The sequence below is a fragment of the Quercus robur genome, chromosome 1 (genome assembly GCF_932294415.1).
Source record: "Quercus robur chromosome 1, dhQueRobu3.1, whole genome shotgun sequence".
NCBI lineage: Eukaryota > Viridiplantae > Streptophyta > Magnoliopsida > Fagales > Fagaceae > Quercus > Quercus robur.
In genome coordinates, this window is record NC_065534.1 from 26,491,012 (window position 1) to 26,551,959 (window position 60,948).

The window sequence follows — 60,948 nt, forward strand, 5'->3', positions numbered from 1 at the left end:
GTGTTTCCTCTCTTTCTCCGAAACTGCGAGTGCTTACAATTGTGATGTTTCACAATTTGTACCCTTTGTCAAGTACTGGATATATGAATCTCGGACGAGCCTTGTTTCTTCATGATCTGGTCTCTGATGAAGAAATTGACATTTGTGCTCACATCTTTCATGTTCTGCGCAAAACGGTTCTTCGCAGTGAGTCTCGGATATGCATTCCTTTTTGTAGTCTCATTTCACGTATCTTGAAGCTCAAGGGAATTTATCCAACGGCTGATGAGTCTCCTATCCCCAAACCAAGTCCGATCAACATGCGCACATACAATGCAAGTGTTGGACATAGTCGGAAGAGAGCCAAACCAGAAACTTCTGCACCTCACAGTGACTCTCAGTTCAGCAATCTCTCCCTCGATGAGAAACTTGATTGCATTGTCTCCTCTGTCCACGAGTTGAATACAAAGATGTCTGGACTCACTGCTTCTCTACACCATCAAAGCAACCGATGGGATATGAAGTTTACTTCTCTTCAGACTCAGTTGGATCAAATTCAGAGAAAACTAGAAGAGGATGACTAGCCTATTCCATGACAAAAAGGGGGAGTGATAGGCATAATCAGAGGGGGAGGATATTACCCTAAGGGGGAGTGTCCGGGGAGGATATTACCCTAAGGGGGAGTGTCCCTATTTAAGGGGGAGTGTCTTTATTTTTGTTTCCTTCTTCTCTTTAAGTTGATATATTATGTTTTGTAAAACTGTTATTCAGGTATTTGTTGGTTTGTACCCATATGCTTATGTAAGCTTTCAGGGTTTATGTTTTATGCATAGTTTGTAGGCCTTGTGGTTTGTACCATGCTTAAGTGCAGCCTTTATGCTATGTGAAATCAGTATTTTAAATCTAAATGTTCTGCATTGTGGTTTATGTACTGTCACTCTTGTGCCCTTGTAGGATTGTTCCTAGATGCATATGCCATGTGAGCTATGCATTGGTTGAGTGTTGAACATACAAGTGTCTTGCTTTGTGCTTGTTAGCTTGTATGTCCTTGTGTTCATTCCAAGTGTGAATGAACACTGTGATCACTACCTTGTGGTGTTCACTTGGTTGATCAAGCCATGGTTTGTTCATTGACTCCATCTTATGCTTGATCTCTTTTTGCCTGTTTCATATGCATTTATAATTTTCTGCTTACAATGATCATGGTGTATTGTTGTGTTTCAGGAGTTTATGTTCATATGATTCAAGTGCTTCACAGCTTCTAGAATTAGGTGTGAGTGAGTTTTGATCAACTGTTCCCAACTCACATGTTAAGTCTAGAGTCTGTTTTAGGGTTTTGTCACGGAATAGCCAAAGGGGGAGATTGTAAGGTTGAATTTATTCAACCATCTAATTGGCTTTATTCCGTGCCAAATTTGCTTGTAATTCAGCATTTAGTAACCCTGTATTTAGGTGGGATTGTTGTAAGGGTAGTGAGTGAGATAGTGTGAAGATTGCTCAAGAGTGTGCAAGAAAACAGAGTGTCGCGGCTGGTACTCGCGACTGGACTCGCGGCTTCAACCCGCCAGAATCTGCACACGTGCCAAGCATGCTGGAAGATGAACAGTCATGCTAGCTGGAGCACTACAGGACAAAACAGGACAACTGGCCATACGGTTAACTCGCGACTGGAACTCGCGACTTAGTCAAGCCGCGAGGTCAAGCCGCGAGCCACCCCTGTTTTGGAAAAACCTGACGTTTCGCATTCCTCTTCACTCCAGTATAAATACCCTTTTAACCCACGATTGAAAGAGAGCTTCCAGAGAGAATTTTGAGAGAGAAACCCTAAAGAAAAACCAGATTGTTTCACCCACAATCTCTACCTTAGAGTCTCATCAAATTCCCTCACTCTCTTCCTCTCCATTGTCAAATACTTGAGAGGCCATTATACCAAACCTGGTTCTCACCATTATCATCTCTGTGAGACAGACGTTTGGAGTTCTGGGAAGCAGTTAGGAAGGAGCCAATCTTTATTGGTTGATGCTACGGTGTAGTAGCGGAATCCGGAAAGCTAGAAAAGAAAAAGGTTCGGCGCAACCTCGTTGGAGCAAGAAGCTTGGAGGGCTTAGGTGCATTGGGTAGATTAGGCTTGGAGGGTCTATTGCTGTCCTTGTATCCCAACTGTATTTTCTAGTGGATTGATTACCGCTTGGAGGGCGGCGGAGAGGTTTTTCGCCGAGGTCTTCGGTTTCCTCTTCGATAACATATCTGGTGTTATCGCTGTGTTTGCATCTTCCTTCCTCTCTATCTCTGCCTTTACATTATCTGCTGTGGTTTATTTTGTTGTGGCTTAGATAGTTGTTTAATCAATACCATGTTATAGCATATGTTAAGTTTCCGCACACTATTGTTTAACATATTGCGTGTGTTGATTAAGTTGGTTTTTGGGGGTCTAAACGTTCAAAAGTGTTTTTGTACACGTTTTTGAACTTTCATTATCTGTTGGTGTTGGTGTGTGTTGGTATTGGTGTTGGTGTTGGTGAGATATTAATTGTCTTTTAGGGTAATGTGTAATGTGTATTGTGATTTGTGGTTTCGAAATTTTCTGATTGGCAACTGGTTCTTGTGATTGGGGTTATCAGGTATGAGACTTGTCTGTTGAGTAGGGTGGGGGGTGGATGGGCACATGGGGCCGGGTTGGATATTTGAATTGGGGGAAGTAAATGCACGTGAGATGTGTGCTAGTGCAACTAATAAACAATAATTTAATTAACTAATAATTAATTGGGAAAAGCAACTAATAAACAATAATTAATAATTTAATTAATCAATACATTATAAAAGACAAACAAATTAAATAATGTTAGGCTAAACAACAATTAATAATTTTATAATTAATGAAACAGCAATATAACAAATTATAGTTTATAAAAGACAAACAAATTCATGAAACAACTAAACAACAATAATTAATAATTTTATTAATATTTCAAATGAACTTATAGTTTATTGTTTATTCTTTTGCTACGCTAGGAAAAATTCCTGAGAACTTATAGGAACACCCTGGAAAAAATTCCTAGAGCCGCCACTGAGGAAAAGCCCAAATTTGAAAAATATACTAGCTTCAAACCGCATCTTATACACTACAACACACATGTAACTACAAAAATGAGGTGCGGTACAATTATGGTCTTGGCTAAACTCTAAACCTCACACCACATTGTGACCGCAAAAATACGATGCAGTGCAGTTATAGTTTTGACTAAACCACTCCGCAAAGTGCAATACTAAAAATGGCCTAAATCAGTACTGTGAACACCACACTCCTAATAGTTTGTAACTTTTCTATATATAGTTGGTAGAGTATTGCCCTTCCTATTGGAATTTGCCCTAAAAGCAAAATAGTTGAAAACGTCCAAACTTTTAATGAATACAAATCCTATTCACTTTTTAAGTTTTTTTTGTATTTTACTTTATGTTTTACTAATCTTAATTTGTCATGTAATTATTTTACTTTCTTTATAAAATAACCAAAATTTGAAATGGAAAAAAAAAATTAAGCACATGATATACCATAATTGGTAGAGCAGAAAGTGGAACATAAGATTTGTATTCACTTTTAATAGTGCAATTTACAACACAACACAGCTTTACAAACAAACCGAAACACTCTTCCCATTTTGTATATTTTTCTTATCAGGTAAAAAGTATCTGCAGTTTTTTATTTTACTTTTTTTGTTTTTCTCTTTTTATGTTAGGGGGAGAGGAATAAGGAATATTGGAATGGAAGTCAAATGGTTACTATTACTCTTAAATTTGATCATATTTTGAGTATGACTCTATCATATATATATATATATATATATATATATAGTTAGTTGTTATTCATTAAAAGAATGAAAGAAAAAAAAAAGATATAACTAGTCGTTAAAATTAGATTTTATGTTCGCTCTCTCAAGGTCTCCAATATCATCTTAATTGGCTAATTAAATTGTTATTCCTAAAACTTCTCTTTGAATTTTTTCAGTAATATTTATTTGCAACTAGTAATTATTTAATGTTTATTTTGTGTTAAAATATAGGGTAGATTATCATTTTTGTTAGGACATATGTGGATATTGTTCGAGACATATGTTATGTAAATTAGCTAATTTTTTGACAAAACGTACTTTTCTTGTAATTGGATAGATCTAGAATGGGTTTAGTACTTCAAGAAACAAAAGTTCAAGTCTAGTATTGAAACCATGCAGCTCGACAGAAGCTGTATTTGTCAAGGATTACGAAATTCAGATTTTCAAATCTAATTTCACGCATATCCAAGTGTATGTGTGTAGGGTTTATTTTCTCACAACTCTAGACATATATAAGAATTATTTTAAGGGTCATAAAAGGTTATGCAAAGTAATGCAACTTAATGCAAAGTAATGCAAATTGATTGTGCATGCAAATTGTGACCGGAGACAGAATTTGCCCTAGTTCATCATATTCCTTGTAGAAGCTGTTGCGTCTTTGGGCCAAGGGTTTTTGTAACCAAGGAACTTCTTGATCTTCATTGCTGGATGAACTAAAGAACTCTGCAGCCAACATTTTCCTCAAGTTGATGTGTCAGTCACATACTTGGATCCATGTATCAATTGGTTAGTTACGTACTAGGAGTCAAGCATTGAAAGGAGAGATTGTCACTACATTACAAGTCCAATTGGGTACTGGAGTAAGAGTTCAACTGTAGGTTGGTATTAGGTACTAGGATTTCTTTTACTTGTAACCGCTTGTTTTGATAATAATGGATTCTCGGGAGTGATAACCTTAAATTTATCCAGTGGGTTTTTCCTTGGTGATTTTCCTCATTCGCAAACAAATCACCTGTATCAAATTTATTTTCCACTGCATTTAACTTAGTTGGTGATTTGTTTGTGCTACCACGCTTATTGCATGTAATTAAATCTAATTAATTTCACTTGGCTAAGTTAATTGATTAAGTTACCAAAGGGGTCAATACATTCTTGGCCCATCAATTTTGATCCCTAACATTTATGCTATGTGTCAATTTGATCCCTAATGTTTTAAATTTGTTAGTTTAGTCTCTATCATTAAATGATTGATGGAAAATACTGATGTGATTAATAGCTAAAATAAAAAATTGTTTTTATGCCACCTAGGATGCAATATGGATTGCCGCATCAACTACAAAAATATAGTTTAATTAGTTTTAAATTTAACTTCATTTTAATTTTAAAAAATAATTATAATTTCAAAACTTAAAAACCTCAATTTCTAGAGACCATTCAACTTTTCCAGGGCCCAGCTTAAATCTCAACCTACGTGCTTCAATAATTCTTGCTAGCTAGGACCTCGATCATGAGCTGAGAACACATAACTATACCAAAATAAGCTAATTAAATTTAGTGTTAATGCAACAATAGTAATTTAAAAGTTGTTGCAATAGTAATTTAAAAGTGGTAACTTATGGAATCAATTGTAATTAGTGCAATAACTTATAATTTTTTGTTACAATAGAAGCCTAAATACTTGACTACATTAAAAAAAAAAAAAAAAAAAAAAAAAAAAAAAAAAAAAAACCAAAACAAAACAAAACAAACAAACAATTATAATAACTTAGAATGAAGAAATCATTTTAATAACTTGATACAAATTATTTTTATAATATATTACAACAAAAATATTGAAGTGATAGCCTATTGCAATGAAGATATCATTGCAATAACTTGTATAAATTTTTTTGAAATGACAAACATGAAACAATAACTTTGAATAAAGATATCATTGCAATAGCTTAACTCGAATTATTTTTATCAATTATTTGCAATCTATTGCAATAAGAATGGACATTTGTCTAGATACCAGAAGTCTATACGGGTATTGTGTATTTTTAGGAGACTCTCTAATATCTTGGAGAACCAAGAAACAATATATACTTTTAAGATCTTCAACTGAAGCTGAATATCAGGCAATGGTAGTCACCACCTATGAAATTTTGTGGTTGTTGACATTACTCGAAGACTTGACTATAACACATCCAAGACCTGTCTCTCTCAATTGTGATAGTCAAGCAGCTCTACACATAGCTACAAATATTGTATGTCACAAAATAACTAAACACATAGAGATAGACTTCCATCTTGTGAGAGAAAAATACAAGCCAAGTTTATTAAAACCTTTCTAGGGGAGTGTTAAGAGTTGGTGTAAACACAGGTGTAGTTGATCCAAGTGTAGATGCAAAGTGATACAGATGTAGATTTGTGAAGACAAGTTTTTACTGAAACTGCTATCTACCTAAGCTACAAGTAGCTTTCATTATTTTAGCTTAATAGTTTAATAGCTTAATATATTAACCAAGTGAATACTTAGATTAATTATTCAGATCTAGGTTAAACACAAATAAATCATATCATGCAAAGCAACGAAAAATAAATAACACCCCGATATGATGACCCAGGAAAACCAATGAAACAAACCGTTTCAAGGTAAAAACTTGGAGAGGATTTAACCTAACTATCCTCTAGGTAAAACACATCCACTATAAGAGAATCAAAATTTTTACAATCAGATTTAACCCTAAATCTATTACTACCTCATGTAGTAACCTACTGACACAACCATGTGCAAGCTCCGAATCCACGAACTCCTTCTCTTCTTGGATTTACAACAACACAAGCCACCTTGCTTGTGACTTTGAGATCCCACTCAAAGGTTTCAGATCACCATCAGTAATGATCTTGATGCAGCAACTATGTTCTACCAAATGCTTGATTGTAGTTTTTGCTCCGGTAGATTCTTGTGTAGTTAGAAGGTACAAAATCTCTCAGATCTCACAACAAGTAACACACAAGTCTTTTTCAGCAGCATCAAAATGAGACTAGGGTTTCCTTTTTATATGTGGAGAAGTTTTGATGAAACCCTATACATTTTCACAAGCTGGGGCCTGTTTAAAAATCTGCTAAAAAATCTGTGCCTGCGATTCTTGATCGATTGAGCCAAATTCTTGATCAGTCGAGCAAGGCAGAATTACACTCTCTTTTTCTGAACTCAAATGGACTTGAAACTTAAAACACCCACTTTTAAACATTTCCTAAAACCTAGACTAGACATGTTCTCAGTTTGCCAACACAATACAAATGTATTTCTAAATATTTTGACCTAAATCTTTAAAACCTAACAATCTCCCCCTTTGGCAATCTGTGACAAAACACACATAAATAATGAAATGCTTAAATTTAAACACCAGCCCAAATACAAGTTATTGCCCTAATACAATCCTTACACAACTACTAACTATTAGTTGCTAGTATAGACAGCAATTGTTGAAAGAATTAACCTGTAAATTCCTGAAACACTAAAAACAAACCATAAACGCATGTATGGAAGATACAGTATAACAATCTAAATCAAAATCTGAACTTTGAATTCACAAAACATATGAATAGACAGTGAACACATCAATATGAATAACCTCATCATCATTAATTATCATAATCTATAACCACATCAATGTTTGTGAATCAAAGACATAGACAGATATAAACATAGAAATATAAACACAAAACCAAAAATAATATCATAATACATCAAACTCCCTCTAAATACAACAAATCTACTCCCCCTTTTTGTTACGTATTGCCAAAGGCAACATCAATCCTCAAAGGATGGAGGAGGTGGAAAAGCACTCCTATACTCCACAAAATCTACTCTCAAAAAAGCAACCTCCATCAACAACTCATCAAGAAGCTGACCATGTGTAGTCATGAAGGACTGCATCATAGCATGGAGTGAAAGAGGAGGAGCAACCGAAGGATCAACATCCTCAGTACCACCAGCCGGATCCATAGCAATGGTCAGATCCACAAATGTCTTCTCAGCAGCGGGCATAGCACCAGAGGCAGAAGTTATAGTAGAAGCTTCTCCTCATGATCTCTTAGACGTCCTAATGCTTGGCTCAAGACTCTTCATTTGTGCCTATCGCTGTCTAAGATAGGTGGCTCCTATGGGGGCAATGATATGTACTAACTTTAAAGGAGGAAACTCAGATAACCATAAAAACCTCAAAATCCTAAAAATAAACATAAGGAAAAAAAACTTTTGACTCTTACTAGTACTCCTAGACACATCAACAATAGTTTGAATAAATATAGAAGGAAAACACATAGAACCATCAATGACAAAAGCATAAAGAAAAGCACATCTCTCTATAGGAACAGTATGAACATGTGAGATGGGATAGATGTTATGACATGTAATTCTCAAGTATAAAGAATTAAGCTCAGTGAATTCACAAGAATTGATTCTTGGTTCAAAACCCCAAGAAACAAGACGACCACAAAGAAGTGGCATCATGTCATCAACAGCAAGAAACTCAGTGTATGGGTATGTGGGTTTATGAACAATAGGCACTCCTATAGCTTTAGACACTGTTTGCTTATTTATTGTGAATTCGTGACCTCTAATCCAAGAAGTCAAGTAATGACCACCTGTGGCCTCAGAATACATAGAAAGGTTAGAGTAAAACTCTCTAATCAAAGCTGCAGGAGAAGGATCAAACACCTCACACAAAGAAAACCAATTCCTAGACACAAAGTTCCTACGAATGGAAGGGTCTAGCTTACTCAAAACTATATCCCTCTCACCCCAAATAGACCTATATTTGGTCAAGGTCTCATAAGTGTCTTCACACTTATCAATGAGAAATCTAACACTATCAAAATGAGCAGAACAAGAAGAGGAAGACTCAGGGTTCCGATTGGCTCTAGTTTTGAACTTCCTACCAACCTTAGGAGCCATGACTAAGAATCAGAAACAAAGAAAACAAAGAAAACAAGAAAAACCAAGGGCAGACTACATTAAGAAGAGTTAGAGACAAGATAACATACAATTTTGAAAAACTATATGATGCATGACAGTTCAACACATATGATGCATGATCAAATGCTCCAAAACAGTCTGATTTCATCACAATTTTGAAAATTGACAAAGGAAATTTAAGAATTTTAGAAAAATCTCAAATTTTGAAAAACCTAAATCTCAAAAATCCTTATATTGATCAATTGAACAACACAACAAGTTATAATTACTCAATCCATCAACAACAAAAGCCAATTTCACTTAATTTTGCCCAATTTAACAAAATCCCCAATTTTCTCAAGAACATTAGAACCCTAATTTCGAAATTTTTAATCAATCACAAAAATTTTGAAATTAAAGCATGTGAATCATGTTGATATGATGCATGAACAAAAACTCATGGTTCAAATTTGATCAAAAAAACCATAATCATCAAAAAACCCCCAAAAATTTGAAAATGTGAAATTTTTTGAAAAATGCATGATTATATGTAATTGATGAAAAAGAAAGGTCAAAAGAGTCTTACCCTAAGTGTATGAAGAAAACCTTTGAAACTTTGACCAAGAAAACGACAAAAAAAAAAATAAAATAAAATAGAGAGAAGGGATCAAGAGAGGAATCAGAGAGAAAGACAAAGAACTTTTGAAAAAGTCAGATCTGATTCCTATATGTTTTTAAAAATCGAAATCCAATTGGTCGAGAGGAATTGAGCAAGAATCGAATTTCACATGACAGGCTCGACTGATTGAACAGGAATTGGGACGGAATCGAAGGAACCCAAGACTCTAAATTAAAAACTTGTTTTTCTTCTTCACATTTCGATCGGTCAAAAAATAGACTCGATCAATCGAATTTTAAAGAAACAGAAATTTTGAAAAATTCTAGAAAAAATTTTCTGCAGAATTATTTGAAATACTGTTTTTATGATATGACATGTATGTTCATGACTTCAAATGATTTTCAAAACCAACTTTTCAAAGAAGAAATCAAACGTTAACAAATTTCCTCAAACTTTTCTTTCCTCACTCCCCAAAATGCATTAAACACATCAAGAAGTTTGATTTTAGAAGGCCATAAAACTTAACACACAATTACATGTATCAAATTTAACAAAGTTTTGCTTGTGGTGTATGCAACTAGTAAGTGTATGAGATAATCACACGGTGATATGTAGACAGAAAATAAGCACAATTTCTATATTATTCATCACATAAATTTGAAAGTAACTATTTCCTAAAGAGTTACATCATATAACTCTCACATCTCCTAGAAAACATGCTTACAACCATGCATTATTATTATTCTTTTTTTTTTTTTTTTGCTTTTTCTTTTTCTTTTGAAGCATATTTTACTTTATTTTTCTTTTTTCTTTTTGCTTCTTTAAACTAATGTACAATAACACCTTAAGAATTTTGTTGTACAAGTGCTACACCTTACCAAGCACGACTTTTATGATTTGCACACAAGTGTTCATGATTGGCGAGTAATAGTGGTGAGATGGTTATTTATGTCTTTCTCCTAGGATTTTTTAGTCCTTACAATCAAAAGAATGTGACTTCAAAATCAAGAGCATGTGATTAAAAACCATAAACAACTCACAAAATATAAGCACTACATAGCACAAACTAGCAAAGTGTAGAAAAATAAAGCTCATCAAAGCTAAACAAGGTACACGACATGAAATGTAAATTTCATAGGCCAACCTCAATTACACATCTTGAAGATGTATAATACAAAAAAAAAAAAAAAAAAAAAAAAAAAAAAAAAATTTGTGTTATGATTTTCTTTTTCTTTTTTTTCTTTAAAAAAAAAAACTGAAAAACAACAAAAGTAAACCTAGAATGCAATGCAATGTATGACTGTTATGCAAATGCAAACCTAAAGAAAAAAAAATTTGGTCACAAGAGATAGAAAGAATTAACACAAGGACCATTTCAAAAAGACTCACTAAGACTGAGGCTTTTGCATCCAAACTCTTTCAGATGCATACTTGGAGTTGGAATTTCTATTAGAGTTTACCCTAATTTCAGCTCCAGTAGTGGTATAAAGGCTAAGAACCTTTACCAACTCATGAATAAGTGCCATAGGATCTTGTGCGTTTGGCACAAGCACTTGTGGTTTGGAAGCTTGCTTTATAGCTTGCAACTTAAAGCAATTTGGTCTAGTATGTCTAACTCCACCACAAAAATGACAAAACCACTAAGGTTTGTGATTTTTCTTGCTCCCAGATTGATTGGGTTTCTTAGGTTTAGACTCACTCAGATCTACCCTAGTTCTTCTAAAAGCTAGAACTCCATCCTTATGTACCTTGACTTCAAAATGGGTTGTATGAACAACAGAAGTTGATGTAGCAAGTACAAACTTAGGGCACAGAGGTAGATCCATTCTCAACAAACCCTAAACCTATTTTATCAGAAACAGACTTTTGAACATGTAACATCTCATCTAGTTTAGATGTAGAAGTTCTATCTATTTGTTCTCTAGCAACAGATAATTCTAATTCTAAACTTTTAACCTTTCCAAGCAAGGACAGGTTCTCAATTTTAACAAAGTTCAAGAGTTCATTAGCATCAAACAACCTTAGTAGCAAATTCTTCTTTTCTTGTTCTAGAATATTTATCTCTTTCAACCCTGATTCAACACTCATAGCATCTTTAGCTGCTATCTTGCAAAGCTTGTTGTAAGCTTCTTGCAAATCTACATTCTCAGAGAGTTCCCCATCAGAAGAGTTCTCATCAGCAGCCTCAATTTCACTTACTACAGCAGTAGCAATGAAAGCCATGAAGTTTCCTTCTTGATCACTTTTAGACTCATGATCAGAAACTTCATCATCACTCAAAGTAACAGCCATAGCTTTACCTTTGAATCTCAAGAGAATTGGACACTCAGATTTTAGATGACCATAACCCTGACAACCATAACATTGTTGTCCTAAAGAACTATTAGAAGATTGACCTACATTATCTTTTGATTTTTCAACATTATTGTTTTTGGCAGTGTCATTCTTCTTAACATTCTTAGTATCAACATTGTTTCTATTTCTTGCCCTCCTATTATCATTTCTCAGAAAATTTCTAAAGTTCTTGGCAAGATAAGTAATCTTAGTAAAAGAAAGTTCATAATCAAATCCACAATCATCAACAGATTTCAAGGCCATAGATTTGGATTTACTAGATTTTGGTAAGTCGGATTCATAAGACTGAAAAGATCCTACAAGTTCATCTACAGGAATAGAGTCAACATCTTTACTTTCAGTTATGGCAGTTACTTTAGGTCTGAAATCCTCAATTAATGATCTAAAAGTTTTCCTAACAATTTTAAGTTGATCATACTTCACTCAAATTAAAAGCAAAATTGACAATATCATTCAACTTAGCATAAAATTCATCAAAAGATTCATCATCATACATTCTAATTCTTTCAAATCTAGAGGTCAACTGCTGTAATTTATTGATCTTTACTGCCTTAGTGCCTTCATGCACTATTTGTAAGATGTTCCATGCAGTGTAAGCAATCTCCACATTTGAGATTCTCATAAATTCTTCCATAGAAACAGCATTGAATATCGCATTCATAGCCTTACTGTTAAAGCTTGCTGCTTCTTTTTAGGTAGTAATCAATTCACCAATAGCAGGGGTCAAGGATCAACTCTAGGTAAAAAAACCTAAAAACAAGAGCTAACCCGCTCTGATATCACTTGTTTGTTCGTTTAGACCCCTTAAACCAAATTGTTTAACATAATATATTAACCAAGTAATTACTTAGATTAATTATTAAGATCTAGGTTAAACACAAATAAATCATATCATGCAAAGCAACGGAAAATAAATAACACCTCGATATGATGACCCAAGAAAACCAATGAAACAAACCGTTTCAAGATAAAAACCTGGAGAGGATTTGACCTAACTATCCTCAAGGTAAAATAAATCCACTATAAGAGAATCGAAGTTTTTACAATCAGATTTAACCCTAAATCTATTGCTATCTCATGTAGTAACTTACGAACACAACCACGTGCAAGCTCCGAATCCACGGACTCCTTCTCTTCTTAGATTTACAACAACACTAGTCACCTTACTTGTGACTTTGAGATCCCACTCAAAGGTTTCAAATCACCATTAGTAATGATCTTGATGCAGCAACTATGTTCTACCAAACGCTTGATTAAAGTTTTTGCTCCGATAGATTCTTATGTAGTTAGAAGATACAAAACCTCTCAAATCTCACAAAGAGTAACACACAAGTCTTTTTCAGCAGCATCAAAACTGGCTAGGGTTTCCCTATTATATATGGAGAAGTTTAGATGAAACCCTAAACATTTTCGCGGGCTTAAGCCTATTTAAAAATTTGCAAAAAAAGCTGTGTCTACGATTCTCGATCGATTGGACCTAATTCTCAATTGGTTGAGCAAGGCAGAATTACACTCGCTTTTTCTGAACTCAGATGGACTTGAAACTTAAAACACCCACTTTTAAGCATTGCCTAAAACCTAGACTAGACATATTTTGTTCTCGGTTTGCCAACACAATACAAATGTGATTCTAAATATTATGACCTAAATCTTTAGAACCTAACAGGATAAACTTAGATATAAAATAAAATATAAATCTTTTGTTCCATTTTTTATGCTCCATCAATCACGATTGCCTTTCTAAAATTTGAAACCTAATTTAATTAAAAAAAAATGTTATGTCTACAATATTTTCACATCACTTTTATAATAAATCTTAAGTGATAGGTTGTTATTGATTATTATTAATTAGTAGACAAAAGAGTAAATTTCAGTAGTAAGTTTTAACAACTTACTATTTAAGATGCGTTGTAAAAATTTTGTGAATATAAACGTAGTACTTCTCTTTGATTAATTATCCGCAGTTTGCTAGAAGACACGTACTGGATCTAAAGTATGTTGATGCAAGTTAAGTTGAGAGTATCTAAAACAATTATGCAAAGTTCAAAAACATTGAGACATGAAGAAGACTTCTATTTGACTAATGATCATCCCCACATAGTAAGTCATCCAAATAACTAGATGTCTCCGATCTAGAGAGATTCAGCCAAGTTCTACTCCGGGAACTGGCGACTGAACCCGTGAACTAAGCGTCGCGATCCTTTTTGTCCTATCAATGTGCGAGGCTCGCTGCTAAGTTCATGGGGATCTCCCACCTTACTATTTTAAAATTTAATCAAGTAGTGATGGAAAAAGATAATGTGTTTGATTATGCATGGCAACTATTCATTGAATTAAATACATAGTGTATGTTAATGAAGTACTATCTAAGATTGATTTTACCATGAGTGACCTTCTACTTAAACCAATAAAATGGTGCTTCGTACGATGCACACGACCTATATAAATATAAAGTCATTGTTTCTATTTGATAATTTTACTTATAAAATTTAACTCGAAAAATGGAAGTATCTGATCTACAAAACTAAAACCAAGTTGGCTTGTGGTCCAAAAGATTAAAAAAATTGAGAGAGTGGTGGAGTTTGAGAAAGGGATATGCAAGTATTGTCTAATGTATAATGTGGGAGAGAGAAGAGGGAATCCATGTGAGGACTGAGTTATACGAAATATGTACAGGAAGATTTGCCAGCTTGCTCGATCTCATTTATTTTATGTAGCTTGGAGATGTCGCTATTTGACAACTTTGGATTTATGCTAATAAGATAAACTACCCAATTCATAATACAAGGGGGTTGGGTTGGAACTCTTGCCCTCCATCAAACCTAAGCACCTCTCTCTCTCTCTCTCTCTCTCTCTCTCTCTCTCTCTCTCTCTCTCATGTTTCAAACCGAATAAAAATCATCTATCCACTTTGAGTGTTTCATATTATTCTCCGCCAATTACACCATGAATATTGCAAGTCCATATTTCCTCCGACAAAAAATATATATAAAGAAAAAATAAAATTTTCCACTAATTAGCTAGCTTATTTCCTTCAAATGATCAATAAATAGTTAATTCAATCAATAGTCACTTGATCCTCAATTGTGTCAACTATCCTTTTTTATTTTTGTCTTTACTATTTATTAAGATTAAGAGACTGCTATAAATAGAAAGAATGAAGTTATTTTGTAGTGAGTGCATGGATTTCAGTTAATTTAATTGATAAAATTTATCGTTATTGAATAAAAAAATTAGACTCAAATCTGACCTATATAAAAAGGAAATCCGTCATCATGGGATGAATATAAAAAATTCAAATCATATGGTATCATAAATCAAAGGTTGTCCAGCTGTGAAGATGAAGGAGGTTGCCGCTATTAAAGTTGATTTTCTTTCAAAAGTTGATGGCTTAACTTACTTCCACAGTTATATAAAAAGAATAGGCGTAATACTCACAATCATTAGCCTTAAGATATAATAATTTATTGGGTATTCTATTTATTTTAGAAATGCCTACCCTATATTCCCTCTAATTGTTTTCTAACAAAATGTGTTATATATATATATATATATTTTTTTTTTTTGTGAGAATCAAATATTGTGTTATAATTAAGCTTCAGCATTTGACCCCATTACTCATATTTCTCCAATGGCAATAGTACTTGGACCCACCATCACCGTTAGTGGCATGTCACTTCGTCAACTAGCTAGGACAAGTTATTGATATTTTATGAAAAATTAACGAACTGCTCTTGAACTCTTTTATTGAATATTGGCTTATTAGTTGGACAATTAAATTAGGTTTAACGTCAAAGGAATAATAACTTAATTGTTAGGCTAACACTCTTGTCAATCATTGAAATGGAACTGACCTTAAATCATTTTTACAATATTAACCAACGAAATTAAAGGAGCAATTAAGGTTTTTCTCCAAAAAAAAAAAAAAAAAAAAGGAGCAATTAAGGTTTCATTTTTGACAAATCGTGAATGGAATCATTTCATGTCATTGTCGTTTTCTAAAGGAATAAGGATGTATATTTATTCATTCAGCCAAAAAAAGAAAAGGATATATATTTATTCTTTAGAATAAAGGCAAAATTGTAATTCTAAACCAAAAATACGTAAATTTTGATTCAACCCACTTCTTTTTTTTGAAATCTTATACATAATTTCATATGCCAGCTATAAAATGGGGTGAAAGAAACAAGAAGTATAAAATCACATGGGACAGTACTAGTGACTTTTATTACAACTATTCTGTGCTTAACGCCTTCTTATTAATGATTATTGATCAAGCACAACACAAACTTTTTGCTTAAACTTTATTTCAGGACCCAATGGTTTTAATCATAATGAGGCTAAGAAGAAAGAAATTAACACAAACCATCTCACAGATTCAACAAAACACATATAAATTCAACTCAATTTGGGCTACTATATTAAGAGTCCCCCCAATTATTTTCTTCTCATGCTCAAGGAAATAAATTTGTAGGAAGAGAAAAAAAGAAACATATTTACTTACAACTTTTGGAGGGTGTGTAAAATACAATTTCATTTTTAGTACAAAGATTTCTCTCTCCGTCATAAATTTTTTTTTCTCGAGAAGCAAACGGATTCATGACCTCATGAATTGTGGAATCCCGATCTGCCATTATTATACACAGACCGAAACACAAAAAAAAAAAAAAAAAAAGGCAAACAAAGTAATTAAAACTTATCCACAAAACCAATAACCCCACGTACATTAATCAAAACCGGCCCCATTGCATGATTGAACCCACTTTGGTTATCGCTGGAAGAAAAAAAAGAATTTTTAGTATTTAAGACTATACTAGTCTTCTGAGATGCTCTCAAGATGAGGTCTCCATACTCCAACTCTGCCATTTCTACGATCTCTACGTGAGGATTTCTTTTCCGATATGACATTCTCTAGGTAACGATCACAGTCTTCTGAGACATCATTGTTGGTTTGACACTTTTTGCTCTTCTTGGAGGACTTGTTGCCACTCTTTTTTTTTTCTGGAAAAGAAGATGAAGGGATCAAGAAGTAAATGCTTCCTCTCTTGAGCTCAGCCTCTGGTGAGAGTATTAAGATTTTGCGTACAACGCCTTGAGAGCATGGCTTGCTTAGGACATGATTTGGGTTTGCCTTAAGGACCTCACCAGCAGTGATTGGACCTGTAAGCTCTTCTACGTAGCCATTCAAATGGACTATGCGGATCAAGTCAAGAGCTCCACAAGGAAGAACACAAGCCAAGCAACACCTTAGACTGTTACCCATGACTATGGATTAATTTTCTCTTTGTGTGTGTGTGCGAAACTGATCGAATTTGGGAAATCTCTTTGTGATTGTGAGTTGGGACTCTCTTTTTCTTCTTTCTTGGTATGATGAAAATGAAATATGAATGTGACCAAAGGGTGGACAATGTGTTATATATAGGAACAACCGTACTCATACGAACACAAAGTAGAATGTAGTATATTATTATAATGGATTGCAAAATGACCAAAGTATCCTATGAGTGAATTTCAAAATATTGGATTTGGTCTAAATATGATGCCCTTCCTTCTAAGTGTAATCTAATTAACTTAAGCCGCCTCGTAATGCTATATGACTGCAATTGTAAATAATCTTTAAGACTAGTGGGGTTTATTTTATTATTTAATTTTACTTCAAATATAATATTATATACATGGAAATGAAATTTCCCACATGACACGCATGGAAGCTTATAGTCTATAGAGGCGGACTATATTGTTTACTTTTTGACACATTTCTAGGAAAGGAGTTATTTATGTCACATTTTTGTTATGGTATCTCAATTCATATTACATTTTAATTCACATGACATGCATGGCAGCTTCTAGTCTATATATAGAGGCGGACTTTATTGTTTACTTGTTGACACATTTCTAGGAAAGGAGTTATTTATGTCACATTTTTGTTATGGTGTCTCAATTCGTATTACATGCATGTTCATAATACAAGATAATTTACCCAAAATAATAATAATAATAATACGAGATAGGGTAATAAATTGCTAGCACTAGTCGAATTATGAAGAGCGTAGCCCAGCTTGTAGCCTTATTATTAATTAGTGATTATTGTAGCCTTATCATTTTCTAATTATGATATGGAGAAGGTTTGGAAACTTTCAAGATGTTTATCAAAAAAACAACCAAAAATAAAACTTTCAAGATGGGGTTAGGGACTTAGGAGTGCTTATCGTACATTATTTACCAGTTTTATTTTATTCCTCGATTTCTGATTTCAAGTAATCAACCGAGAGTTATTTTTTTAAAACACAAAAAACAACACACCATTTCCTATACACTGACACCTTGATTTATTATAATATGCATCCAAGCGTTGCCAATGGAACTGAATTGTAAGTATTAAACAAGTATCACAAACTTGTAGTGAAGGAAGAAAGTATCACAAACGGACAATTGAACTCGGGCCTTATTCACCAAAACGTAAAATGAACTCGAGCCTGTTGCACTGAAATTAAATAATACTAATAGCAAACAAAGAATACTAGGGTAAATCTATTCTTTTAATATTCAATGTCATCGGTATTGGCGCAATACCTTAAGTTGACAATAAACTATTTGTAAATGGTAAAATGAAACTGCTACTGTAAGAAATTGGGTCCTAAACAATGGATTGAAGGACCCATATTGAAACCTTAGTTACTAAAAAAAATATAAAATAAAATAGGAGAACTATGTAAGGACAAAGTTTGACAACAAATTTAATTGTAGCCTAAAATTACAACTCTATTCCATTTTTTTTATTGGATGTGAATTTTAATAAATCTACCATTATATTACATATTCTTCTTATGTCCTCTGTTTAATAAAACTTTCAGAAGATTAAAGATTAATAGCTATATCATCAATCAAATGTTTAAATTTCAAATTTTTATAGTTTAAAATTATGCATAAAAACTAAGTTTATGGATTGAATTGTAAATAACATTCGATTGATATAAAATTTGACTTGTGTTAAGAACATAAAGAAGATGCAATCCAAACAATTAAATTTTCAAAGTATGTAGTTGTGGGGCCAAAGAGCTTGACAATCCCGGCCCACTCTGTACTGGGCCCAAAGCCCGCGCCGAGGAGGAAAAAATGCCCGAGGACATACAAAGAAAGCCCAAATGGCCTAGAGATGTTGCCGAGGACGATCCTGTCCTCGCCACTCCAGACCCCAGAAGGAAAGAACGGCACGCCATCAAAGGCAGCTTCCCAGAGCACCCCCAGAAGAAAGGACAAGTACAATAGGACACACACGGGAATATGGTGTAGGAGTAATTCAAGGAGAAACTGTCACCTCCGCATTGAATGCACCCAACTAACATTCTGGCCGCATTAATAAGAAAAGGGCCCTTGAACAGTGCGGCCTTGGTTGCCGCAACTCACAAAGGGTTTGGGAAGGTGACTGATGGGACGAGCACTCGAGTAATGACCTGCACGATCAACAGATGGAGGGTCAAGATCGACTGGAAAGAGGTATATAATGTGAGAGACCCTTCAGGAATGAGGGATCGTAGAAAAAGAGGTGGAGGAGAGAAAGAGGAGAGAAAAAGGAGAAAACTGTAGCAGTCTGTGTGATCTTGAAAACCACTGTAACCTAGTACTGAAAGAAGAAGAAGAATAATACAAAAGCTCCTCGGACGAAATGCCCGAGGACAAAGTTTCACACTTCAACCCATCTCCTTATTGCTCAGCCCGCACCTGACCGTGTCTAGTGATTGTAGTTTAGACTAAGACCTAGTTCTTAAACCCATCCTCTAAAAATTTATTGTATTGGGCTAGTTGGGCTTGAGACCTTTTATCCAGTAGAAGAAGTGCTCAAACCCACCCCCTATAGTAGCCATATTAATTTTATTAATAGAAGTTGTAGTCATATTAACCAAATTTGTAACCAAACTTTATTCCCACGTAAAAATGCATGCTAATAATAACAAGTCTTTTTCTTTCTTTTGCTCTCTACTAAATAACAACCTCACATGGAAAAATACATAATTATTCAATATCTCAAGAGTACAACTTTTTTTCTATGTACTAAATAACAACCACGTGTGGAAATAAGTAACTATTCAATATGCAAAACTCAAAAATATAAGGGTATGTTTGGTAACTGTTTTTTCTCCTTATTTTCTGCTTCCAAAAATAATTATTTTATTTTAGAGACTAAAAAACTTGTTTAGCAAGTCAAAATAGATGGTAAACAAAAACTATTCTCAAAACTCAATTTGTGAAGAAAACTGAAAACATACAAAAAGTAGTTTTTTTTCTAATTTCTAAAAGTTAATGAAAATAAGCATTTAATTTAATGAATCTGTCTTATTTAATGAATTAGCATTAGAGTTTAAATCCTAGCAGCAATATATTTTAGTATTTTCTATTTTTTTCTTCAAAAATTTTTTTTTTTTAATTTCAACTAACCAAATAAGTTTTTAATTTCAAAAATACAAGAAAAATGTTTTTTATTTATATTCCCAAAAACAAGTTTTTGAAAATAGAAAACAAAAACTGTTACCAAACATAACCTAAGTAATAATTCAATTTTCAAAACTCAAAAGTACAACGATATGAGATTTCTAATTCTCACATACTCTATGTCACTAATTAAATTCATGATATGATCTATCATAATAATGCCATTACCTCATCATGCTAAAAGTTTTTTTAATTTAATTAGTTCCTCTTAAATACGAGATATGGGGTTCAATCCCCACCTATACTAAAAGCGGACGTCATATATTGAAACTCTCTCAAAAATACTATTAAATATACATATTTTTTTCTCAAAAAAAAAAAGTTCCTCTTAATATCTCCAAATGAAATGTCCAAATTCAAATTCATCATCCCAATTTAAAAATAAAATTAGTTTTTACAAACTTGTGTAAATATAGTTTTTAATGTTTTTAGTATTTGATAGCATCAAAAAAAAGTAGTCAAAAGAAAACTATTTTTTGTTAACACAAAAAGTAAGGCTTATTTTTAGAGATTGTTTTCACTAAATATTTTTGAAAAACAACTCTATCTCATAATAAGCTAAATAAAGGAAATTAAAATATTGTTTTTTAACTCATTTAAAGTTGTAACCAAACAAAGAAAAATGGGGTAGTTTTATAGAAAATACTTTTAGGAAAATGACTCATTTTCTAAAAAAACTTTATCACTGAAACAAATATAGCCTTAAAAAAATTACTTCATTATTATTCACTGTATTGGAAGAGTGGAACCAATTGACGGCAAGGCTATTTTTGGCAAAGCATGGAAAATTAAGCATTGATCAATAAATAGAGCATTCTATAAAAATAAAATAAAAAATACTAAATAAAGTGCTAACAATAATTTAATCAATCTTAGGCTTTTAATGTGCTTTTCACAACATGACCCCATGTCAAGTCATCGCGAATATAGGCATCGCCGCATCGTATAACGGGAATACTTTTAAAAGTTTGGATTACTTTAATTTGAAGTAAATAAATATAATAAAATGAAATAAAAAAATCTGGCTTGGATTGAAAATAATTGATTAGGTACGGAATGGAAATTGTAGAGTACAAGACTACATGTGGGAGTTTTATTTCTTTTCATTATAATTTATATCTCGTCCGTAGTGAACACATCCATTATCCATAGCTCAAAGTAACATCTTAGACGACCCATCTGGCAGGCCTGATTTTTTTTTTTTTTCCAAAAAAATAAAAATAAAAATAAAAAAACCAAACCAAACAGACAAACCTTGTTTATGTTCTTTCATCTAACAAAACAAGTTAAGTGGTTCTCAAAAAAAATAAAATAAATAAAATAAAATAAAAACAAAACCAATTAAGTTTAATCCCAACTTTAGGTTTGACTATTAAACGAACTAAAATTAAACATAATTTTTAAAGAACTCGTGAGTATGGCATTCGCTTAAAGTATATATAGTTTTACACATATATAAAAAAATATACTTGTATATACTTGAGATTAGATTGGGTAAGTTTGTAAATAAATTTATGATATATCAAATTACTGTTTGTTAAAAAAAAATACTATTTGTAATTTATTGATAATATAAATTGTCAATTTTATAATCAAAATTAAGTCAAATAATAGAATTTCAATTATAATTTAGTTATTAATTATTATAATAAAATAATTGCTAACCCATGTAATGAGGAAAATTTTAATAAAAGTATTTATATACCTATATATTTAGTAAGTATTAACTAATGAAGTGTAACTTAGAGAATTTGTACTGTAGAAAATAACTTGATTTAATTAGAATTATTTTGAGAAGATAGATTCTTTAATCAGGATCTATTTAGTGTTGGGTCAAGTTACTTTATCCACAAAAGCTATATTATCTTCTTTTCTTTTCTTTTTTTGAGAAATACAAAAACTATATTCTTATTAGTTTCAATTAACGTTTTTTTTTTTTTTTAAGTTTAAAATAACATAAGTTAGCAACCATTTGTAAGTTTAGACATCTCATTTTCCAACTGAGAGTTGGTTCACAAATCAGTAAAATAGTAATTTCACCATTACAGGGTAATACTATCATCTAAAACCGCTAGATGAGCAAGTAATCAATTCAAAATTACATCAAAGTTCATAATGATCAAAACGGCATACTAGATGGTAAAATGAAACAACTTGCTCAAAAGATCAATCCATACGAAGTTTCAACAATTAAAAAGCATTCTTAAAACTTATAGTTAAATCCATGTGATTAAAATTAATTAAGGATAATGCTAACAAATGCTCTAAGGATATTGGTTAATAATTTATTTTAAGAAAATTTTGACACCACTTTTATGAGACAATTGGTCACGTGTTGTGGGAATGTCCCCTTGCGAGAAATGTCTGGGCTCTGTTCCGAGGTACAATCCAGAAGTGCAGAAATGAAATGGACGATTTTTTTCTATTGTTCAAGATGTTGCAACAGAAGCTGGGTTCATCTGACTTGGAGAAATGGGTAATCACGGCTTGGTCGATATGGAATGCCAGGAATCGTTTCTACTTTGAGCAGGTACAGGTACATCCAAAGAATATTTTTGACAGTGCAATGGGACTACTGGAAGAATATCAACGTCTAAATGCAACGCAAAGAGTGTAGGCTTGACTCTACTTTACGTGTTTTGCCAATTTTGCTTTTCTTGGGACATCACAGTGTTGTCTAGCTTGTTGATTGTCCCCCAACACTAGAGTTTTATCTAGTGATACCTATACATGTTTATACTGTCTCTTAATAAAATTTCTACCATTTTCGCTCATAAAAAATTTAAAAAAAAAAAAAAAATGTTAAAACATTAATTGCTTCTTTTTTTTTTTCCATAAAAACTTTCTTTAAATGGATTGTTAACTAATGTCTAAGGGTATTTGTTAGCAATTCCCATTAATTAAATTTGAATAGTTCTTAAATGAATTGATCTTAATTAATTAGATTTCATTGGAGTAAAAGGAAAATTATTAAATACTCTGGGAGTACCATCAATATGTACTCCCCCCCTCACATGAATTGTGGGTTCTATCATAAATTTAAGTAATGAGACTCACAGTTATATGAGATGAGAGAATATGCATTTATGGTACTCCGAAAGTAACCAATAATTACCCGAAGTAAAAAGAACTTCAATCAACAATCAAATACCTCCAAGGCACAACTTCTCATCCAAACAGGGAATAACTCATGGATCAACAGGAGGGGAGGGCAGCAGCTTTTCTTTAAGAACCGAAAATAATCTACCACCACGTCTTTTGCAACAGGTAGTGCATGAAAGTAAATATTTAAACCCAAGTAGTTTTTTATACTACTTTATTTTAATTACAACATGCTTCAATCTGATGACATGGGGTAAATATTCACATATGCTACTTTATCAAAAATTGACATGATAAAATGCAAGATGATGAAATGATATATGTGATGAACACGTGTTAGGATTAAATTATAATCATGACATGGATTTAATATACAAAATGGTTTTGATCGCATGATGAACTTGACTTTTACTTTCATATGATGAGTGATAAGATTGAATGATTATGACATGAAGGGATGTATGTTGTTCATAACATGATATGACTATAAAGTTCTAGAAGATCAACTTTTGAATTGAACAAAATGAGTGTCTAACACTATACCATTTCATAACCTAGTTAGCTTACGAAATTGGATGTCAATTTCTAAATGTTTCATCTATGTAATTTTTGTTTTCTATATTGTAATTAGGAAACAAGGTGATTTAATTTCCTTTTTCTTAAAGTGTATCTATAGGAACAAAAGTAATGTAATCTTTCTTTTAAGATTATAACTAGTACCAAAGGTATGTACTTTTGGTTTTAGTTTCATTCTTGAAACAATTATGTGAATTTAACTATCATTTAATAATTTTTTTTTTCGAAGTTTTCTTAATTTTCCCTTTTAATTAAATTAAGTGGTAAATCTATTATACAAAACCTTCTGTAAAGTTGTGATTTACAACTATGTGTTTTGTTGGCTTTAATTCCTTACCAAATTTGATTGTAATTTTATTCAATCTTTTGTACCCTGTATTTATTGTGGGATTTGATTGTAAGGGTTGTGTGATAGAGAGAGAGAGTGTGAAGACTCAAACTATTGAAGACTGAAGAGGTTTTCGCGGGTATCTCACGACTTAGCATCCCACGAAGTAATGCATGTGCCCTGCACATGACTGGAATGCAAAGAGTCAGAACAGATGGAGACAGCTGTGTCTCGCGAGTATCTCGCAAGTAAGGCCTTCCTGCGAGACACCCGCGAGACATTTTGTTTTGCCAGACTGTGCTATTTGATACACACTTTCTGTACCCACACTATATATACCCACACTATATATACCCACAAATATTAAGGAGTGCTTTTGAGAGAAAACCCTAGCCAAACACCTTGAGAGTTAGAGATTGTTATACCCACAATCCTCTACACAATAGCTTATGGATTTTCCTCGACTCCTACCTCTCCATTTCCATACCATTGAGAGATTGATAGCCCAAACACTTATCACACCCTTTCAGAGTATCAAGTGATAGTTTGATGCTGTTGGAAAGCATTGGAAGAAGCCAAGGATGGCAGATGCAACATGGAACTTGTTGCGAGATCCGAAGAGCTAGATAAGACACGGTTCCGAGAAACCTTGTTGGAGTAGGAGCTTGGAGGGCTTAGGTATAGCGCGTAGATTAGGCTTGGAGGGTCTCTTACTAACCCATGTATCCCAACTAATTCTCTAGTGGATCAATTACCTCTTGGAGGGCGACGAAGAGGTTTTTCGCCGAGTTCTTCAGTTTCCTCTTCGATAACACATCGGCATGTTATCTGTATTTGCATTCTTCTTCCCTACTCTTTTACATTTCATTTTACTACTATGATTATATGAATATGTATTAGAGTAGCTTGTTTGTTTATCCGCTCACATTTACACTATTCCGCACTTAGAATTAAGTTAGTGTAAAATCTATCGAGCCGTAGCTTTAATTTGGAAGTCTAAACAGCTCTTGTGTTTTTTAACACATTTTCGAGCTTTCACCTTCAATCCAGGGGTAAGCATTGTCAGTTGAATGTTCATTTTGAGGACTCAATCGCACCGCTATTTGAGATGTGGTTTTACAGTAACACAACTAACTAAAATCCCAATTTAGATCTTAAAATCTTACATTTTATGATCTAAAATTTCAAGATGATTCAAATCTTTAAGTAAAATCTAAAATGTGTAGGAATTTAGCAAGATCCAATATGGAGTGTAGGATCTAGTAAGATCCAAATCTTTTTTACGATCTATAAAATTTTTATTTTTTTATTTTTTTTCTATATTTACATCCACATTTATAAGAGGAATTGAGGGTTCAAAGTCTACTTTATGTTTTTTAAATTTATTAGAACCACTACCTTTTTGAGAATGAATAGATTAAGTATGGATTCCAAATTGATCATAGTATTTGATATTGCTACATTAAGGGCATGTTTAGATAGAAGAGGAATGGAGGGGAGTAAAGTAGAGTTGGCTAAAAATAGGTTAATTTTTAGCTAAATCTACTCTACTCTAGTCCCCCTTCCTCCCCCTTAATTCAAACGGACTAAAGCTCAATAAAGAGGGACTTGTATATATTGATCTTCATTGGCAAAACTTATAATCAACTACAATAATAATTTCATGTACACTAGTAAAGAACCTTGTGTTTGTTGACCTCTTTCAAGACAGAGCATTTGAATAGTAGACACCTATTACAAAATAGTAAGTGATAAATGTTATTAACTATTGATGGAGATTGGTTAAGGGAGAAAATTATATTTTTGGGTTAATTTCATTAACTACCCCTGAGATTTGGGCAAATACCAAGCAAGTCCAAAACTTTTTAAAACTAACAAAATTTGGTCCCTTAGCACAGTTTAGTCCTAAACGGTGTCAACAAGGCCAAAATTGGGAATTAACACTGATTTCCAAACAATATAATTAGTAGGCACTGTTACAAAACTATATTTTTTACTAACATCTTGAGTCTAAGAGACTCGATTTTGAGCTTATAAATCAAGTCTCAAAGACTCGATTTCAGTGTTCTGATTTGGTGTTTCTTCCACGTGGCGTCCACCTGGAAATCGAGTCTCTAAGACTCAATTTATAAGCCAAAAAAAATTTAAGTCTTAGTCATGTACAAGCCATTCAAAGAAATACCCAAAAAAAAAATTTAAGAAAACTCAAATCAGATCAGAGAGAGAAAGAATCTGAGGTATATTGTGAAATTGTTTTCTTCAATGGAGTCTACGATCTCAAACCTGGATTTCAACATAGAAGAAGAAGAGTTGAAGTGAACGAAGCATAGAAAAACCGAGACGCGAGATCCAGAATCAGATCCAAAACCCGAGATGATCAGATGGAGATCCGAATCGGAGCAAAGAAACTACTCCACAAAGCTCGTTGAAGCTCTCCGCCAAGTCCGCCACAATTCCTCCTCCTCGCCGTCGTTAGCCAAGCTCTCCTCCTCCTCCTCCGTAGGACGACACCTCAAGATCCGAGATGCAATGAACCAAGTTATCGCCATATCGGCCCCACGACCACACACGGCCCACACCGAGCTGAAGCCACCCACGCTGGTCTAAATCCACCCACGCCAACTTGAAACCCACCCACCCATGGTCCCATGCCAATCTGAAGCCACCCACTCCGATCTCCATCTTCGACTGACTACAACCCATGTTTCTATCTCTAGTTTTTTTTTTTTTCTCTCTCTCTTTCTTCTCTGATGAGAAGGTGTAAAGGGTGTTTTAAGGGTTATAAATCGAGTCTTAAAGACTCGATTTCCAAGTAGATGCTACGTGGAAAAAATGTCACATCAGACGTGATCAGACCATGAAAACCGAGTCTTTGAGACTCGATTTATAGCCCAAAATTGAGTTTTTGAAACTCGAGATGTTAGAAAAATATATACTTTTGAAACCGTGCCTACTAACTATATAGTTAGGAAAATGGGCTTAATTCCCAATTTTGGCCTATCAACAAGGATGTTACTCACTCTCTAACTCTTTTTTCTCTCTCCTCTCTCATCTGATGTCCCTCTCTCATGGATCTCAGACCAAAAATTAAAACCCATAGAATCATCCTTAAGCCCCTTCACATACTCCACCATTGGATCATAAATTTGTTCAGCCAAGTCGTCCATCAGATCCTCCACACCACTCTCCACTGAGCCTAACACCATGGCAATGTTCTTGAAGGCGATTAAGAGGAGCTTAAAGGTAATGGTCTCCATAGTGGATGTCGACGATGGTCTCCACAAGGTTGTTACGGCAAGAGTTGCTTGCTAGTTGCCACCACATTCTGCTTTGAATCTTGGTTTCTCTACTTTATGGTTGAGGATTGTCTTGGATATTTGTTGGGTTTGGTTGCTGTGTTTGATTTGGTATTTCTCTATGGGTTGGTTTTCTTTTTTCTTTTTGAAATGGTGGTGGTAGTTTTCTGTTTGGGGGTCTCATTGATGATGGGTTTAGGTTTAAGAAGAGTTGCGTTTTGATGAAATTTCTGGTGTTTCTGGGTGTGGGCTTATGAACAATGTGTGTGTTGTTTGGGTGATGTGTGTTTCCTGTTTATGTGAACAATTCTTTGTGGGTATGAATTCAAACCTGGACTCTCTTGTGCTTCAATGTTGTTTGTGTTTGAATTTGGTGGGTGTCCTTTCAAATCTGCATGGCTAGATGGCTAGAATTGGTTTAGTGTGGTTTGGTTTGGCCGTGGATTTTTAGATTGGTTTGATTTGGGTGGCTGTGAGCGTGGCTTTGTAGCGATGGTGGTGAGGTACTTAGGTGGTGGTTGTGGTCTCAACTAGTAGATCTGTGGGTTGTGGGGGTTTTGTTTTTTGTTCTGAGATAGAATGAGAGAGGGGCAAGAGAAGCAACAAAGAAGAGAGAGTCAAGAATGATTAACGTTCTTGACACCGTTTAGGGACCAAATTGTGTTCAAGGACCAAGTTAGTTAGTTTTAAAAAGTTTTGGACCTGTTTGGTATTTACCCAAACCTCAGGGGTAGTTAATGAAATTTACCCTATATTTTTTATATTTTATGTTGTTTTCTCCTTTCTAGTGGAATTAGAATTTAGGCGTAAATGCACTTTTAGTCCCTACATTTTAACCCTGTTTCTATTTTGGTCCCTACATTTTGTTTTTACCACTTTTAATCCCTAAACCAATTAACGCCTAACATTTAGGTCCTTTCCGTCACCCAACTAAAGGCGAAAGCTAACATGGCTGACGGTGGAATAAAAATATTATTAAAAATCTACCATGGCACTCATCACCCATGCCACTTCAGAATTTTAAATATTAAAAAAAGTCTTGTCAGAAAAACAATTAAAATAAAATTCTAAACTTGATTTTAAAAAATAAAATAAAATAAAATAATTAAAATAAAATTTTCTTTTCTTTTCATTAATATTTTGGAAGACATGTTCATGTTCCTCTTCCCAAAACGTGATTGTTCATGTTCTTCATGTTCTTAGCAAATTAATCCTTGTTTTATTTTCTTTTCTCTGTTTTTCTTGTATTTTCTTGTATTAAAATTCAAAATTCAGTTCAAACAATAATCAACCAATATCAACAGATCTATATATCTGAAATTGAACCTAGAAACCAAACCTAGAAATTGAACACAGAAATTTGAACCCAATGGACACCAATCAAAATCAACAAACCTGCATCCTCTTTGTTCACAAAGTTAACACCAATCTCCAAGTTGGAAACCCACCAATCCAAATTAGAAACACAAAATCAGATCCAATTTGGAAACACAAAATCTAGCTATCATCAAAACACAAACCCAGCAAATCAAACACTCAAAAAGGCAGAAATAACCTAAAAAACAACTATCCACATTCCACACTAACAACAAACCCATAATCTTTAAAGAAACCACAACTATCCTCACCAACACCAAACCCAAAAATTTCAAGCACAAACCCAGAAAATCAAACACAAGAACACAAGAAAATCAAACCTAGAACACACAAGCACAAACCCAGAAAATCAAACACAACTCCCACCCAAATTTGAACAAAATACCCACAAAACCATTAACCCAGCACACCTCAAACTCTTTCTGTGAGAAAATCCCCTTGATTGAACCTTAAGCCCTCCTCAGCAACCCAAATTTGAACAAGGTGAAAACAGATCAACAAAAATCATAAGCCACAAACCCACCATCGGAGTATGCCACTGCATACATCGGGGGTTTGTCAGGGAACGCACCGCACGGATCTAGGAAGTACTTGTGGACGAACAGGTGCATGTACGAAGGCGAGTGGCGACGTGGCGAAGCATACGGAAAGGGAAAATTCTCGTGGCCATCTAGGGCGACCTACGAGGGGGACTTCAAGTCGGGTCGGATGGAAGGGTTGGGTACTTTCATCGGATCCAACGGACACCTACCGCGGGTCGTGGAGCTCCGATCGGAAGCATGGAAGGCCTGATAGTAGTTGCTATGTTGGTAGTTGGAACAAGGACCTCAAGATTCAGTAAATAAATAATAATGAGAAAATAAAATTTTCTGGGCAACGAAGAACATGAACAATCATGTTCTAGTGAAGAACACATCTTCCAAAAATATAATAAAAAGAAAAGAATATTTTTAAAAAAAATCCTCATAAGTTTATTTTAATTATTTTAATTTATTTTTTCTGATGTGGTTTTTTTATATATTTTTTTTATTCTACCGTCACATCAGCCACATTAGCTTTCGCCGTTAGTTGGGTGACGGAAAGGACCTAAATGTCAAGCGTTAATTGGTTTAGGGACTAAAAGTGGTAAAAACAAAATGAAGTGACCAAAATAGAAATAGGGTTAAAATGTAGGGACTAAAAGTGCATTTACGCCTAGAATTTATTTGCTTTTCCAAGTTGAGTTGAAATTCTTTTCCTACTTGAATTAGGATTTTAATTTTTATTTATTTATTTTCCTAGCTAAATAGTTTTTCCTTTCTCAAGTAGAAGTAAGTTTATTATTTCTTTTTCTAAAAGAAATAGAAGAAATTTTACATATATACTTTTTATAGGGAAGTGCATTGTTGTTATGTGGTTATAAATACAAGTTTATTTTGAGAGGTTTTCTCTATTATTTTACGACCTAATATTTTTACAGAACCTAAGTTTTGTGAAAAAGTTATAGTAATTGTGTGTTACAGATTCTACTTCTATACACCTATCCACTGTTCTTGGGTATGTTCACAATCTAACACCCTTGATTTGCAACTTTAAAAACCAAACAAATATAGATATTAAAATGGTGATTGAAAAAAAATATTTATTAGTTTATAAAAACTTATGTGGCAATATGATAAGAATAAAAGGTCAAAATTTTCATTGTATATTATTCTAAAGATTTGCAAAGAGGTGGAAAAAGATTACTTTGTGGTGTTTAATTACTATATATAGGAAAAAAAAATGAACCAATATTAAACATGTAATCTAGCTTAGAGAGTAGCTCAATCTCAATTCATGTTTGAAATAAAATTAATTATGAATTTTCATTACTTGGTTCATCTCTTTTACAACTCTTGATATACGATGCTTTGTAAAACTTAATTTTTATTGCTACCTATAGATATAGGCTATTATTAAACCACATAAATCTTTGGTGTTCTACTCTTTTGTGTGATTGTGTCTTTTTTTTTTTTTTTTTTTTGGATTTTCTTTATTATCACTATATATTTTGAAAATATCGAGATTAGCTCAATCTCGATTCATGCTTTAAATAAAATTAATTAAATTAATTATGAATTTTCATTACTTGGTTCATCTTTTTTACAACTCTTGATATACGATGCTTTGTAAAACTCAATTTCTATTGCTACCATGGATATAGGTTATTGTTAAACCACATAAACCTTTGGTGTTTTACTCTTTTGTGTGATTGTGTCTCTTTTTTTGGATTTTCTTTATTATCACTATATGTTTTGAAAATATTTCTCAAGCACATAACATTTTTACAATAAATTTCATGTGAAAATGCTTTCTTTTTTTTTTTATACAAGATGTGAAAATGCTATTCAAAAGCTCTTTCCTACAATATTTTTTCGTATTTTTTTCAAGGATGTAAATGTAGCTTTATTACTTACCCAAAAAAAAGAAAGAGATAACTGCTTAGTTTTCCAGTTTTTATACCAAAGTAGAGGTTTACCTAAAAAAAATAAAAAGAAAAGCTAATTTCATTCCAGGGCAGTGCCAAGATTTTGTTGTTCGGTGTTCAAGATAACTACTATACTATCTGGCTGATAAGTTCAATAGTCAATGCTCTGTCTCTTATGCACTGTACTATATTCCGAAACGTCTTATTAGCTGTCTTCAACAACATAGTTCTCTATGTTGAATATGTGTGAAGTTTCATTATGCTAGATCATAAATACGTAGGTAGCTATTGAATAATGAATAATCAAACTCTTCACGCGGTTCCTGAACAAACCGAAACAATTTTAATTCAAGGTCTGTAGTATTTATTGTTTCTCACCCTGGACTCCGCAGGAGTAATATATAGTATCTATCAGTATGATCACTATTCACAACTGCAAACATAAATATATTACCTCTAAAAAACTATTAAAGAAACAAAGTAAAACAAAAGTTAACCAAAAAATGAGCATGAACATACACATTTATTTAAAAATATCCACACAAAAATATGAAAGAAACTCATTTAAACTAAATTGATGTAGTAAAAAGTGAAAAAGTGAATAAAATTATGGAAAATGAGCATTTAATGCTCCTTGAATAAACCTAATAAAAAGCTCAGGTCGGTGTGACTTGTGAGGACTGTATGTTCATGTTCAGAATCTTTATTTTTACTTTACAATGGTCTTTCTTATTTAATTATCCAATAGCAGTCGACACATATAAAAGTACAAAAAACTAACCTAGTTAATAAAACATTTTACCTATTTTAGTGTTAGTGTACTTGTCAGCTCGTGTGTGCGAATAAACCCATTATTGAAATGCCACCGGTGCACAACAAGGGACGAAGCTTCGTGCATGTCTCGGAGGTTTCGGGCACCGACCATATATAGCAATGGAAATCTGAATATTAAGGTTTTAATCAACAAGCAACAAAATGGTATCAATTATGGCAAAAAAGAAACGCACGAGGTGAGCCAATAAGATTCCTAATGTGATATCAGATTGAGTCCAAACAAAACGAAGATGAAAAAAAAAAATTTTTAAACAATCCCATAATTGAATAACATGGGGTTGAGTCTGTCTTTACACTAAATCCAAGGTGTAAGCTTGCATTTTTTTATGTATTTCTCATGGAATATCATCATTGGTATTAGAGTATGATTGAAGCTCTAATTCTCTACCGTGGTACTTTTCTATTAAGCCTAATCTTCTCGTACTTGCTCCACCACCACAACCCCCCCTCCCTCCTCTATGGATTCCACTTTAATTAATTATATATAATGATTCATAACTTTTTAAGTGGTTATTATCTCCAGGTACAGTGATCAAATTCATGTTCACAATTTGTCTTGAACCCTACACTTTCCCTTATAGCTGGCACTCAGATTGTTGCTCAAAAGTTAATTTGATATCAGGTTAAATTAAACACCATGCCAATTCAGTGTATCCAAGTTATGGTCCAATAAGCAGTACATAGAATCTGAATTATACGAAGTCATTAAGGAGTAACATGTTCATTTAATTAAAGTGTGAACTTTAAATTAAATTCCTTAGATAAATATTAGTCCTCCTTATTTGAAATAGATTCATTTCATAGTTTAGATTAATATTATCAAAAAAAAAATTATATTATTTAAAATTTAAATAGCATGACATTTTATATATTATAAGTTTTCAAAAATAAAATCATAACCAAGAAATATACTCTCAATTTCAAATAAAATGGAGACAATCAAGATCGTTTTAAAATTACCATAGGTAGTTCAAGGATTAGATTATTATTTGGGGTTTTTTGGAACGCTGGTATAACACATACAGACAACTGAAATAATTCTTTGGGCTTGCAAGGAAATATCTAACATGAATATAGTATTATAGCATCCAATGAAAATGATAAAACGCGTGGTGTAAAGATTAAGTTTCTTTCTCTTGGAAGGTCACCAAATTTTGTGAATGGACCCCTAGAGAATTAGGTGAAATGTCAAGCTCTTTGTATCAAATTGTGTAAAGGCTTCATTTTGTGCACCATCTAAAACTCTATAAATCATGTTGGTTGGTAAGAACAGTGTCCTGCAGCTGGAATGGTCCCTCTGATAAACCCTCACCATATGGCTCATCTTTCTCATGGACCCATTCTAATATGCGTTTTGTCATCAAGAGCTTGGAGTGTAAAGGAATCTCTAATAATTCATAAAAAGGGGAATATATAATCCATAGTAATTGGGTACCAGGGGATTAAAATTTGTTTTCCTTATAGACTAGCCTTTTGCTATTTGGGTATTTCCTTTTGTTCACTAATACGGAATCTTTGCAATTTCAAATCACATTGTCGCATGCTTGTAGGCTGTACAGCAAATTAATAAACTCTAAATTTAAAAAAAGATGACTATAATTAACATTCCCAACTACATTAACCAAAAAACATATTGAAGAGATACAAATTGAGAACCTTTTTTCTGGGAAGTGGAGGGAAGAGTAACAAAAATCTATGCCGCAAGCAATAACGAAAAAGCAGGGGGGGGAATTGGAAATATGCATGAAAAGAAATGAGGATAAAAAGGAGCAGAAAGACCAAATCAGTATACATATATATAGGCTGGAAAGCCATGCCTTAAATGACTTAAATGAACAACAAAAAGTGGTCATGAGAGCTCCACGGAGTCCTACTAGACACCATTGTACAATCTTGTCTTCTTTGCCTTTCTAATTTCCTTTCTTTCTTTCTTTTTCATTTTTCTTTTTAAACAATGATTCTTATGATCTTATCAGTTTGAGATATCATTATTAAACACCAAAACTGATGAGTTGGAATACTATTCCTCATGTTTTAATGTGTTTGGAACTCATGGGTAAAACTCACCCTTAAAATCTGGCTTATAAGGAGAGGGTGCCCAAAGCTTATGAACACATGGTTAAGTAATGTCACAGAAGTTACAAGAAAACAAACATGTTGCTTTCTGAATAGAAAAGGAAACTAAACACGTTAGCTTCTGAATGAAAATTTCGAATTCACGAGAGGTCCCTTGAATCCACAAGGTACTAAGGTCCTAGAATCCACTAGGGATAAATAGACAAAGTCTCTGATGGGAATGACGAGATTACGTCTCCTAGACGAAGCCAACAATCATGACGAAGTCATCTTGAATGACGAAGAAACCGATCACCACTGACGAGGATATGGAAATCATTCAATATAGTCAATCAATGACTTAGGCAGTTACAAAACCAGCCATGCAGACCATTAGGGGCCTATTAAAGCCCCATTATTAGGCAGGAGGCGTTACTGAGAAAGGCATTAACGACCACAACGGCTAGCAGCCAAAGCCACATATATAAAGCCCTCACATTACCAACAGAAGGTACATACACACTCTAAGAAACACTCATTATTATCTTGCTAGTTTGATTCATTTCACAAAGTACTTTCTTATTCTAACTTTGGCATCGAAGACGTTGTGGCAGGCACCACACCGATGACCATCTTTGAGGGTACATTCACGCAGACTGGAGGTTGGTTCCATCTGCCTATTTCGACTGACGAACTCACGTTTCATCAGTTTGGCGCCGTCTGTGGGAACGACATTTTCAGATTCATATTTTGAAAACGTAGTTTCCATCAACTTCTACATTCAGATGGAATCCAACCTAGAGTCCACAGCCTTGGCCCAGCAAGTTCAAGCTCTTGCGGCCACCATTGAAGAACACACCAAACAAAATCAGGAAATGAAGCTGTGGCTTCAACAGGTTCAACAGGCTCAACAGGAATAGAATCGGTCCAAGGATAACATGGAGGGGGAAGGGGATAGCCACAGGAGGAGTATTCATCAAAGACCAACTACTCCGAACGAGAAAAATTCAGATCTCCTTCGAGAGATTAGGAAGGAGATGGACAAACTGAGGAACGCCATTAAGGAGAAGACAGACCGAAGCATAGACAAAATGGTAAGGGTCACGGATTCGCCTTTCACTGCAGCAGTACTTGAATGCCCCATGCCATATGCCATCAAAGTTTCATTTACCTCAACTTGAGCCATTCGACGGACTCAGAGATCCTCAGGACCACCTTAATACCCTCAAGACGACACTAGGTCTTCAACAACCACCTGGCAAGATACTGTGTCGCTCCTTTCCTACCACTCTCAAAGGAGCTACAAGGGAATAGTTCACAAAGTTGCCGACATCGTCCGTCGACAACTTCGAGCAGTTGAGAAATGCCTTCTTACGTCACTTCATAGGGGGACAACGTCCAAAGAGGCCAGCGGACCACTTACTCACCATTAGACAAGGAGAGAAGGAAACCCTGAGGTCGTACGTGAAACACTTTACTCGGGAGACTCTGGAGGTGGACGAAGCTGATGACAAGGTACAGCTGACGACCTTCAAAGCGGGACTAAGATCCAGAGATCTCGTGGCTTCACTTGCGAAGAATCCTCCAAAGATGATGGCAGAGATGCTCCTAAAAGCACAGAAGTACTTGAATGCTGAAGATGCTTTAGCAGCCATAAAGGATGTAGAGAAGCTAGGAGATAAGGGAAAGAAGGAAGACGAGCGTAGGGGTCAAAAAAGGGAGCACCCAGATCATCGGAACAATGACAGGAACAGAAGAAAAGATGATAAAAGTCCTCGAGCGGTAAGATTTACTCCTCTAGTTATGCCTGTTGACAAAATTTTAACGCAAATTAAGGACGAACACTATCTCAAATGGCCGAGACCATTACATTCATCCCCCAACGTCCGTGATAAGAACAAGTACTGCCGATTCCACAAGGATCACGGCCACAATACAGAAGATTGTAGGGACCTAAAGGAGCAAATAGAAGAATTGATATGGAAAGGAAAATTACAAAAATATGTGAAGAAGGGGGAATATAGTAAGTTCAGAGACGGCAATAAGAGCCAGCATGAGTCCTCTTCTAGGAGTGACGATCTCCCATCCCAACCTCCACAAGATGTGACCGGGGAGATAAAAATGATTACAAGAGGGCTCTTCACAGGAGGGTCTTTCAAATCCCTCAAGAAAGCATGCCAAAGACAGGTGAATAGCGTCCACATGATACCTCCGTTTAAGCAAAGATGAATAGACCAGGATATGTCCTTCAATGAAGCGAACGCCAAGGGAGTGAAGCAGCCACACAATGACCCTTTGGTTATAATGCTGACTATAGAGGGATTCAACACCAAAAGGATCCTCATGGACAACGGCAGCTCTGCAAACATTATCTACCTCCCTGCTTTCCAGCAGCTGAAACTAGATCCAAAGAGACTGAGCTCATTTGACTCTCCCCTAGTCAGCTTCAGCGAAGACAGGGTATATTCCAGGGGCATAGTGACGTTGACAGTGACAGTAGGGACCTACCCGATGCAGTTGACCCGTCAATTAGACTTCCTAGTGGTAGATTGCCCCTCATCCTACAATGTCATCATTGGGAGGCCCACTCTTAACAAATGGAAAGCAGCCACGTCCACCTACTGTTTGAAGGTGAAATTCCCAACAGATAACGGTGTCGGCGAAGTAAAAAGAGATCAAGTCTTAGCCAGAGAGTGTTATCAAGCCGTCCTAGCTGCAAATGAAAACCATACATGGATGATTGAAGAGAAGGAAGAAGGCAAAATGGAAGCTCTAGAAACAGTGGAACTGGCTGAAGGAGAAGCAAACAAGACGACGAAGATAGGGATGACGCTAAGCCCTGAGATGAGAACAAGACTCATCCAGTTCCTCAAAGAAAATCTAGACGTCTTCGCATGGAGCTACAAGGACATGCCGGGCATAGCTCCAGAGGTAATCTAGCATAAGTTGAATGTGAACCCGAAAAGAAAACTCGTCCAGCAAAGACGAAGAGTCTTCGCTCCAGAACGAGACCAAGCAGTCACAGATGAAGTTACCAAGCTGTTAACAGCAGGCTTCATCCGGGAAGTATACTATCCTGAATGGCTTGCAAATGTTGTCCTAGTGAAGAATGCAAATGGAAAATGGAGGATGTGCATAGACTTCACAGACCTGAACAAGGCATACCCAAAGGACAGTTTCCCTCTACCGAGAATAAACCAGCTTGTGGACTCTACAGCCGGACACAAGTTACTGATGTTCATGGACGCTTTCTCGGGATATAACTAGATAAGGATGGCTGAAGAAGATCAGGAAAAGACTGCTTTCATCACGAGTCAAGGACTCTATTGTGATAAAGTAATGCCTTTTGGATTAAAGAATGCTAGAGCTACGTATCAGAGACTAGTGAACAAAATGTTCAGCCAACAGATTGGCAGGAATATGGAAGTATATGTGGATGATATGCTCGTCAAGAGTAAGGAAGAGCTCACACATCCGGACGACCTGAAGGAGACGTTTGCCACCCTCAAAAAATACCAGATGAGGTCGAATCCTAGTAAGTGTGTCTTTGGTGTAGCTTCAGAGAAATTCTTAGGATTCATGGTGCCCCAAAGAGGAATAGAAGCAAACCTAAAGAAAGTGCAAGCCATAATTAACAAGGCATCGCCCAGGATCGTCAAGGAAGTCTAGAAGCTCACAGGAAGGATTGCAGCTTTAAACAAGTTTGTCTCTAGAGTTACGGACAAGTGCCTACCCTTTTTCAAGACCTTGAAACAGGCTTTCGCCTGGACCAACGAATGTGAAGCAGTATTCCAAGAATTCAAACGTTACCTGAGTAGTCCACCCCTCTTAAGCCCGTCCAAGGAAGGGGAAGACCTATATTTGTACCTGGCAGTATCAGCTTCAGCAGTGAGTACAACCTTGATTAGAGAAGAAGGCAAGAAACAGCTCCCAGTTTACTACGTCAGCCAAGCTTTCCAAGGGGCTGAGTCCAGGTACCCAAGGATTGAAAAGATCGCGTTTGCATTAATAGTAGCCTCACGCAAGCTAAGACAATACTTTCAGGCGAATTCCATCCTGGTGATGACGGACCAACCAATCAAAAAATCCATAAACAAACCTAAGGCAACCGGAAGAATGATCTAGTGGGCAATTGAACTCAGTCAATTCGACATTGAGTACCATCCCAAAATAGCCATCAAGGCGCAAGCTTTGGTAGACTTCATCGTAGAGTTCACCTTTCCGGATGAGGACACTCTCATCGACGAAGTCGAGCGATGGACGATATAGACTGATGGTTTGTCAGCCCAAAGGAGGGGGGGAGTAGGGGTCGTCATAACCACCCCTAACGGAGAGACACTCAAATATGGAGTTCAACTGAAATTTCTGGCTACCAACAACGAAGCTAAATACGAAGGGATACTGACGGGATTGAGGCTCGGAAAGGTGCTTGGAGCTAAGAACTTGTTAGTCCAAAATGATTCAAAGTTAGTGATCGGGCTGATCAAGGGGGAGTACGAAACAAAGGAAGAGAGAATGTAGAAATACCTCAGGTTGACGAAACATCTGACTCAAGAGTTCAATAAGGTGGAATTCGTACAAATCCCAAGAACTCAGAATATGGGGGCAAAAGAAGTCTCGAAGCTAGCATCGTCAGAAGAAGGGGAGAGTAGCATGGGCTTGGCGATGGAAGTCCAGAAACACCCTAGCATTGAAGAAGTTCCAACATTCAAAATCCAGAGCACAAACAGTTGGATGAAACCAATAATATCTTTCCTCCAGGACGGGCACCTCCCTCAGAATACAGAAGAAGCTAAAAAGATCAAGAAGAGGGCGCCCAGATTTACCATCCTCAATGACACCTTATACAAGAGAGGCTTCTCCATGCCTTACTTGAAGTGTGTCGACGAAGAAGAAGCCAGATACATACTAGAAGAAATCCATGAAGGGATTTGTGGTGACCATGCTAGCCTTAGGTCCCTGGTAAACAAAGTCATTCGAACAGGTTATTTCTGACCCACTATGCAGGTGGACGCAGTGGAACTCGTCAAGAAGTATGACAATTGCCAACGATACGGGAATGTCCAGCGACTTCCAGCAGAGAGACTAACGACGATAGCCTCCCTGTGGCCATTTGCGTAATGGGGAATCGATATCGTCGATCCACTACCCCAAGGTAAAGGTCAGGTAAAATTTTTGCTAGTTGCTATTGACTAATTCATAAAATGGGTCGAAGCAGAGACTCTAGCAACAATCACTGAAGCAAAAATTCGGAGTTTTATGTGAAAGAATATAATTTACAGGTTCGGGATTCCCTTAACGATCATATCAGATAACGGGCGGCAGTTTGACAGCCAAGACTTTAGGGACTTCTATTCGAGCCTGGGCATCAGGAACCAATTTTCATCCCCGGGGCATCCCCAGGCGAATGGACAGACGGAAGTAACAAATCGGACACTGCTCAAAATTATCAAAGCCAAGTTGGACGACGTGAAGGGCGCCTGGCCAAAAGAGTTGCCCAATGTCCTGTGGATTTATAGGACTACAGCAAGAACGTCGACTGGAGAAACCCCCTTCAAGCTCACCTATGGCACTGAGGCAGTGATCCTGGTCGAAGTAGGAGTAACCAGCATCAGGTGAGAGGTATTCAACGAAGAAGGCAATGACGATCAACTGCGACTCAACCTAGATTGTTTGGACGAAGTAAGAGACAAAGCTTCCAGCAAGATGACAAAGTGCCAGCAGAAGATGGCCGAATACTACAATAAGAGGGTTAAACTCAGACGACTGGACATAGGTGACCTCGTCCTGCGCAAGATCACCACAGCAACTAAAGACCCTGCCCAAGGAAAGCTTGGCCCCACATAGGAAGGACCTTACCGAGTCATCCACTACTCAAGGCAAGGCAGTTATCACCTGGGAACCATAGACGGACAGAGACTCCCTCAGCCATGGAACATTGAGCATTTAAAGAAGTACCACCAATAGATGTAACAAATGAATATATTCATTCTTGAAATTAATAAAAGAATTATTCATCTAATGTCTTTATGTAAGCAGGTCTAGTCAACCGTACAACATAAAATGGCTAAGTAACAAGATTCCGCCTTGACGGATGTAAGTTACTGACGAATCCAAGATCCCTCAAATGGGTGTAAGCCATAAAATGGCTAAGTAACAAGATTCTGCCTTGACAGATGTAAGTTACTGACGAAGCCACGAACATGACAAAATCCCTTGAATAGGTGTAAGTCAAAAGGTTAGGTAACAAGATTCTGCCTTGACGGATGTAAGTTATTAACGAAACCACAAACATAACAAAATCCCTTGAAGGGGTATAAGTCAAGTAATAAGATTCCGCCTTGATGGATGTAAGTTACTGACACAGGCATAATCCCTTAGTAGGTGCAAGTAACAAAGTTCCACCTTGACGAGTGTAAGTTACCGACGAAGGCACAATCTCTTAGTGGGCACAAGTGACAAGATTCCGCCCGACGGATGCAAGTTACCGACGAATCCACATACCAAAAAAAAAAAAAAAAAAAAAAAAAAAAACAAAGGGGACAAGAACCTTGCAACAAATCAAAACAAAGCTCAGGCTGTATCCAGGCCCCTCTGAAGGATTGTGAGTTGCAAACTAAGTAGCAGATCAGTGACGAAGGGAGGGGAAAGGTTACAGCTAAAAATTTCTACGAAGTACAAGGTATGGACAAATGTAAAACAGCACAAGTATTTGACAAACCAGTAAGTAAGCAAGCAAGTCCACAACCATGGATTTAAAAGCCCAAAAATGACAGGCAATTATCACTACGTTCACATCCAAAGGCCCATAAACACTGGGCAACACAAAAAATTGTTCTCAAGACAGATTAAATTATTCTAAAATTAGATTTACAAAAGCCCAAAACATGGCGGGCTAACAAGAGGAAAGAAGAAATTTTCACAAGTATAAAGTTCAGGGGCCAACAGCAGCGTCATCACCCATAGCAACGTCATCACCGGCAGCAGCAACATCATCAGCGGGAGTCTTTTCGGGGACATCATCCTCAGGAGCAAAAGATTGGGCAGCCTCGTCAGTCGCCATCTCCTGGTCCACCACTTCAAGATCCAAATTCTGCAAATCAACTCCAGTGGGATGCTTGACGAGGTACCGCCTTAGTAGCTCAAAGCCATTGAAGTACCAACTAAAAAGCACAGTGTTGTACTCATCAGTTTGCTGGAAAGCCTCGACGGACCTAGCAGCAATAGTCTTGAGCTTCTCCTTAGCTGCTAGAAGTTGTTCGTCCTTCTCCAATGTTAATTGACGCTCTGCTCGGAGATCTTCAGTCAAAGTCTTAGTGCTTTCCTTCAAGGTATTGACCTCATGCATAGATTCAATGAGCTTCCTCTTCACTGTAGAATTCTCCTCTTCCAGGGCCTCCATTCTGGACGTTAGTGATGCCACCTTGGCCTCCTGAGTGAGGTACTCAAAAGCAATGTGGAGACTCTCCCCCAACACCTGAAAAGAAAGCTAAAGTCGTCAGTAAAAAGATAGAAAAATACCAGAAGCGCACGGGCGGATTACCTGGACGAGCTTGTGGACTTGTTGATTTGCGACCACATTGAAAGCATGCCTGTAAAAACCTTCAAGTCCTCGGTAGTGACGACTCCGTGCGCCCTATCCACAGCCAGCCCTTCGTCACCCCATACAGTGGACGAATGAGAATCAGCCTTCTCCTTCTCCTTGCTTGATATACGCGGCCTCTTCAATGAAGGAGTGGGAATCTCTTCAACCGAAGCGGCTGGAGAGGTCGTCCTCACAGCCTCAACACCGGAGACGACAAGAGTAGTTGAAGTAACTGGGGTAGCAGACAGGCCTTTCCCAGTTACGCGTACCCCTTCTTCCCAATACTGGATAAAGGCTCGTCCTTCTTAGACCTCATCTTGGCGAACATGTCCTTGTTGAACTTAGTCGTCATTTCTACAAGAAGAAAACACATAAAAATAAAAATAAAAATAAAAAATAAAAAATAAAAAATAAAAAAAAGGATCCAAGCGCACCCGAGAAAATTAATACTGACGAAGTCAATACATACTCTTTTTTCCCTCGATGTCAATGTTACGCAAGACGTAAGGAGATGGGTCCGGGCCTAGGCAATAGAATGCAAGCATCCGCGGATCTACAAGGTCCTCCCAACTTTCAATCGTCCTGGCGTACTCTATCGCCTTTTCAACACGGTCCTGGTATTTGCTTTTTAACTTAGGTCGTCTCTTAACTGCCAAAGAAACAACTAAAAAATTTAGAAACAGCCACATGAGCAGAATGAAAATTAACAGACGAGGAGAAACATTGACGCACCTAAGTTCGAGGTTCCCCACCGATGGAGCAATCTTGGGATATCACCCCAAGCCTCGCTAAAGGGGGTCTCAAAATCGTCCCCGGACACAAAAAAGAAACGGGATTTCCAATACTTGAATGACGAAGGTAAACCCTTGACAATCCTAGTCCTCCTCGCCCAAGGTACTAACTCATAATATCCATACTCTTTCGACTCCTTTAAACGATAAAGATAGACGAGCTCACTTACCTTGATCATATCCCCATTAGCGGCCAACCATATTTCCATACAGTTGATCACTATCCTCCATGAATTGGGCATAAGTTGTCCGGGAGCAATACCAAAGTAACCTAAAAGCTCCATCATAAACGGATGGATGGGAAGCCTAAGCCCACAAGTGAAAGCAGCCTCGTAGAAGCATACCTCACTAGGGAAGAAGTGGCAAGCCCGGTCCTCACTACTGGGCCGACGAACACAAACCCGTTCAGGAAATTGAAACCTATCTTTGAACCTAGCTACAGTATTAGCGTCCAACCCGCACACCTCCTCGAGGGCATAAAAAGCCCTAACTGAACGAGGGGCAGAGACGGTCGTATCGCCCTCCACTGGGCCATCGCTAGACAATAACCTAGTTTCAAGCTCACTAGATCTCACCTCTGACATCCTCTTCATTTCACCCTCAAACCAAGCAAGCGATTGGCCTAATATTGGAGATAGCTCCCCTAAAACCACACTCAACCCACAACCTTCAAAAATAAAATCCCTAACCAAGGGAAAAAAGTCACTAGAAACACCTAGAGCCGCCCCTAAGCGAGCGAAAAAGAAAGAGACCGAGGGGCTACCCTAACCTCAGAGGCACTGACCATGACAAGGGAATAAAATCCTAAAAGCTCGAAAATCAAAAACAACCATAACAAAGCAAAGGGCAAAGAAAAAATCAGGAACTCGTAATAGATTATGAAGGAAAGGGGAATAGAAGAAGAAGAAAAAAGGAACGTACCTTGAAGAATGAACGATTGAATCAAGAAAAATCCGAAGGATATCGCCGGAATAGAGTCGGAACGGTTGCAAGAATGAACGGGAAAAACTTAGAGAAAATGATTAAAGTGAAGGAGAGGAAAGTTTGAAACCAAGGCCCAAGAAAACTGAAAAATAGCGGGAAACCCAAGGGTCATGCCATTAACTCCATTGATCAGCACACGCCACGTGACCACATCGCGTGTAGCGCCACCACTATGCATTAAATTCAGAGCAAAACCCCAAGAGTCATGAACAGTTCAGGAAAACTTTTCATCTTCTATGGTCCTCATGACACGTCATAATGACCACAAAACCTGGGGGGGCAACTGATGGGAATAACGAGATTATGTCTCCTAGACGAAGCCAACAATCATGACGAAGTCATCTTGAATGACGAAGAAACCGATCACCACTAACGAGGATATGGAAATCATTCAATATAGTCAATCAATGACTTGAGCAGTTACAAAACCAGCCATGCAAACCGTTGGGGGCCTATTAAAGCCCCATTATTAGGCAGGAGGCGTTACTGAGAAAGGCATTAACAACCACAACGGCTAGCAGCCAAAGCCACATATATAAAGCCCTCACATTATCAACAGAAGGTACATACACACTCTAAGAAACACTCATTATTATCTTGCTAGTCTGTTTCATTTCACAAAGTGCTTTCCTATTCAAACTTTGGCATCGGAGACGTTGTGGTAGGCACCACACCAGTGACCATCTTTGAGGGTACATTCACGCAGACCGGAGGTTGGTTCCATCTGCCTATTTTGACTGACGAACTCACGCCTCATCAGTTTGTATTTTTATAAATCTGAAAACTAAATTACCCCGAAGGCTACAATATGTTTAAATAGTAAAAGAACCCTAGGACGGCTATGAAAACGCCCAGAAACCTTAATCCACGCTAATCACGTAATTAGGTGGCAAAATAGTAATTTTTGCCAAAAATTGCAAAATTTAAATAATTGTAGAAATTGAAAAAATTGTCTTTAAGAGACGTCTCAAAACAGATGGGACCTTATTCTGACTTTTAAATTAAAAGTTATTAAGAAAAAACAAATATTACTATAAATAGCAAAAACACTGTTTCGAGGCCTTAACGAAGGAATTTGCCTAAATTTAGGCAAAACTCATGTTTACATGAGTTTGGATCAGAGTTTTGTTTCCCTTTAACCTATCAAATTTCATGCAATTCTGACACTAGTACCCCAATGACCTCTACTAGCACCTTCCTTTGCTCTTGCGTTGTGACTTACAGCACCCTTACTACTCCAGAAAGGCATGTACTATCTGTTCTACATCATTAAGTTTACACTTAATTCATGTAGGATACTAGGATGGCTTGCAAGGGAAGGGTGTCCAAGAGCTTATAAATACATGGTTAAACTTACACTTGATCCATGTGGAACACTAGGATCATAATATTTCACCATGCTCCACAGCCAACGTCCACGATGGCTCCCTCTAGCGACACTAACCCGATGGTAGTCGTGTATCTTTTGGTGGCTCCATTCACCTATCAGTTATTTTAATTTAGTCTCAAGTTCGCCCCCTTTAAGATCCGACCATTAAGCCACAACTAATTTGATCCCATACTCAATGAATTACGTCTGATTACTCAGGGTAGTGGTTAGCTCTGATACCAAATGCTAGGAACCTATGGGTAGAACCCACCCTTGAAAACCGACTTGCAATAAGAGGGTGCCTAAGAGCTTATAAATACATGGTTAAACTTACACTTAATCCATGTAGGACACTAGCATCATAACACAATACTTTTGTTATGTTTCAGAAACCAGAAAAGTATGAACAAAATTCATGAAACCCTCTCTTAAACTGATGTATAATCTTTCAATGCAAAGAGAGGGAGATTCTGGCATTTTACCCTTAATTTTTAAAAAAATTGGCAATATGCCCCTGTTTGCAAAATATATAGGGGCGTGCCCCTATTTCAATAATCGATTACCCTAAAATCGAGTTCAATTAAATACTCAATTCGTAGAAAATCGAGTTTTGCCCGATCAGACTTAAAAAAATAATAATAATAATAATAAAATTAAAAATTTAAAAAAAAAAAAAAATTTGCATGGAACTCGACTGTCAGGAAATCGAGTTCCATGCAAAAAAAATTTATAAGTGTGATTGCCCCATATTCAGGGAGCCCTATAGTGGCGTTTTTAAGCCCTATAATAACGTTTTAAAGCCCTATAACGGCGTTTTCATGCAAATGTTTTTATAAGTGTGATTGCCCCCATATTCAGGGAGCCCTATAGTGGCGTTTTTAAACCCTATAGTGACGTTTTAAAGTCCTATAGCAACGTTTTCCTGTAAAAAAAAATTTATAAGTGTGATCGCCCCGTGGTTCAGGGAGCCCTATAGTGGCGTTTTTAAGCCCTATAGTGACATTTTAAAGCCCTATAGCAGCGTTTTGGAACTCGACTTCCCTAAAATTGAGTTCCATGCATTTTTTTTTTTTTTTTTTTTTAGTTTTATTGGGCATAACTCGATTTTCTACGAATTGAGTATTTCATTGAAACTCGATTTTAAGATAATCGAGTATCGAAACAGGGGCACATCCCTATATAGTTTCGAAATAGGGGTATATTGCTAAATTTTTTAAAAATTAAGGGCAAAAGGCTAGAATTCCTGCAAAGAGAGATAGCTATGGACCATAATAGATGCTAGAATTATTGTGTTAAGCGAAAAAAAAAATTAAAAAAAAAAACTGAATTTTTATTTAATAAAATGGTGGCCTGACAAAATAGTTATGAGGGGGAAGCTTATTTAGAAAATAAAAAAAAAAAATAAAAAAAAAAAATAGAACTCAAGAGTTGATACAATGAATAATTCATCTTGAAATACAGTAAAAATACATTTAAGAAAAGAACCTAGAGAAACGAAGAGTTCTTTAGATAAATGAAGTCATTCTTTTTTATCATTATTTATGCCAAAATTTATAAGGAAAAAAAATGGATTTTCTTACCCCTTAATTGTACCGAAGAGTTGTTGCATCTCTTCTTATATTCGACATAACTTAGGTATAATTCATTTAAGTCCTATACCTTAAGTTCTCTAACTGAATTTAACTATGTGACTCCACTAACCAATGAGTCATATTGGTAAATTTTAGAGCAAATTATACTTTTTCACCCTAATATCTCACCTTGATTACAATGTACCCCCAAACTTTCGAAATGCAAAATTGAACGACCAATGCTATAACATTGTTTTGATATCCTCTTTGTCATCTGTTTTGATGTTAAGTCAAAGAAAATTTGTTCGCACATGCATGACACGTGACAATAAGTAAGTTGGACCCATTACATGTGAGAGAGAGTATGTGTGTTGGAATTAGAAAATGGCTTCCGTGAAGACGGCTTGGTAGAAAGGCTCAACGCTTGCAACATTAAAGGAGAACAATGCAAAGGTGGAGGAGGGCTTTATTGTCTTCAAGTCTGATAAATTCAATGTAGATCATCCAATACTGTTTATTTCCTGGCAAACAATATATCACTCCTACACACTCTCTTCTCTCTTTCTCCCTTGCAATTTTCTATTAGCATTTGTTTGTTTCCCAAGAAAATTACAAAAATGAAAAGAAATTTAGCGTTTTGCTAGTTCTGATTGAGATTGATTATTTCGAAAGATTTGTTTGTATTTGTGTTTGGTAGATGAGAAACTGACGGAAAGTAAAAGCAAATGGATTTTTGATGAGAACCAAAGTAAAGTGATCAGAAAGTTAGGGAAACTAAAGCTATGTTGCACGGACATGGACACGGACACAGACACAACACGGACACGGACACGGGGATACGACAATTTTTGAAAAATAAGGACACGACACGGCGGGGACACGGGAGTTAAATAATTAATTAAATTTTATATTTAGGCATATTTTTTAATATTTTTAGACAAAATACATTTATGTTTAGAATTTAAATTATGTAAGAACTACAAATAAGTAAACTAACACCCAAAATACTACAATAATACACAAAATCTTCAAGCACTTTTAGTATTCATTTTAGTAAAATTACCTACAATATTTAACTTTAATAAATAAATAAAACTATAGCAGGACACACAAAAACAAATTTATAAGTTATAACTAATATTAAAAAATATATATATATATATATATATTAAAAAAAAAATGACAGAGGGCACACAGGCCACACGCCACAGCAGCAGTAAAAAATAATAATAAATAAATAAATAAATAACACAAAACAAAAACAAAAACAAAAGCAAAAGCAAAACGCGTTATATATTATGTCTAAGTAACAGTAGATTCAAGTTAACATTGGAAAGAAAGAAAGAAGAAAAAAAAAAAAAAAAGACAGAGAGAACAGAGAAGAGATCGGTCCGCGCCGAGAGAGATCGGAAGGGACAGAGGACAGATGGCATGGCGTCGACGTCGGAGCTCGCCGATCAGTCCGATCTAACTCCGGCGAGGGACAGAGGGCAGCGACAGAGGGAGGGTGGGTTGAGAAGATCTTGAGATGTGGTTTCAACTTTCAGTCTAAGAGACTCTAAACTTGCTATATTATTTTAGGGTTATCACAAAATCAACGGCATTGGTAAGTTCCGGTCAAAATCTGTGATTTTTTTCTTTTTTTTTTCACTGGAACCGCGTCGGCGCCGTGTTGGAACCGCGTCGGTGCCGTGTTGGAACCGCGTCAGCGCCGTGTCGGAGCCGCGTCGACGCCATGTCGGAGAAGCGAAAAAAAGAAAAAGAAAAGGGACACCGCCGGACACCAGAATCTGGCGCGTCGTCCCCGTTCCGGTGTCCGACACGTGTCGGACGCGGACACAACGCCAAAAATGGCGTGTCCGTGCAACCTAGAACTAAAGTGAAAAAAAACTCCATATTTATTTAATAATTTACTCTTTTGTTTTCTATTTTGTTGATGAATACCAGAGAAAATATTCTTGTTTTTTCTCAATAATAGTCTTTATTTCTTTTTTATTTCAATTTTGTGTATTGAATTTTGTTTGGTAACCAAAAAATTCTAGTGGAGTCTGTTTGGTTGGTTGGGACATATTGGTGGAGGATTAATTTTGTCTTATAATTTTAAATAGCAGAGTTTAGCTAGCTAGTTCAGTGGCGCTCCAAAGTCATATATCCTGCACGTTCCTATAGTTTCCATCAATCTCAATACCAATACAAACGATTGGTATTGTATATTGTAACCAGGGTGGAATATTAGGAGTCAACTGTGCATTTCAAAATTTTTGCAGGGACATTAACATTATAATCGGAATAAAAGATTAGGGTGGACATTATAATTGAATATATCCATAAGATTGTTTTTTTTTTTAATAAAATAGGAAATTTTTTTCAATCGCATATTAGAGTTTATATACAACAGAAATTGGTCATTTCTGCATGACATTCCACAAAAGATTAGAGTTTAGAAAAAGAAAAATAAAAATTGGGACACTTAAAAAAAAAAAAAAAAAAAAAAAAAAAAAAAAAAAAACGTGTTTTGTAACAAATAACACTGCACCCCTTCCTGCCATCTGCACAGAATAATTTCTTTCGTTATTTCAAGCTTCTTATTAACTATAGGAATTTCTACACACAGACAAACCCTAAGCAACAATAACACCCAACCCTTCCTGCCAGTATATATGTTGGAACTTAATTAAAGGATCTACAGAAAAAAGGACAACGCAATTGAACTTGTGAAGATATTTGCAGATTTGCTGTATATTTTATATGAAATCTTCCGAGAAAAAATCCATAGTAGGTGAGATATACTGTCTCATTTTTATTATTTATATGCATGGCTCTACATGTTGGTACAAAAAGTTAAGCTTTAACTTGAATAGTCAAAAATGAAATAACCCTTGCGATTAATTAATTGATTAATTAGTTAAGTTTATTAATTAATTAAATTAACTTGCAAATACTTGATAGCACAAACAAATCACCAATAAACTAATTATGCAACAGAAAATAAATTTGACACGGTAATTTATTTACAAATAGGGAAAACCTAACGGTAAAAACCCCATCGGGTGATTTTCAGGTCATCACTCCCGAAATTCCACTATTATCAAAACAAGTTGTTACAAGTAAAGGAATCTCAATACCTTATAATAATTTACAGTTGAACCCTTATCCCAATACCCAATTGGACTTGTTCTGTAATGACAATTTCCCCTTTTAATGCACGGCTCCTAAGTACGTGACTAACCAATGCGCGGAACCTAGTACGCAACTTTAATCACCAACTAAAGAAGGTTGTTAGCTGCAAAATTCTTCAGTTCATCCCAACGATGAAGATCAAGAAGATGCTTGATCACAAAACCCTACGGTACACATACACAACAACTTCTTCACAAGAATGATGAATTAGGACAAAACTTTGTCTCCAGTTACAAATTGCTTGAACAAACTTTGCTCAACACTTGTTCAACTTGTGTACTCTTTGACAGCCCTTAAAATAATCCTTTTATATGTCTAGGGTTAGAAGAAAAGAAAGCTCAAACACATAATCACATATTAGAGTCAAAACAAAACTGGAATTCTATTTTCATAAAAACTCAACAGATACCTGTCTATTGAGATGCTGTCAAGCAGTTGTCGAGCCACGAGGTTGGAACAGCTTTTTAACCTCGATGAATAGCTAGCTATCGAGTTAGCTGTCGAGTTTTAATGAACAGCACTTCTTCAGCTTGAATCTTGGACAGACTTGCATGTCTTCAACACTTGATCTTGAAACACAGTTTCTTGAAGTATTAAACGCATCCTAAATCTACCCAAATACAAGTAAAGTGAGTTTTGTCAAAGGATAAGCCAATTACATAAAATAATGACATATGTTCCTAATAAGTGAATCACATATGTCCTAACATAACTCAAGCACGTCGTTGTAACCACTGGTTTAAAACCATAGATTATATGTTTGCTTCATGTTTCCAGGCATCAGATAAGATCTACCAATACTATTTTCGACTATAAAATTTATTAGTTTTATACTCATATAAAATTAATGTATATCCGTGAGTTTATCGGTGTCAGAATAGATTCAAGATTGCAATGCTCTTGCACCTAAATTAATTTGGAATTTGCATCAAGTACGATCAGAAATATTGAGCACAACCACCTCCAAATCGGGCTAAGTACTAGTAAACAATTTTACAATCGTCATCGCCTTTCTTTATTTTTTTTTTTTTCTTTAAAAAATAAAATTTTTCGCTAGTCTTTACATCAACTTTGACTTACACAACTCAGATGTATATTTTATAAAGCATACACTATTAATTTATATTTGGAAGAAACTATAATAAGATCTCAATATATGCATTGCAAGATCAAATGTGAATCTGAGAAATGTAGCTGGTTTGGACCTTCATATATGGGTCTAATGATGGTGTTAAGAACTATGAAGCATGGTTGCATTTTCAGATTCAGATGCGGGTGCAGAACTCAACAATTTTTGAAAAAGTAGGGTGCAAGTGCGGCGAGGTGTGGCGATTAAAAAATTATTAAAAATATTTTTATTTATATTTTCTATATATTTTTACTATTAAAATATTCTTAAAAAACACATTATATATCCTTGGTTCACAAAACAAAGAAAGAAGAAGGCAAGAAACACAAAACAAAACACAAAACAAAAAAGAAAACACAAAAAAGCAACAAATATTCAAAATAAAATTGAGGAATGAAGATTTAGGATGTTTGGGCCTCATTCAAAGCCGATTTCAGCTGTTCCAGCATGATTCAAGGCCGATTTCAGCCTGTTTCAGCTGTTTCGATCAGTTTCGGCCGCCAGCCGATACGATCCAATTCGGCCAAATCGGCCTAAATCAAAGCCAAGTCAGTGCGAATCTGTAAAAAATAAAAACACTCAGATGCGGCACCGACATGTAGGCAACGATGTCGCTGCATCGGTCGCGGGTGCAGCGCCCATTTTTTCACGTCTGTGCATCATAGGTTAAAAAGGGATTTATGGGGAAGTCTTGAGGAATTTAACAAGGTAGTGAAAGTTTCCCCTTAGATTCTTGTGTGTGATTTTATAAATGAGGTAAAAAGTTAAAGAGAAAATGAGTAATGGGACCCTAAGCTCCAATGAGCTGGACTTCAATCAATGCACCGAGAATATTGAGTTAAGAGGACCGTGCTGCTATGGGCTGTTTCAACATTTGATCAACCGAGCTTAGTTTGGAAAGCCATCGACCTGGGCTATTACGGCTTTTTCGTAGCCAACCATACCTATAAACCAACACCTATTTAAATTTTAAACTACAATTCAACCCTGATTGAGAAAAAGGAAGAAGACAACCGCACTAATTAAGCCGATAAAAACCTAAGAAATCCTTCTAGTTCTTCTAACCTCTCCCATTATTTCACCTTTGAGAGTTTTATACTTTCAAACACATAGATCACAATATTAGTATTAGGGTTGTTTTTTGAAAAGATGACATCAAATCTTCAAGAAGCTTTAGAACGGCCAAGGGATTAATCTATGGCAATAAGTAATATTGAATGCACAAGACAGGACCTATAGTTGCTAGCAAGAGTGGAGAACTTGGGCACTTAATCTTACTATGTGACAGAAAGTTATGTGAGTATTATATGTATTTCAACCGCCTTCATTAGTGGACTTGTTGAGTTGGGCTTTACTCCATAGTATTTTTACCATTTTAGGTTTTCATTTCATGAACCAATCACGGTCTTTGTGTGAATATTTACCGATTTCTATTAGTGAGTAAAGATAATTTAATGTTCAATCAATTATTTGAAATTGTTATTCAAATTTATTGCAACAACTCAAGCCAGTAATGAATTTTCTTAGTTTCATGATATGATGGACTAAAACTAAATTAAATGACAAAATGAGCATAGTAAAAATGAAAATGATAAAATTAACGAGTGCGAGTAACAACTTTATTTTGTAAAACATATCAAAAAGTCAAAAAGTTAACTTGTCAAAATTATTACTCGAAAAATAAAATTTAAATTTATTTTAGTTTGAATTGATGCTAAAATATTAAACTATATTATAAAAGAAATCAGACCACTCCTAGAAAAATTATTGGGTCGGGTCTAATTAAACTTAAGTCAACCCGCAACTTCGGTTTATCCAAGTGATAGGAGGGAATTATAAAAGACTGTCATTTTTCTTTTGAAGTATTTAGACACTTACTAGCATCACCGAGCTCACGACACAGAATTAATACCACTCCACCATCCTCTAAGAAATTAATTCACAATGCCTTCCCTTAGCTTCTTTGTTATATGTGTACACATTTCTATTATCTTCTTCATCGCATGCAATGCCACAGAGTCCAAAATTTCACCAAAGTTTCCTGCCATTTTCGTCTTTGGTGATTCATCGGTAGATACTGGTAACAACAACTATTTTAGAACGGGTCCTAGGGGCAACCATCTCCCATATGGCAAAGACTTTCCAGGTCATATTCCAACAGGGAGGTATTCTAATGGAAAACTGACTCCAGACTTCCTGGCCTCTATGTTGGGGATAAAAGAAACTGTTCCTCCTTTCTTGGATCCAAATCTGTCAAAATATGACCTACAAACGGGCGTTAACTTTGCATCAGCTGGTTCAGGTTTTGATGATCTAACGACTATTGCAAGCGGAGCAATTTCGATGTTCAAGCAAGTTGATCTTTTGAAGAAGTATATTGTGAGGCTCAAAGGAATTGTAGGAGAAAAGGAGGCAAAGAAGATAATCAGTGGCTCTTTGTATTTTACTAGTGCAGGTACAAATGACTTTCTTATTTTTTATGATACACCGACAAGGAGGTCCCAATTCAACGTTAGCGGGTACCAAGATTTTATTCTAAACAGGACGCAAATCTTTTATAAGGTAAGCATGCATCTCTCTCTCTGAGTTTTGCGTTTCAAGGACAGCTCAAAATTTCCTTATTTGGAATGTTTTGATCCAAAAAAATGGTATGACTGCAAGGCATGCGCTTCAACTTTGTGAAATATGGAGATTTTATTTCCTGTAAGGTTTATATAGATTCATTTTCATAGATTAATACTTTAAATAGTATGTTCCAATGATGTTTACATAGCAAATAGCTATTTTATTTTACATGCACTAGCTTAACTTTTGGTTGAATGTTGATTATCTACCAATATAAAAATATTGATTATATTGTCTTTCTTGGACATGTAAACTTGCAGCAACTATATGACCTTGGATGCCGTAAAATGATGGTAGTTGGTCTTCCTCCAATTGGTTGCTTGCCCATCCAGATAACCATGAAGTACCCGATACCAATAAATAGAAAATGCATAGAGCATCTAAATGCAGATTCTCAAAGTTATAATCAGAAGCTGGTGAATCTATTATCCAAATTACAGGCAGTTCTTCCAGGGAGTAAATTTGCCTATGCAGATATCAATCAGCGGGTGATAAACATGATCAATAATCCACAAAAGTATGGTAAGTTGATCCAACCCAGAACTGGTAATTCTAAATTTTACGGTTAGAGTTGCTATAGTGCTTGGCCTTTTTCTCATGAGAGCAAACTTATATATATATATATAGCTATTTTGTTTGAGTATTTCATGTGGACAACTTATAATATAGAGTGTGTTGCCCACCAGGCTTTGTTGAAACTTCGAAAGGGTGCTGTGGTACCGGGTACGTGGAGGCCGGGACCTCCTGTAATTCAATGACTTCAACATGTGAGAGGGATTCACAATACTTATTTTTTGATTGCATCCATCCTAGTGAAGCGACCCATCACTACATTTCTAAAAACATTGTAAAACAAGACATTCCTAAGTTGTTATAGGAATACAGCAGACTGTCAAAATAAGAGTTTTATAATTTAGTGATATAATTTGTTTTAATCCAAGTTTGAATTTTTCCTTTTTTATATTGTTGTAATTATTGAATTATTAAGAATAAGCAATGGAGTCTTTGTATTTAATTTTGCTATCGTGTCACTAACAATTTGTTGTGCCATGTCACATGCAAATTAATTTTTCTTCTTAACTTTTTAGCTATTTAATTTCCCAGTTTATTGTTGCAATTTGTACAATATTTCTCCTCTCTTGTTTTTACTCTTCTTTTACATGATTTTACCTTACTGTTACTTTTCCTCAAACCTAACTTTTTGTGGAATCAATTATAAAAATATTTTTTTAAAGTTAAAAAATTGAATGTGAAACTAGTTTTCAAATAATAAATTTTACATTATATGTGTTTGGCTCCCACTTTTAAGAACAATTTAATTTCAAAATACTGAAAACAAAAAAATAATATTTAAAGATAATTTCTACTTTGAGATTTTTTTTTTTAATTATTATTACTTTTTTTATAATGATAAGTTTCAAATTTGAAGAATAGGAATAGAATTAATGTACCTTTTTTTATATAATGATAAGTTTCAAATTTGAAATGTAAGAATTTTTTGTGATAAAGATAAACTCCTTAATTTAAGAGATAGAAGAGTTTGGGCAAATTTTTGGGCTCTACTATTTTCAATATATTTACAACTATGCCATTAAAAACATTTTTTGTATCTTAAAAATATCCTCTTAGCTATTTTTAAAATCCTGTTCTGAATAGGGAAAATAGGAAATAATTTTCTGAAAACTGTATTTAAAAAACATCAGTCAAACAATATATTTAAAAGTAAGATCCACCATATATGAGTTTCCCAAAAAAAAAAAAAATGCGAAAACCACATTTTCGTCCCTATATTTTCAGGCGATTCCCACTTTGGTCCCTATCTTTTATTTTCACCACTTTTAGTCCCTATTTAGAAAAACGCCATCCATTTTAGTAATTTCCATCAGTGCCCTAATGGCAAAGTCCTAGGTGGCAGACAGAACTATAAAATAATAATAATAAATTTTATTTTGGCATTAAAATATACCACTTCAGTATCTAAATTAAAAAATAATAATTTATTAATTTTAACTAAATAAAAAAATTAAAAACCAAAAATTACATGAATTAAGATCTAAATGTGTTTTGAACAAGAACAACAAGAACACAAACCCAGATCTAACACACAAACACACTCTCTTTTGCTTCTAGGTCTTTCTCTTTCATTTATACTCCACACCACCACCCTATCATAACTTTTACTTAAATTAACCTCAAAATCAAAACCCTCCACTTTCTAAAAATAAATAAATAAATAAAAATAAAAAATCAACCAGAAAAGCCCCAAACTTAAAAAAGCTCTCTCTCTCTCTCTCTCTCTCTCTCTCTCTCTCTCTCTCTCTCTCTCTCTCTCTCTCTCTCTCTCTCTCATGAGTACAATACTAGAGTCGAGGAACTTTAACAGTTTCTCAGCAGAGTGTTTGGTCATGGCGATGCCCTTGATGATTTGAGAAGCTAGATGAGAATCCCACAGGTGAGGTTGCTGAAGAGGCTGGCGAAGAGGGAAGGAAACTCGATGGAGAAGACTTGATCGACTAGGGTTGTCTCACCGAGAAAGTACACAGTGGTGATCTCTCACACCAAGAGAGAGATCAGAGTGGCAATTTCAAGTTTCTTCAAAACCCCCCTGAGGTTTGGAAAATTTTGCTAAGAAGGACACTTTTTTGCTTAGATGTGTCCAATTTACACAGAGAGAGAAAAAGAGTGAAAGAAATTGAAAACTTGTGAGTCCAAATTGAGAGAAAAAGAGAGAGCTTTTTTAAGTTTGGGGCTTTTCTGGTTTTTTTTTTAAAAAAAAAAAGAAAATGGAGGGTTTTGATTTTGAGGTTAAGTAAAAGTTATGATAGGATGGTGGTGTGGAGTATAAACGAAAGAGAAAGAGAGTGTGTGTGTTAGATCTGGGTTTGTGTTCTTGTTCAAGATACACTTAAACCTCAATTCATGTGATTTTTGGTTTTTAATTCTGTTTTTAATTTTTTTTTTAGTTAAAATTAATAAATTAATTTTTTTTTTTTAATTTAGTGCTGACGTGGCATTTTTTAATGCCAAAATAAAAATTTTTATTATTATTTTAATAATTTTGTCTGCCACCTAGGATTTTACCGTTAGGGCACTGACGGAAAGGATTAAAATGGATGGCGTTTTTCTAAATAGGGACTAAAAGCAGTGAAAATAAAAGATAAGGGCCAAAGTAGGAATCGCCTGTAAATATAGGGACGAAAATGTGATTTTTGCCAAAAAAAAATAAAAAACTGTATATAAATCCTTATACCAAATAGCTCTAACATTCTCAAACTAATAATCCAAAGTCAGTGAAACTGTTGCCCAAATTGCAAGAATCCCTTCCGGGGACATTATTTGCATATGCAGATGTGTATGAACCCGTAAATGACACGATCAACAATCCACAAAGGCACCCTTTTCTTCGTTCCTCAATATATATATATATATATATATATATATATATATGTGCGCGCGCGCGCGCATGTGTAATTTAGGACTAAGTTTTTTTGTGGTGCAATAGGCTTTGTGCAAACTAACAGAGGCTGTTGCGGAACTGGGTTTGTGGAAACAGGTCCATAATGTAATGAATAAAGTCAATTATGTGCAAATAAATAGCGTTGTCTCCTTGGTATCACGATGTTAATTTTTTTAAGTTTCTTCTTTGAAGGTAAGGCGCTTTATGTTGCAGTTACTTTCCTTAGGACGAAGCCGGTGAAGAATCGTACCACATCATAATGCAAGCCCAACGACCTACCTTTAATGCTCAACAAGAAAAGCAAATGAACCTTATTGCTATTCACTAGCAATGCACGCAAGTAATAATGTCATTTTTATGTGAGATGCATGCGATACCCACAATGTATTGTGGTCCAACGGACAACTAATTGACATTCCAAATTAATTTTGATATGACAAAATTGACATATTTCTCAGCAGACTTGTGGCCTTCATGTTCCATAAGTTAGTTAAGAACTTAGGGGCTGTTTGATATGGTATTTCAAATAACAGTTAGTTTTTAGTATTTAAACAACATTATACGTATTTTCACACACTTTTTTACCTATACGTATTTCTAAAAAATACAAACAACATTACTAGAACAATATTACCTAACGGACCTTAGATGGCTTCACTGTCTTCGAGAAAATATTCTTGTTTTCTCTCAATAATAGGCTTTATTTCTTTTTTATTTCGATTTTGAGTATTGAATTTTGTTTGAAAACCAAAAAAAATCTAGTGGAGTCTGTTTGGTTGGTTAGGACATATTGGTGGAGGATTAATTTTTATGTGAGATGCATGTGATATCCACAATGTATTGTGGTCCAACGCACAACTAATTGTCATCCCAAATTAATTTTGATATGACAAAATTGATATATTTCTCAGCAGACTTGTGGCCTTCATGTTCCATCAGTTATTTGAGAACTCACTGTCTTCGAAAAAATATTCTTGTTTTCTCTCAATAACAGGCTTTATTTCTTTTTTATTTCGATTTTGAGTATTGAATTTTGTTTGAAAACCAAAAAAAATCTAGTGGAGTCTGTTTGGTTGGTTAGGACATATTGGTGGAGGATTAATTTTGTCTTTAAATTTTAAATAGCAGAGTCTAGCTAGCTAGTTCAGTGGCTCCAAAAGTCATATGTCCTGCACCGACACTAGCTAGTACATGCTATTAAATTCCAAATATTTGGGCAGACTAATACGAAAGTAATAGATGAAGTATTAATTCAATTCAAAATGAAGTCGCAAATAAATCTAAAAAGATAATGTGCAAAATATGATGATACATTGTCAATCACACTTCATAATGTTGTTCAAGCAGATTTTCTTCTAGTATTGGAATTATAACCTATGCAATTATAAAAGTAATTAATTCTCATATAGTTTGCCAACTCCCTACAATCTATAATAGCTCTTTTCTTATATAAACATATTCATATGATTCGCTTTTGCAAGTTATGATTACTGGTATTGGAGCGGCATTCATAGATAAAGCTAGAAGAAAGCCCCTATTATTGGTAGTATAAAACATCATCACCTGAAAGTTTTAATAATTTAAAAGCTCTCTCTATGAGTTTTAATAATTTTCATATGTAAATAAATATTGTTCCAAGAATCAGGTTGAGGAATGTTAAGTTTTGTTTTTTGTTTTTTCGTTTTTTTTTTATAGCTAAGAATTTTGCGCCTTGGTAAAATCATATCCACAAACCTTTCCCACAATTCCTCCTAACGATGTCTAAAACCCAAGCTTCAAATCGATGGAGCTTGCTACTATGATTGAAAGCACAACTTAAAAGTATGAAGACAAAATATAAACTAATATGCTGAATACAAACAGACACACAAATGCATGGACAAGACTAACACAATTATATTAATGCAATCTTTCGCCTTTGTTGCACTAAGGGAATTGGCTTTACGAACCCAATTGAGGAAGAAAACAAAAAACTTTCTCAAATGACAATGTTACAGAGGGGAAGAGAAACAAGGAAAAAAAAGGAGAGAAGAGAGACAAACTGAGAGCGTAATCGATGACCAAAGAGAGTGACAGTAAGGGCCTAAGAAGAGATAAAAAGTAAAAGAAAGTAAAGAAGTGAAAGAGATTACCATGAAAAAGACTTTGACGGCACAAAAGAAAATATTGTTTCCCGTGGCCAAAAGAAGATAATATTTATAAGAGTAGTTATGCACTGCATGAGAGAGAGTTTGTTTCTTGACTTTTTTTTTTTTTTTTTTTTTGAAAACAACCAATAGAAAATAAGCATTATTTATGTTAGAGTTTTCTGTTGACTAAAGATATTTTTTCGTTGACCAATTTTTTTTTATACTACCAAACACTGAAAAATGTATAAAACTATCTTTATAAAAGATTTTTCATTGAAACAAACATAGCATTACTAACTTGCCAAATTATTGTAAGCTAAAAGATTTGCCAAATTATGAAAACATTGTTGGAGAATAAAGGGGTAAACAATGAAATAAATAAGGAAATTTAAATGGCTTGGAGGCACAATTGAATTGCTTTCCTTAGAGAATATTTGCCCACACAAAGAAATTTTAGTTTCAATTAGTTTGGGCTTTAGAAAGAATTTCAATTCAGGCAAACATTTGGGCCAACTAGACTTCACAGTGAGTAGGCCTGCAATCGTTAAAAGAAAAATGACAACCTTTCATAATTCCCTCCTTTTGTCACTTGGATAAACCGAAGTTGCGGGTTGAATTAAGTTTTTTCTTTTAAGTGGGTTTCAATCTATGGCGTACGCTCATAATGATTTATCATCAAACAAAGACATCAATTGATTTTTGAAATAGACGGGAATTGAACTTCAAATCTCTTATTCAACTATATTTTACCAATTGCAAGATGACTTAAGTTTTATTAAACCCAACCCAATAACTTTTCTTGGAGTGGTCTGACTTCTTTTATAAAATAGTTTAATATTTTAGCATCAATTCAAACTAAAATAAATTTAAATTTTATTTTCCAAGTATTAATTTTGACAGGTTAACTTTTCGATATGTTTTACAAAATAAAATTATTTCTCACACTTGTTCATTTTATCATTTTCATTTTTACTACACTCATTTTGTCATAAAATTTAGTTTTAGTCCATTGTATCATGAAAATAAGAAAATTCATTACTGGCTTGAGTTGTTACAATAAATTTGAATAATAATTTTAAATAATTGATTAAACAGTAAATTATCATTACTCACTTAATAGAGATTGATAAATATCCACACACAGACAATGATTGGTTCACGAAATAAAAACCTAAAATAGTAAAAATACTTTTGGGCAAAGCCCAACTCAACAAGTCCACTAATGAAGGTTGTTGTAGTACATATGATACTCATACGACTTCTGTCACATGGTAATATTAAGTACCCAAGTTTTCCACTCATGTTAGCAACTATAAGCCTTGTCTTGTGCATTTCATGTTTACTTATTTCCATAGGTTAATTTCTCGGCCACTTTAAGGCTTCTTGAAGATTTGATGTCATCTCTGGAGTCTCAAAAAACAACCCTAATACTACTATCGTGATCTATGTGTTTGAAAGTATAAAACTCTCAAAGGTGAATCAATGGGAGAGGTTAGAAGAACTAGAAGGATTTCTTAGGGTTTTATGGGCTTAGTGTGTGTCTTCCTCCTTTTTTTTCAATCAGGGTTGAATTGTAGTTTAAATATGTGTAGGTTTGTAGGTACAATTGGCTACAAAAAAGCTGTAAAAGCCCAGGTCGATGGCTTTCCAAACTACGCTCGGTCGATCAAATGTTGAAACAGCCCACAGCAGCATGGTCCTCTTAACTCAATATTCTCAATGCATTGATTGAAGTCCAGCTCATTGGAGCTTAGAGTCCCATTACTCATTTTCTCTTTAGGGGGAATCTTTCACTACCTTGTTAAATTCCTCAAGACTTCCCCATATATCCCTTCTTAACACCATCATTAAACCCATATATGAAGGACAAAACCAGCTATATTTCTCAGATTCACA

At 35.2% G+C, this 60,948-nt stretch overlaps 3 protein-coding genes across 3 annotated transcripts; 2 read left to right on the plus strand and 1 right to left on the minus strand.

The window, feature by feature from the left end:
- Window positions 1-16,125: 16,125 nt before the first annotated feature.
- LOC126727508 (uncharacterized) lies at window positions 16,126-17,123 on the minus strand. Its single transcript, XM_050433190.1, has one exon. The coding sequence runs from the start codon at window positions 16,989-16,991 to the stop codon at window positions 16,542-16,544; it is 450 nt and encodes a 149-aa protein (XP_050289147.1). The 5' UTR covers window positions 16,992-17,123; the 3' UTR covers window positions 16,126-16,541.
- Window positions 17,124-36,473: 19,350 nt separating this feature from the next.
- Window positions 36,474-37,499, plus strand: LOC126693737 (uncharacterized). Its single transcript, XM_050389892.1, has 2 exons — window positions 36,474-37,163; window positions 37,212-37,499. The coding sequence occupies exons 1-2, from the start codon at window positions 36,474-36,476 to the stop codon at window positions 37,497-37,499; spliced, it is 978 nt and encodes a 325-aa protein (XP_050245849.1).
- A 15,199-nt stretch (window positions 37,500-52,698) lies between these two features.
- LOC126727516 (GDSL esterase/lipase At1g06990-like) lies at window positions 52,699-54,485 on the plus strand. The gene is made up of 3 exons (XM_050433197.1): window positions 52,699-53,403; window positions 53,727-53,988; window positions 54,153-54,485. The coding sequence occupies exons 1-3, from the start codon at window positions 52,786-52,788 to the stop codon at window positions 54,341-54,343; spliced, it is 1,071 nt and encodes a 356-aa protein (XP_050289154.1). The 5' UTR covers window positions 52,699-52,785; the 3' UTR covers window positions 54,344-54,485.
- The last annotated feature ends 6,463 nt before the right edge of the window (window positions 54,486-60,948 follow it).

Coding starts and splice junctions, on each gene's coding strand:
- LOC126727508 (XM_050433190.1), bottom strand. CDS start 16,991: ATGGGTAACAGTCTAAGGTGTTGCTTGGCTTGTGTTCTTCCTTGTGGA.
- LOC126693737 (XM_050389892.1), top strand. CDS start 36,474: ATGTCCTTCAATGAAGCGAACGCCAAGGGAGTGAAGCAGCCACACAAT. Junction 37,164..37,211: donor TGCCGGGCATAGCTCCAGAG/GTAATCTAGCAT, acceptor AAACTCGTCCAG/CAAAGACGAAGAGTCTTCGC.
- LOC126727516 (XM_050433197.1), top strand. CDS start 52,786: ATGCCTTCCCTTAGCTTCTTTGTTATATGTGTACACATTTCTATTATC. Junction 53,404..53,726: donor GGACGCAAATCTTTTATAAG/GTAAGCATGCAT, acceptor GTAAACTTGCAG/CAACTATATGACCTTGGATG. Junction 53,989..54,152: donor CAATAATCCACAAAAGTATG/GTAAGTTGATCC, acceptor GTTGCCCACCAG/GCTTTGTTGAAACTTCGAAA.